We start from the raw sequence: 60,948 nt of genomic DNA on the forward strand, positions 1-60,948 counted from the left end.
TATACAATAAATGTTGTTAATCTATTCAAATTTAAATTTTAGAAAAATATTTGATATCACCAAAAGGTTCAGTGTTTTTAAGAGAAAACACAATTACAAAATGTACTAGTAAATTCAATTATATATGCATTACACATGAAAGGCATATGTATAATGCAAAAACTTGAAGACTACACTCAAAGCTAATTGTGCTTATCCAAGAATGATGGAATTGTAAATGAGTTTTACATTTTGTTCTCTGGTGTTCCGCTGATGGGATGGGTAATTCGAAATCACAGATGGAAAACAACAATGTTCTGAGGTGGTTTAATTAAGATTTTGTGATTCTGAAACTATGTGTTAAAGATTGTCCTGCTTAGCCATTTAATTCTCAGAAACATATTCTCATAACAATTGATAGATCTTTCCTTCTCCCAACTGATGGATGGAGTATGATGTATGTAAACTGCACTTGCGGCCTGGACATTTCTGAGCACACCCAACCAGGCACCTTATATGGACTGTACCTTGAACCACCAATCAGCACCCCCAATTCCTAAGTACATAAATGCCTAATCATGTGCCTTATATGAAACCACCAATCAGTGAGTGCCGAGTACCCTAAGCCCCGTCCTTTCCCTTTCCTCCCCTCAGAAGGCATGTTCACCTCTACAGGTGTTGCTCTTCTCTTTGTGGGGGAGCCTGGCAGGGTCCTTCTCCTCTAATAAAGTCTGTAGTCCTGGTTTTCACCCTTCTGTCTCATCTTTCAGCATTTTAACTTCATCCAGTCCTAAGGGTTTTACACAGATACTATCTTTCCTGCGTTTGCAAGGACTTCCAGTTTATCTGCTGTCTTGGAGAAAGCCTGAACAAGGAAGCATTTAATTTACTGCAAAAATATACTTGGATAGCACTATTTTAAAAGCACCTGCATATTTATTAAATGATTTGATTCCAATACCAATGTGAAGTATATAGCATAAATATTACAAATAAGGAAGTGTTAACAATCTAGGTGAAGGTATATAGTTGAACAAACAATACAGTATTTGTGTAGGTGTGCTAGTGTCAATTGAGAAAAATTATCTTGAGAGTTTGCTCCAAAATCTCTCTTCCATAAAAATGGTCTTCCCACACTCTTCATAAAATTATTATAGGAGAATTTTATATGTGCAATTTACATCCCAGTAAAGCTGTTGTTGTTTTTTCTTGTTGTTGTTGTCTGTTTCTTTTTTCAAAAAAGCCCTAATAATAATGCTCTTGGGTAATTTTTTAGAGTAAGTATGTGTGTGTGAGAAGGAGCAGTTTAGAACATAAAGTGACAGTTCCCTCGCAGACTCTACTGCCATAAAAAATGGAGAGAAAGGCTTTTGGCTAGAGCTGTGTTATAGGTACATGGGTGCAGCTTCCTGCTTTCTACCTGGGGCGAATCTTTCTCCATGGTCACACTGCCTTTCAGGATAAATTAGTTTCTCAGACTACTGGGAGAGAAAACCCTTGATTGATACCTATTTTGAGCAGTTGTAGCAGTCAATCGTATAGAGTAAAAATGAAGCCTATGTAACTTACTGAGATACAGTGAAGGCCAGCTCCTCCTAAGCTGACAGAGCTTACACACAATTACATGGCTGTTATTTTTTAATGGGCTTATATCTTAAAATTTATATTTTGCTTTAATATAGAGGCAGCACAAGTACTTGGCAAATTTAACAAAATTATAAGAATAGAAAATGAAAGACCTTTCTGAAGTATTCAATTGAAAGGTAAAGGCATACAGGCTTTATTGAAAAAGAACATAGTAAATGAAGCATTGGTATGATTCATATGTAGAAGAGGTAAAAAGATTGCAGAGAAGAAAGTCATCTGGTGGGCATCCAATTAAATTGAGATTCTTTCTAATTCAATAACTAGAGTGCATATATTTCCTAAGTTTTGGTCAAAATTATGAATTACAACTTAAGTCTTTGTGCAAATTATAACAAAGGTATATTATGAAATATAGTGGCAACCAAACTTTGGTAAGAACTGCTGTTTGAATTTTAACCCTTCTAGTTTGGTTCTTGCACTTGATTAAACGGGGGAGGGGGGGGGCGAGGGGGGAGGGGGGACGCGAGGTGGGGGGGCCGAGGGAGAGAACTATTTACCTTAGCTTTCAGGTGAAGACCTGGAGGCTAAGGCAATTTTCCCTTGCCTGGGACCAGGAGCACAGGAGAGTAATTCCCACTAACTCAGTAACCTTCCGAGATAGAAATTGTAGATAACCTCTGAGCTCTGCTTCTGTGTTATCTGCTATTGCAAGATAGGGCCACATTCCAATGTCCAGCAGGATGTGACTAGCAAGGACCCTGCTGGGCTGACCCCAGTCTTTAGAATGTAGTCTTTAAGATTTAGAATTTAGAACAAAGGAAAATTCCTGTGGTTTGAACCATTAAAAGGGGCTGCCTACCCCTGAAACGGTGCAGTCGTGTGGAGACCACCTGCGTATGGTGCTCTCACGTCTGTCCTGGCCAGATATTTTAATACATCTTTGCCTGTTTATTAATTAATCATCAGCCTCCAGTGGTCTTATTTTGAACCCAGGGTTCGACCCCACAACATATTAGAAGTTCTAAATTTATCAACTAATTCTTATTGAGCAATTTTTATTATAGTTATTGAGATGGCATTTGTTCCAACTCACCCTCAGGTGGGAACTTCTGCACCAGTGACTGGGGTCCCTCAGCCAGAGAACTGGACTTATACGGGTTGCCCACAGTACTTAACTAAAATTGACCGAGCATAAACTAAACACAGACACAAGAGTTAAAATGCATGAATCCCAAGGTTTATTTACCAGAGTTCTGGTGGTTTCCAGAAGCCTAGGCAGGTCACCTGGAGATCCGCGCTGACAGACACACACACTGGACAGGAACACGTTGCTGCAGGATTCTGTCAGGAACGAGGTCTCAGAAGTTTGGCTCACAGGCAGAGTGACAGCTTCACTCAGGCAGAGTCTCACGCAGTATTTCGAACAGGGAGAAGAGAGAGGGAGAGCACGTTGGGTGGAGGAGCCCTTCGTGGTCTCTGCCCAGTGCCTCTAGGTCCCTTCTTTTATGGCCATTTCTGGGTGCTTCTTAATTCCTTCTGGGCGTTTCTTAATTCCTTCTGGGTGCAACCAATAAATCTTCAGTGTGTCTAATCGGGCGCTCTCCAGGTACCTTTTGCCTCAGTTTCCAACTTTTCAGATAAACACTTGTTAGGGCATTCACACAGTTACAACTTTCCAGATATGCACATGTTAGGGCGTTCACACAGTTAGGGGCTCAAAGTCAGTTTTAAAACTCATGTTTTACAAAATGGATTCAAGTCACATTATATGGAGTTATTTATACTAAGCTTAAAACATATTTCAAATAATTTCTTTTACTTAAAATAAAATCAGAGTAAGATCAGAAATACAATTCACACTTAAACTATAAATCACTCATAAAAGTAAATGCTTTCATTCCTATTTTAAGTCACACAAATAATTATTCTTACATTGTTTTTAAATCCTTAAAACATCACACCAATATAACTATAACAGCATTGGTTAATAAAATTATATATTTTAGGTATACAATTCTAAAATCCATCATCTGCGTATTGTATTTTGTGTTTATTACCCCAAGTCAATCTCCTTCCATCGCCATTTATTTCCATTTATCTTCTTCTACCTCTCCTACTGCTGTTCCCTCCGGCAATCACCATTCTGTTGCCTGTGTACATGAGTCTTTCTTCTTTTTTCTTTGCTTAATCCCTTCACTCTTATCACCCAGCAACCAATCCTCTCCCCTCTGACAGCTGTCAGTCTGGTTTCTGTGTCCATGAGTCTGAATTAATTTTGTTGATCAGTTTATTTTGTTCATTAGATTCACATACTTTGCCGTGCCAGCACAGCCAAAGGTTCGGTGAGCCTGCAGAAGGACGATGAAGGAAGGAGAAAAAAGACAGACAAGAGAATAAGCTAGGTCTAGGCGGATCTTCTGTGCCTGGCTGAGGCCACAGAACCTATCCAGACTGCAAAACTGGTGCTTTATTTATAGTCAGGGACAAACAAGGTAATTTACAATGTTATTGTAAGTTTCACTTGTTTTGGCAGCACTTGCTGCCCCTCCCACAGCCCATTAGCTACACAAGAAAGATCTAGGGAGCAGCTACAAAATCAAGCTTAATTATGCTTAAAGGACTGTGCCCTCTAAACTGAGACTTGTTTGTGACTTTGCCAGCAGGTCAGTCTGAGGCTTAATCCTATAACCACTCCCAACAACATACAAGTGGAATGATATGGTACTTGTGAAGTAGGAATTTTAGGGGGAATTTAAGCAGGCTTAGGCATTTTTTGAATTGGGGGGGTCCATGGAGAAGCATGGGGCTACCTACTGGGAGAAGGTACATTTATTTAACACAAGGAAGCCAGGTACAGTTACATTTCCATAACACAAGGAGGCAGCAACAGGTCTATTTACATAAAACAAAGGAACTGGAAGTAACCAAGAATGGTTACATTTACAAAATAAAGAGAAGGAAGCCCTTCATTCAGAAAGGAGGAGGGGAGGAGGGGGATGATGGGGGATAAGAGAGCCTCACATGATTAATGAGATGTTCAACTTTTGAGCTCAGGAGTTATACTAACCAGTCTAAGGGAATAGTGACCAATCACAGGGGATATCAAGGCACCAGGATCTTCAGCCTTTATAAGCTGTAGGGAAGAGGAACTCAGTGGAATCCTTCTCCCCCTCCCCACATAGGAGTCCATTCTTTGTCACTCTTCCCTCTCCCCATGTGGGAGTCTGTACTTGTTCTTTAATAAATCTCCACCTTTGCTATACCACTTTTCTATCTGTGGATTCATTCTTCAATTCTGGCTGGCAAAGAATTTGGGTTCCAGTCCAAAAATTTGGTATCACTTGTCATTCTCTGACTGGCATATTTCATTTAGCATAATACTGTGTAGGTCCACCCATGCTGTTGTGTAAGAAAAGAGCCACAAGCTAACCTGACAAGCTCAGGTAAGGCCTGCGTAGCAGTCTTGCAAACCCAGAGACCTAAGATAACCACAAAAGATGGTTTGAAAATTAAATATCTAACAGGTTATAGTAGGTAGTCATGCCCCAGATATTTCACCTGACAAATATCAACTTTGATCTTTTACTAAGCCCCTCTGCCTTCCTGCATCTGAGATAACCTATCTGTGAGATGTCTGGGTAACTTGTAACTTCCTTTTTACCCTGGACCCTTCAGGGCACAACAAATGGCCTCCAGACATTCCTCATTGTTATTGTTATCAAGTTAATTGTCAACTGTTAATTACTTTAAAGTAACCTGTATCCATCTCTGTGAAAGAAGCTCATGTCCATCATTTAACCTTTTACCATATCCCAGAGGTTTCCCCACTTCACTTTGTCCCACCTCCCTAATCTATCACCAATGAATGTCATGTAACTCACCTATGTTCCTTTCCTTTGATTGCAATGTATAAATATAGAAATGTAACCCGCCATTCTCCAGAACATTATCTCAATCCATTGAGGTTCTGCTTCCTGGCACATGTTGACAGTAAGGCTCAAATAAACTCACAAAAAAATTATTTACAGGTTTCAATGTGTTTTTTTTGTTAACACTGTTGTAAAAGATAACATACTCGTTTTTACAGCTGAGTAGTATTCCATGTGTAGATGTACCATAGCTATTTTTATTCCCATGGCTTTTTATTTAATCCTTACCCCAGAATATGTTTATATAGATTTTGGGAGAGGAGAGAGAGAGAGAGAGAGAGAGAGAGAGAGAGAGAGAGAGAGAGAGAGAGAGAGGTGTGTGTGTGTGTGTGTGTGTGTGTGTGTGAGAGAGAGAGAGAGAGAGAGAGAGAGAGAGAAATGTGTGTGTGTGTGTGTGTGTGTGTGTGTGAGAGAGAGAGAGAGAGAGAGAGAGAGAGAGAGAGAGAGAGAATGTGAGAAATATCAATTGGTTGCCTCCAGTATGTGACTCAACCAGGGATTGAATGAGCAACTAGGTGTGTGGTGACCAGGAACCAAACCCACCACCTTTTGGTGTATAGGAGTTCTAATCACCTGAGCCATTTGACTAGGGCTATACCACAGCTTTTTTATCTACTCATTTACTGATGGGCCCTTGAGCAGCTTCTAAACCGTGGCTATTGTAAAGGACACTGCAATGAAAATAGTGCGTATATTATGTTGAATTAGTGTTTGGGGCTTGTTTGGATATGTTCCCAGAACTGGAATTGCTGGGCCATAAGGTAGTTCCATTTTTTTTATTTTTTTATTTTTTTATTTTTTTTGCAGGTAACACCCTACTGTTTTCCACAGCAGCTGTACCAGTCTGAATTCCCTCAAGCAGTGTACTAGGGTCCCCTTTCTCCATATCCTTAGGGGCACTGGTTGTTGGTTGATTTATTGATAGTCATTCTGACAAGTGTGATGTGATAGCTCATTGTATAATAGTTTTAATTTAATTTACTTTTCTCCAGTGATTAGTGACAATGTCTGTTGGCCATCAATATGTTTTCTTTGGAGAAGTCTCTATTTAGGTGCTTTGCCCATTTCTTAAATGGATTATGATATTTGTTGTTCTTTTTTTATCGATAGTATTGAGTTTTATAAGTTCCTAATAAATTTCAGATATTAAGCCCTTATCAGATGTACCATTGACAAATATGTTCCGCCATTCAGTGGATCAGCTTTTCATTTTATGGATGGCTTCCTTTTCTGTGCATAAACATTTAAATTTAGTTAAAATTAAATTAAGATGTAGTCTTATTATAGTTATCAGAAATTATAGAAAAGGTGTTATCAGACAGCCCCTGACTCAGATGCTGAGGGCCATCCCCTTCTTGGTTCTTGTCAGTCTTATAGGAAAGACTTCAGATGAGTGACAGACAGCAGCATTATAGTAAAATGAGTTTATTAAAGAAATACATAAGTAAATTTATTAAAGAAGGCAAGCAAATCTATCAAAATACATCTGGCATGTGAAGCACAGACAGGCTTCTCAGATAATCTGAGACGCATCACCTGATTGTGAGGTTCGCAGTGCAGGGAACAAAGTCAGAGTCCAGGCCAGTCAAAAGGAAGTTTACTCTTGCATTCCCAGGCGAGGTTCACTGGGCCTGAGGGTAGGGCTGGAGAAGTCACCTGGGCGGGAGCTGAGGCACTTTTTTTATACAGACGTTCAGTGAGGGCCAAGACCATGAGCTGAGGGCGGGTGGAATTTCCATCGCGGGAGCACTGGTCCATTCCTGCACCACCATTTGCCTGGAGCCCTGGTCCATCACAGGTTCCAGGAAGGGACCTGGGACCAGCATTTGTGTTGCCACCTGTCTGGGGCACTAGTCTGTTATCTGCGTCACCATGGGTTGCATGCATGGCTTCTGGAATTCCTCTGACCTAACACTGTTAATCGTTTAGCTTTTTATACTTTTCTGTGTACAGGTTTTAAAATGTATCTGCCTGATATCTTGGTACAGACTAGATCTCAAGGTCTCCCTTTTATTTTTTTTATGTATTTTCCAGGGTTTATGAGAAACTATTGGAAATTTTATCCTGTCAGGCTGTGAGTCTCCTAGTTTACGGAATGAGGTAAAACTCTGCCTTCTCTCTCCAGGACAGCTGACTTCTTTGTTTAGAGGGTGAGATAAAACTACCTTCTTTCTTACCTCCTTACCCACTCCTGCTAGGAGGTCCAGGGTGATTAAAGCAATGTAATCTCTGGTTAGGGAGCAGAGACCTTACCCATTGGCTCTCAATCATGCTGGTTCACTTGCTATTTATGAGCTGGCTATAAGCTGTCCAAACTGTTTTGCCTTAACGTTCTTGTCTCAGTTTCCCTATTCCACTTGCTTAAGAATATCCCTAGCTTCTTACTAGCCTGTTACAGTATAATCTGTTTATTTTTTTTCTTTTGTTTCTCTTGCCTGTGCAGCTATATCAGAAAAAAATATTGCTCTGAGAAATGTTCAAGATTTTACTGCCTGTGATTTCTTGTAGGATTTTTGTGGTTTTGAGTCTAACATTTAAGGCTTTAACCCATTTGAATTTGTTCATGTATATGGTGAAGAAGGTGGTCTAGTTTTATTTATTTTCATTTATCCAACTTTCCCAACATCATTTGTTGAATAGACATTCTTGACCCCATGGTGTGTTTTTGCCTTCTTTGTCAAATATTAATTGACTGTAATAGTGTGGGTTTATTCCCGGACTCTCTATTCTATTTCATTGATCTATATGACCATGTTTATGCCAGTAACATGCTGTTTTGATTTCTATGGCCTTGTAGTATATTGTGACATCAGGTAGCATGATTCCTCCAATTTAGTACTTCTTTCTCTAGATTACTCTACCTATTAGGAATCTTTTGAGGGTCCATATACATTTTTGAAATATTTGTTCTAGTTCTGTGAAATATGCCATTGGTATCTTGATAGGAATTGGGTTGAATCTATAGATTGTTTTGGGTAGTATAGATATTTTATTCATGTTAATTCTTCCTGCCCATAAATACAGTATATGCTTCTACTTATAATATTTGTATCTCCTTCAATTTTATCTTCAGTGTCTTATAATTTTCCAAGTACAGATCTTTTACATCTCTGGTTAAATTTATTCCTAGCCATTTCTTTTTGAAGCAATTGTAAATGGGATTATTTACTTAATTTTCCATTCTGGGAGTCCATATTAGTATAAAAATGCAATTGATTTTTTTTTTATCCTGCTACCTTACTAAATTTAGTTATCAGTTTTAGTAGTTTTTGGTGAGATTTTTAAGGTTCTCTATATACAATATCATGTCATCTGCAAATAATGACAGTTTTACTTCTTGAAATTTATCAACTAATCCTTATTGAGCTATTCTATTATCTTAAATCTATTCTAGGGATTGTGGTAAAGACTGCAAATATGCCATAAATTGATTTAGGTCCCTGAAATTTTGTAAAATATTGATGGGCACTGTATGAAGCTTTTAAATGTATAAGGATACATGCACCAGAGGAATATAGAATTCATGACAGGCAATCACCACATGTTGAGGCAGTTGAAAGCTTCACCATTACAGACTTCAAAACAGTTCTTAATGGAGACATCTTATTTTTATGGAAGACAGGAGCTGAAAGGATTGGCTGGCTAGATATTTAATTTAAAAGAAAAAATCTCAACTATGTTTAAATTACTGTAATTATTCACTAAAATTTTGCTCTTAATCTTATTTCAAATAATATATATTGATATTTATAGTTAACCATTTAAGTAAATAACAATGTAAGTTTTTCATAATCTGTAAGATTATCTCAATAAAAGCATACCTTTACTATTGAAAAGATGATTTAGTAGCAAATAAAAATTAATTATGGGATCCATAATCTCACTACATCACAGTTATACATTTTAAAGACCAATATTGTCTTTTAGTGTAGCCATATAGGTTTCTGTGCTGTTTTGTTCCCCTCAACTGCTCCTGTTCCCTGTAAATTTATGTGCTTTTATTTTTATTTTTCTGATTTCAGGTCTGAAGAAAAAAATTAGTTGACAAATTAGGAACATGATTATTATTGAAGAATTAAAGCTTTAAAGTCATCTTGGAAACATTAATGTTTGAAGGAAGAAAGCTGATATGCAGAGTTCATGGTTAAGGTTACAATTTCCAGGAATAGGTAGAAGAGAAGTGATTGTCACCTCGTCAGTCAGTCTCACCTGTACCTGTTGCCATGTGACAAGTGTGTGTATATGATCCTATCTTTGCCAAATGGTGAGTCATTCTTACAAATATTGGTGTCCAAGAAGTAACAAGGTTAGGAAATACAATAAGTCCTTAAAATGGCAACTTCAACAAGTGATTCTATGTAATGCTGTTACCCTTGTCACATTATTCAAATACTGTCCAGTAACAATCATTAGTGATTGTCAATATTTGCATATTTATTCCACACTACAGTTACCTTTAATAAGTACTAAAATTTTCATATCTATTGAACATTTAAAAAAATCCTATATAATAAAAGCCTAATATGCTAAGTGTCCAGTTATCCAGTTATCTGTTCAACCAATCAGAGAGCAATATAGTAATGATATGCTAAGGCCACTCAACTGTTCTCTATGACATGTACTGACCACGAGGGGGAAGACACTTTGATTGGTAAATTAGCTTACTGCTGGAGTCCGGCCGATCTGGAATGAATGAGATGGGCCAGACATGCCCTGAAGCCTTTCTGCAGTGCCTCCCTGGCTAGCCAACCTCCCGTGTTCTTCTCTGGCCCCAATTGTGCACCAGTGGGGTCTCTTAGCCTGGCCTGTGCCATCTCACAACCTTCCCAAGTGCATGAATTTCATGCACTGGTCCTCTAGTATATCTGTAACACTTCATAAGGGGTGGGACAAATCTTGCAATTAAGAATAACACAATTTCAGAAATTTCCAAGAATTTATGAGATTTCTAATTTCTTTTACTCAAATTCTAAATATTGATATGTCAATGGAAGAGAAAAGGGCTTAGAGACAATCTTCTTTGACTCTCATTTCACAGGAAACATTGTAAATAACAACATTCAAGAAGTTTACTCTTGACAGAGTTTCTCATAATATATTCCTATGCATCATAGGGTTATTTTTCTAACATAATTTTATCCCTGACTCAATTTCAGTTCATTTCTGTGATTCAGCAAATTCACAGTACTTCTACAGATGTACACGAATGGGGGGATTAATTCTTGATCTCACTACTCTATTGCCATAAACATGTTTCATTACATGACCTTCTTCTACTGGAAGCAACATAAAGATCTAAGGAATAGTTTAATTTATCATGTGATAAATTTTATCGTTTGATTAAAATATCTAGTTATTTTAAATGTGTTGTTTTTTTCTTAATCATCTGTTTGGAGTTTTCAACATGCTCAATCCATACTTTATAAAAGGTGGACTTAGAAATAAGCTAAAAGAAAACTCTAAGAATTATAAAAACATAATGCTTTTTGATAAGTGTACTAGAATGATTTATCACTCAAATCATACTACATTTAATATTCTTGCTTGTCTTGTTAAAATTACACTTCATTTTTTTTTTCTTCACATTTCCATTTTCAAAGCCCTACAGCAATCTGTTTTCAGAAGAAGGTCAAGGAGAAAGAATGCTGTCTTCAGCATCATACTGATTTCCAATCTAAAATTACTTCTGCCCTGAATTCTAGAAAACAGTTTTTTAACTAACAAAATGCTGCATTTTGTAAATTTGCTCACACCCTGACTTGTGTGGCTCAGTTGGTTGAGCGATGCCCCATACACTGTAAGGTCACGGGTTTAATTCCTGGTCAGGGCACATGCTCGGGTGGCAGGCTAGATCCCTAGTAAGGGGTATATAGTAGACACCCTAGAGATGGTTCTCTCTCATCAATGTTTCTTTCTCTCCCTAAAAGTCAATAAAAACATACTTTAAAAATTTATCAGATACCATGGTCACATTTCCAGTAAATATTAAGAAATTAGAGAAATTGTGAGACCTTGGTGACATAAAATGATAGTTAAAAGTGTATACTGATTTTTTTTAAGTTTCTTACTAGATATTGGGTTTCATACTGCATTAAAACAATAAAAGAATAGGAACAATTTTACTAGAAGTACACAGAATATTCTAAAAAGTGATTCAGGAAATCAATATGACTCATTGATTTAATAAAAAAGCATGTGACTATCTCCACCAGATTAATGTGTTCTTTCTTAATCTCATCAACTAAAAACTAGTAATTTTATGGAATAAATAATCCACTATTTGTCATGAATACCTAACAAAGAAAAGCAAACAAAACCTCTATGAAATATAGCCTCTGTGTTTATTTGGAAGCTACAGAGTAATGAGAGTGGTGAGAACATGGATTTTCTGAAGATACCTGCAATGTGCAAAAATGGCCTGCATGATACACTATGGGTCCAATTTTTAAATTCAAAAAAGCCACATGATAGTATTCTGAAGAAAACAAGGTCAAAGGAAAATGTGAAATCAAAGAATGAGTGTCATAAAGCAGTTTACTGTACATAGTGGTTTATTTTATTATCTAAAGTAATCAATCCCAAGAAGTCTTCCAGGACAGAACAATCATAATTCACTGAGTAGCCAGATTATTATTATCTCTGAACACATAATAATCTGGCCACTCAGTGTATATTCTATATAATAAAAGGCTAATATGCAAAATATCTCCTCAACCAGGAGTTCAACCAGCAGGCAGGCCAGTCAACTGCCCATGTCCATTCCCCCTGGCCAGGCTGGTCAGACCCCATCTGTGCAAGAATTCATGCACTGGGCCTCCAATATATACATATATATATATATATATATATATATATATATATATATATATATATACTGAGTGGCCAGATGTGTTCAGAGCTTATAATAATCTGGCTACTCAGTGTATAAGGTATTTTATTTTTATACTCTTTTTTTAAAATATATTTTATTGATTTTTTTACAGAGAGGAAGGGAGAGGGATAGAGAGTTAGAAACATTGATGAGAGAGAAACATCCATTAGCTGCCTCTTGCACACCTTCTACTGGGGAAGTGCCTGCAGCCAAGGTACATGCCCTTGACCAGAATCAAACCTGGGACCTTTCAGTCCACAGGCCAACTCGTTATCCACTGAGCCAAACCAGTTAGGGCTAAGGTATTTTAAATAAACTAAAATGTTAGATGCATATAGGAAAATAAATGCCTTACTATTGTTCTTAAGATACCCCAAATAATAGTCCAGAAAAATAGCAAGGGTGCTCATTCCATTTGCCCTTGCAGACAATTCTACAGTCTATTTTTATTTATATTTTATTAAATTTATTGAGATGACATTGGTTAAAAATTATATAGGTTTCAAGTATATAATTCTATAATACATACTAGCAATCTGTATATTGCATTGAGTGTTTACCACTCAAAGTCAAATCTCCATCCATCACCATTTATTTGATCCCCTTTACAGCTTTACTACATCTCTCTGGTAAACAACTTTTTGTTGTCTATATTTATGAGTTTTGTTTGTTTGTCTTATTTGTTCATATTTTGTTTTCATTTTATATCCAATATATGAGTGAAATCATGTGATTCTTGATGTTTTCTGCCTGACTTATGTTGCTTAACACATTTTCAAGTCCATTCCTATTGCCTGCAGTCTACTCTGTCATCATGATTCTCAAGGCTCAATGACCCTTTTACTCTGCTAACACACAGTTACACTGTATCTCTGACTCTTCAAGCCAGTTCCAGAGCAAGGACTGGCTTATTTAAGAACTTAATATTGATTTCTAGGTTATTATAAAATTAAATCATGATCTCCCCTTGTCCTTGAAATTATTTCCCTTAGTGGTTAGGAGTGTACACTGTGTGATCCTAGCTAAATTATACAATCTTTATGTTCCCAAATGCCTTCATTCTTAAAATAAAGGTAATAAAACCTTTTTAATTTGGCCATTATGAAGATGTAGTAAGATAAATCTTCCAACATTTTCTAATAATATCTAGCTCATCGTAAAAATTAAATAAATATTCAGTATCACCGTTGTATTATCATATTTGCTAATGTTATTGTCCCCAAATAATGGTTGCTGGTCAACTGTGGTGGCCTGGAGAAAAGATCTTGTGTCATAAATTTACCAAAGATCTATGTTTAGTTATTCATGTCCATCTCTTGAAGCAGATAGACAACGTTTGACACAAACAGTGAGTTCTCAATAAGTATTATTTTTAACAGAACAGAACTTTACTGTTTGAACCTAAAACATAATTGAGATGGCAGGCATTTTAGATTAGATGGAAAGAGGAGGCAGTAGATTTATTCAAGGCTACAACAAATGAAACAGTGCCCAAGATGGATGTCAGAGAGTGGGCCACAAAAGTTTTAGTGCCTGCAGCAAGTTGATGGGCAATGCTAGGGTGTCCTATTCTACCTGCTATTAAGATTTCATTCTCTTCCCAGGAGCATGGACAGTTGGGCTCCCTGACAATGAGGAAACTAGAATAAAAAAGGTGACAAAGAGCTTGGAGAGTTCAAAAGTAATGGCAGTGACATGTCCATGATTGAAAGTGCTCCCTGTTATTGTAGGCCATCGGGTTCTCTCGTGTCAATAGCAGAGGTAGGATGTGCATTTTCTCATCTCCATGGCCAAGAGTAAACAGGTGCGTGTTCTTTGTGAATGAGAAATTGCTGTTTCTGACAGAAAGCCTCCAGACAAGTGTGTCTTCTCATTTATGCTACAGGCAATGGCGCTGCCAAAAAACTATGCATCCAGTGAAACGATCGGCACTGGCCACCAGGTGCATGGGCAGAGAAAGGACATCAGATTATCTGTCAGAGTTAGGGGTTAAAACTCTAGTAATGGACCTACAGATTAATTCCTGGCTCTCTCAAATCTACCTTTGTAATCTTGGGAAAGTTACCCGGGCCCTAATTTTTTCATATGTAAAAAGGGAATAATATGATATCCATCTCACTAGGTTATTTTGAAGATTAAACTAATTTATCCCTGTAAAATATTTAGAAGAGTGACTGTCTATAACTCATTAATTAATAGCAAATGAGAGTAACTTTTACCTTCCTCAAGAAAAATCACCTTCTAGTAGTTTGGTAACTAAATATCAACAAGTCAGCCCTAACTGGTTTGACTCAGTGGATAGAGCATCGGCCTGCGGACTGAAGGGTCCCAGGTTTGATTCAGGTCAAGGGCATGTAGCTTGGTTGCAGGCACATACCCAGTAGGGGGTGTGCAGGAGGCAGCTGATTGATGTTTCTCTCTCATCGATGTTTCTAGCTCTCTATCCCTCTCCCTTCCTCTCTGTAAAAAAATCAATAAAATATATTAAAAGAATAATTAAATATCAACAAGTCAGGTAATTAGGTAGATCTCTTACTTTATTCAAACCTAAGGAATACCAGTTAGCCAACCTGTACCAAAGGTCTTATTTGGCACCATGTAAAATCTGGTTCTGTATCTCAATTTGCTGGTTAAGTTTGAGGAACTATGCCTGGGGGATAGAGTTTTCAATTTCTTCCACATCCCCCTTCTCCCCTAAAATAGATATATTTGAGTAACTCACCCACCCCTATAGAAGCAGTAGATTTAGCGTTGCTGATGGCTATGAATTAATTACTGGTATAATCCACCACAATTAACTAATAATAATTATTGAGATGATCATAAAAACATTGACTCATGAATCTGAACAGTGCTTTATGACCATGGAGTTAAAAATTAAACTTCCATTCTTGAAAAAAGGTGCTTTTTTTTTTTTTTTACTCCTCACTGAAAGGCTTCTTTCTCTTTAACTTGGAGGAGGACAGTCTGGAGTGGAATCCTGGTCCTGAGCCATTTGCTTGCTCAGAGAGTGAGAGTGCTAAAAACAACTCAGCACCAGGGCCTTGATGAATGTGCTGCGCCAAACGCAAGGTGCTTCATATAACTCACTCCAGCCACTGTATTGTAAACATCAGGCCCAAAGGATAATTTTAGCAACATAAATAGATGCGAAACTTCTTTAGTTCCAAAGAACAACAAAATTAATATAGATATTAATATTTATCGACCTTGGCTTCTCTTGAATTTATTATTTTGTGGCTGGGCCTTAAAAATGTCTGGAATTTGTAATATCAATATCAGTATCTCTATCTCTATCTAATTACAGTGGATTCTGAATACTTAGACCTCCTGTATGACAAGGCTGAGGCTTTTCATTTTAGGTTTAAAATATCATGATGTCAAAAATAAAGGTAACTAGGCATATAGAACATGTAATCCCCAAATAGATGACAGAAAATTCAGTTCAGCACACAGAGAATGTATTCCCTAAGTGCTAATAAGAAGCCTCTAGCACACAGAAGGCAGAATGATGGCCAGAGGAAATGTGGTGGCCCAGATAGTGCAAACAACGGCTTTGGCCTGAGGTACAAAGGCAGCATGCTGTCACGTTTTAGATCACAGGACAGGAGGCTCTCAGGGGTATGGCATTTTTGTAGCCTTTCGCTCATGCGATTTTAGTATATTATGACTTTTTAGAAGGATATCACATCCCAGAGAATCATTTTAGAAAAGAGAGGGGTTATAACTTTACATGCCCGGGGAAATAGAGAGAAATATGGTTTTAAATATTGAACATCGTGTATTTTTACATTACTAAAAAATAAAACAAAATAGCCGTGTGTGTGTGTGTGTGTGTGTGTGTGGTGTGCACAACATAATAACAGCAACTGGACACAGGTCATGCCCTTATCTGTGTATGTTTATATATTACTTAAGAGCCTCTAATGTATAATAATAGATGACAATAAAAATTTGAGATTAATAAAGGAAGCAATTGAACGATGAAGGGAGGTGCATGTATCCTGTTTGTGGTTGTTATTCAGAGAGACAGAAGATAAAATGATAATTACTTTTATTTTTTTAAATATATACACTAGAGGCCCAATGCACAGATTCATGCACATTGAAAGAAAATTAATTAGAAGAAATATTTTAGAGGTCAGGGAGAAACCACAGAAGGCCTCCAAGACCTGTCCAGCCCCTCTTGCCCACCCAGTCCCCATCAGCCAGACTTTAGCAGCAAGCTAATCTGCTGGTCAGAGCATTTGCCCCCTGGTGGTGAATGCATATCATAGCAACTGATTGAATGGTTTGAACAGTCACTTAGCTTTTATTATATAGGAGGATATGAAAGGTTTCTATTTATGGCATTAATCTTATTTAAATACTGGATAATCAGCACTTGGTGCAATATACAGATCTTGTAACAGAAACCTACATCTAAAACCTATATGTTCATGCTGACCAATGTCACCCCAATAAATTTAATTTAAAAAATAAAAATAGCCAAAACCGGTTTGGCTCAGTGGATAGAGCGTTGACCTGCGGACCGAAGGGTCCTGGGTTCCATTCCGGTCAAGGGCACGTACCTTGGTTGTGGGCACATCCCCAGTGGGGGGTGTGTAGGAGCAGCTGGTCGATGTTTCTCTCTCATCGATGTTTCTAACTCTCTATCCCTCTCAATTCCTCTCTGTGTAAAATCAATAAAATATATATAAAAAATTTGTTTAAATCAAATCAAATAAAATAAAAAAATAAAAAATAAAAATAAATACTGTTTAAATAAATTAATTTATAGGGCTAACAGCTACCATCTATAGACTACTATATTAACAGAAGTTATTAAAAATACACATGATCCAAAAGAATTAAGTAATGTCATTTTGATATGTGTATAGAATTCTATTGCTTTGTAGAATATAGACAACAGACTAGACACATGCACACACATCTTAAACTAAACAACAAAACAACCCCCCCCGAAAAAAACAACAACAAAAAACAAAAACAGAACTAAATTATCTATATGATAAAAGTGTAAGTGTCAGTTATGGCAGAACAACCAGAATGACCTGTCACTATGATGCGCACTGACCACAAGGGGGCAGACAGTCAATGCCGTAGCTGCCCACTGATAGTCAGTGCACTTCCACAGTGGAAGCATCATTCAGCTAGAAGCAGAGCTCATGGCTGGTGAGCGCAGCAGTGGGGGTGAGTGCCTCTCCCACCTCTGCAACAGAACTAAGGAGCAGTGAGCAGAGCAGTAAGAAGGAAGGAGACACCCTGCAGAGGTGCCTCTAATTTGCACTGGGCCTCTAATTTGCTATAAATCACATATACAAAGCAGTGCTTCCCGCTGCCTCAGAGGGTGTATACTCTTTTAAAAGGAAGGGAGAGGGAGAGAGAGACAAAAAATCAATTATGAGAGAGAATCATCCATTGGTTGCCTCCTGCATGCCCTCCACTGGGGATCGAGCCTGCAACCCAGGTATATGCCCTTGACTGAAATCAAACCTGGGACCCTTCAGTCCGTAGGCTGATGCTCTATCTACTGAACCAAACCAAGTTGCAAGGTTTTCTTCTTTATTGATTTTTTAATATATATATTTTTTATTTATTTATTTTACAGAGAGGAAGAAAGAGGGAGAGAGAACCAGAAACATCAATGAGAGAGAAACATTGACCAGTCGCCTCCTGCACATCCCCCACTGGGGATGTGCCCACAACCAGAGTACATGCCCTTGACTGGAACCGAATCTGGGACCCTTCAGTCCGGAGGCCAATGCTTTATCTACTGAGCCAAACTGGTCAGGGCAATATTTCCTTCTTTAAAAGGCTGAATAATATTCCATGTCATATATGCACAACTAGGGGCCCGGTGCATAAAATTTGTGCATAGGGGTGTGTGTGGCCCTTAGCCCAATCCCTTGCACTCTCTTTAATCTGGGAGCCCTTGGGGGACCCCTCTCCAATCCAGGAGTTTGTGTCTGTCTTTGAAATCATATGAGCGAATTGTCTGAGACTCCAATCCAGTTTGGTATGGTGCTCACAGAATAATAGAGGTCCTTCCCCCACCCCCCCCTTTGCTCCATTGGTGGACATTTCCTAGAAGTTGCAGGATATTTTCCCTTTATTTTTTTTCCACAACACTCTGACTTTACTTATGTCTCTCAGCTTTGCTTTCCCTCTATCTCCCACCTGCAAAAGTAACTTCCTCTAGGCTCACTTTGCTACAGTGTTTCCCAAAGTGTGATACTGAGTACCCCCAGGGGTATAGGAAGAGTTTGGTGGGGGTACGAGTTTGATGGGGATATGCACTGCACCATGCTTAGCTGTGCCTAATTCTTCGTTCTCATGAGTACGAGGGGTACTCAGCGTTACGAAAATTATAGAAGAGGTACACATATGTCAAAAGTTTGGGAAACACTGGTCTAGGAGATCCCACAATGCCTCTGCCACCAGAACTATGATTCCCAGCATTCCTGGTGCTCCCTGCACTCTTGGTTTCCACTTCAGGGGCTGCAGAAACCAAAAGGACATAGAACTCCAGCCGCCCACAGGCTGGGCTGACAGGATTGGACACTCCAGTAGTGTCCCAGGGATCCCAGCCACTTGGCAACAGTACACATGCAGCTGGCTACAGGCTCAGAGTGGGCAGTGTCCCAGGAATGCCCACTGCATCACAGCAGGCAGGCAGGCAAGCATCCCACCCCACCCCCAGCCACTTGGTGCCTGCACACATGCATGCTGCCTTCAGGCTCACCATCTTTGTAGGGTTAATTTGCATATCACTCCTGATTCGCTGGTCAATTTAAAAATTTGTCTATTATTAGTATAAATATTTTCTTTAAACATTCATTTGTAAACACTTAGGTTGTGTTCACATTGTGGTTATTTAATAGTGCTGTAATAATCATAGGAGCACAGATATCTCTTAGAAAAAGTGATTTTGTTTGTTTTGACTATATATACCCAAAAGTGGGATTGCTGATTTATATGGTGGTTCTATTTTTGATATTTTAAAAAATCTCCATACTGTTTTCCATCATGGCTTATTCAATTTACATATATATACCAATAGTCTACAAGTGTTCTATTTTCTCTACATCTTCACTAGCATTAGTTATCTTTTTTTTTATTTTGATTCTAGATATCCTAACAGATGTGAGGTGACATCAAATTGTGGCTTTAATTTGAATTTTTCTGAAGGTTAGTAATACTGAGCACCTTCTCATGTACCATTGGCCATTTGTGTCTTTGAAAAAATGTCCGCTCATATCCTTTGTCCATTTTTAAAAAACAGATTATTGGTGAGGTGGTCTTTTTGTTGTTTGTTTTTTTTGTGGGTATTTTTTTTTTGCAATTGAATTCTATGAATTCCTTATCTGTTCTGAACATTAACCCCTTAGTAGATATGTGGTTTGAAAACATTTTATCCCCTTCCATAACTTGCCTTTTCATTTTTATTTTATTATTTTCTTTGCCATGCAGAAGCTTTTTGTTTTGATTTAGCTCTACTTATTTCTTTTTGCTTTTATTGCATTTGCTTTTGGTGTCTAATCCAAAATCAACTGAAAGGCTAATGACAAGGACCTTGGTTTATATGTTTTCTTCTAAGAGTTTTAGATTCAGATTTTATATTCAAGTTTTTAATCCAGTTTGGTTGATTTTTGTGTATAGTAAAAGATAGAAATGCAGTTTTCTTCTGAATGTTGTTATTAAGCTTTCCTAACAATATTATTGAAGAAACTGTCCTTTTCTTGTTATATATTCTGGCTCCTTTATTTTAAATTAATTGATTATATGTGCATGAATATTTTCTAGGTTCTCTAGTGTGGGCCATTGGCCAATGTGTCTGTTTTTATGTCAATATCATACTGTTTTGATTACTATAGCTTTATAATAAAGTTTGAGATAAGGAAATTGATCCTACCAGCTTTGTTCTTCTTTCTCAATATTGCTTTGGCTATTTGGGATATTTTGTAGTTCCATACACAGTTTAGGAACATTTATTTACTTCTGTGAAAAATGCCATTGAATTTTGATATAAAAAAGAAATTTTGATATGGATTAGATTGAATTTTTAGATCATTTTAGCTAGCATTCACATTTTAACAAAATTAATTCTTCTAATCCATTTGGCATGGTGTATCTTTCCATTTATTTGTGCCTTATTTCATTTCACTTATCCACATCTTATAGTTTTAAGTATACAGATTTATGGTCCCCTTGTTAAATTTATTTCTGATGCAATTGTAACTGGGATTGTTTTCTTAATTTTTTTGATAGTTCATATATAGAAACACATCAGAGTTTTATATTTTGAAATTGGATTTTATATTTTGAAACTTTACTAAACTTTTTTCATGAGTTCTTACAGTCTTCTGACGACATTTTTAGGGTTTTATATATTTAGTATCATGTCTCCAAAAAGAGATTTTACTTTTTTTCCAGTTTGGATTTTTTTTTCTTCCTAATTGCTCTGGCCACAATGTCCAATATTTTGAATCAAGGTAGTGAGAGTAAAAATCCTTGTCTTGCTCTTAATTTTAAAGAAGCACTTTTTAGTTTAACATTTAACATTTATCATTAAAAATGATGTTAACCATGGGCTTGTTATATATGTCCTTTATTATGTTCAGTTACATTCCCACCATACCCAGTTTCTTGAGAATTTTAATATGGTAGAAATTTTTAATATTGTCACAAGATCATTGTGCATTTATTGAGATGACCATATGAATTTTATCCTTCATTTTTAAATGTGATATGTCAAAGTAATTAATTTGTGAATATGGAACCATATATGCACCTCTGTAATAACTCCCATTTGGCAAAATATCGATAGACTTTTAATCAAAGACTATAACAAGAGGGGGAAAAAAGACCATTATATAATGATAAAAGGGTCAGCTTATCAACAGGACACATTTGCAAATATTTTTGTATCCTATAGGAGCACTTAGGTAGACAAAACAAAATTAACACGTGTGAAAAGAAAAACAAACAGCAATACAATAGCAGCAGGGGACTTCAGTATCCTACTTTCAGCAATGGAAACACCATCCATCAGAAAATCAAGAAGGAAATATTAGCCTTAAATTGTATAGTAGACCAGACGGACCTAACCTACATATACAGAGCATTCTAATCAACAGCAGCGGGATACACACTCTTCTCAAGCACACATGGACCATTCTCCAAGATAGAGTATATGTTGGATGACAGAACAAAGCTAAATAAATTTAAGAAGACTGAAATTGTTATCGTCATAATCAGCTAGATCATTAATATTACTGAGAAGAGGAGAACCAAGGGAGAGTCAGACATGTTTGAGCATATTCAGCTGGGAAGCAGAACCTATTTGTTTCACCAGGACTACAACTTCACACTCCATGGAAGTGCAGCACTGTCCATTCAAGAGGATCACAACACTCCCTTCCACCCTCCAGTACCAAATTATAGAGGGAACGGAGGAAGGAAAAATCATGTACAGTGATGTTGGGGTGACTAAGGGAAGGCTCTTGCCTGTCAGTCTAGCCTGGAAAAATCATTGGCTAGGAGGGTGAAACCTCTCCAAGCACAGAAAATCCTGGAAAGTTAAAATCCCCAGAAAGAGCTCCCTCTCTCTTGTTCCTTCTTGCTTTCTTGCTCCATGACCCACACTCACCCATGCCTTTGCATCTCCTCTCTCCATAGTCACGTGGCCTAAAGCAGTGGCATTGCCCATGAACTTGTGGATCCCACATAAAATGAACTGCAGCTGGGAAAACAGAATAAACTAGCCACTGCACTGGAGTGAACTTTAATATGGAACAAATTTCTGGGCTGTGGCCTTAGTTCTGGCTTTGCTGAAAACAAGATTGGACTTTTTTTCATGGTGGAATGGAGGGATTTGGGACCTTGGAGGAGAACCCCCTTAATTTTATATCATCAAGAAAACTTTCCATAATATTCCATCTTCACTTCCACCAATAACAGAATGATATCAATTGTCTTTTCTGACCACAGTGGTATAAAACTAGAAACCAGTTACAAGAAGAAACTGGAAAACCCCCAAATATTGAAGATTAAACATACTACTGAACAAACCAATGAGTCAAAGAACAAGTCAAAAGTTAAATCCCAAAATATCTTGAGACAAATTAAAAGAAGACACGGCATATCAAAACTTATGGAATGCAACAAAAGCAGCTCTAAGAGGAGTTCACAGTCATAAATGCCTACATAAAAAAGCATAAAAATATTTTAAAATAAGTAACCTAATATTATATCTCAATAAATGAGAAAAAGAAAAACAAACTAAGCCCGAAGTTAATAGAAGGAAGGAAATACCAAAAATCAGGATAAAATAAATGAAATTGAGATTAAAGTTACAATAGAAATGATAAATAAAACTAAAAGCTATTTTTGTTTGAAAATATAAATAAAATTAAAAAGTCTTCAGGCAGACTTACTAAAAAAAAAGATAATTAAAAATTAAAAAAGAAATATGAATCATTACAACTGATGTTACAGAAATACAAAGGCTCAAAAGAGGCTACCATGAATAATTTTGTATCAAAAAATTGGGAAATATAAGAAGACATTAATAAATTTATAGAAACATACACTCTACCAGGACTAAATTCAGAATAATTAGAAAATCTGAATAAATTAATTAAAAGTAAGGAGATTTAATCAGAAATCAAAAGCTTCCCAGTAACAAAACAAAACAAATCCAGGACCAAATACTTTCAATGGTGAATTCTTCTAAACAGTTAAAGAATACCAATTCTTCCCAAACTCTAGTGAAAAACAAGAGAGAAGGGAATACTGCCAAACTTCCTTCATGAGGCCAGCATTAGCACGAAACCAAAGTCAGACAAGGACACTATAAGAAAATAAAATTACAGGCCAATACCCCTAATTAACATAGATGCAACATGTCTTTACAAAATATTAGCAAACCAAATTCGACATTACACTAGCAAAATCATACATCACCATCACACGGAACTTGTTGTAATTAAAATTAACTTAATATAATATAATTTGACCCTACACCAGTCTCTAAGTACTTAAAAAAAAAAAAATCTCAACTACAGTATTTGTCAGTGTATCAAAATTCAGTATGTAGAAGCAGAAGGAATGTTCAGAATGAAAAAAAGAAAAACAAATCAGAATTTAAAGAAACTTGTCTACATATAGCACAGCTTTCAGTGATTACTTAATTGTAACCTCTCATTGACTTTGAGCTATTTTACAACACTTGGTAGATTGTAGGTCACTGATAGACATGTACATTCTGTCTTACCTGGTAGAGGTTCAATTATCTTCCCTTTTATCCTGTAGAAAACCAATCTTGCAGCCAGTTACATATTCATTTCCATATCTATAAATGGGTCTGTTTCTAAAGGGTCTTTGAACCTGTCATAACATGTCTGATTCCCTCACTAAACAATAAATCTTTAAAAATATGTTCATTTTTTTTATCGCTACATGGAAGTCATACTTTTATTCTTTACTGAAAATTATCTTTTAAATAGACAAGGAAAACTTACTTCTAACAGAGAGCAATTGAATAGTTATTCAGAGAAGCAAAAAGACACAAGGAGGAAAGTATGCCCCCGTGATCAAGAGAGGAAAGGTTTGAGGAGGGAATTGGCCCATAACTTAGGGGTGTCTGGTAAGTTGAAAGAGTTTTTAAAAGGAGTCTATTACATTTGTCCACTGAATAACCATTGCTATCTCTGCAAGAGTATTTTCATAAAGTGATGAGGTGATCAAGTACAATACCGAATTTTGAAGAATGCATAAAATGTGAGAAAGTAAAACAGCAAAAGGAGACAGTTTTATTTCCTGTATTTTTCTTTTGAATCTTACTTTTCTGTAACTGTAAAAATGATAAATGATCACTTTAAGAGCTATTGAAACTCCACACAGAATAGATCCAAGGTCTCCTGTCACCACTTGAGCCAAATGAAGCGGAGACAAGGTTGAATCATAAATGAGCATTTATTCCAATGATGCTGGCAGAGTGGAAAGAGCAGCAGGTCATCTTAAAAATTCTGCTCTAACATCCCCTACTGGCTGGCCGATCATATATGGATGAATAAGGAAGAAAGGCTGCATGCAAGGTGGAAGGGATTCAGGCTAAGGGCTGCAGGATCAGTGGCCCCTGTGTTTCCTTCCAGGATCTTGAAGTTTGATAACAAGGTGGTTAATCTTCTATGATGTTCAAAACCAGCTCTGCCTGTTCCTGGGATCAGAGAATGGTCAGCATTTCTGAGGCAAACTCCAAGAGGGGGTCAGGGTCCAGGAATAGCAATCAAGTCAAAGTGAGTCCTCTCCTTGGTCTGCTCTCAAAATATATTTCCTGAGTAATGGACCCATCTGGGCTCTGAGGCATCTTATCTTTTTACAGCACTATTTTTCTTTTCGCAACATATCCTCCAGCTTCCCAGGGCCTGTAAGAAAACCTCTTATCTAGATTTAGGAGGTGAATAATTAAACAACCATGATTTTATTCTATTAAGCATTGTTCCTCTTTCACTATCACATCACATCTTTTTTGTGATCTTCCATATCTGCCAAGTCTTTATATTGGTCTATCATGATTCTGTATTACTTCTCTATCTCGTATCCCTTTTTCAAAATTTATTGATTAAGGTATTACCCCCCATTAGCCCCATCACCTCCCCATTCATGCCCTCATGCATACAAGTCCTTTGGTTGATTTCTCCCCCTTACTCCTACCTCTCCTACCTTCCCTCTGAGTTTTGATGATCTGATCAATGCTTCTTATAATCAATAAATATATTTTTTATTTTTAAAAAATATATTTTATTGATTTTTTACAGAGAGGAAGGGAGAGGGGTTGAGAGTTAGAAACATCTATGAGAGATAAACATTGATAAGCTGCCTCTTGAACACTTCCCACTGGGGATGTGCCCACAACCAAGGTACATGCACTTGACTGAAATTGAACCCGGGACCCCTCAGTCCGCATGCCGATGCTCTATCCACTGAGCCAAACTGGTTTCGGCTAAAATATACTTTTTAAAAAATTAGCCATGAGTCTGGCCAGCATGTATTAGTGGTTGAGCATGGACTTATGAACCAGGAAGTCAAGGTTTGATTCCCAGTCAGGGCACATGCCTGGGTTGTGGGCTTAATCCCTAGTGTGGGGCTTGCAGGAGGCAGCCAATCAATGATTCTTTCTCATCATTGATGTTTCTATCTCTCTCTCCTCCATTATTCTCTGAAATAAATTTTAAAAATACATTTTTTAAATAATTAGCTGTGAAATTTATTGGAGAGAAGTCAAGTAATTTAAAAAATGTTACTATGTGCTTAGCAAAAGTTGATGACTGACAAGAGCATTTTCTGTGAAGTAGTCGTGCAAGAAGTCAGACTAAGTAGCTTTAGGAATGAGGAGACATTATAAAACGGATCATCTAAATTTTAACAAGCCATTGAATGGTGCCATTTTGAATGAATTTATAATTTTTCAGTTGAAAGAAATGTGCCCATAGTCAGAAGATATCATCAGAAGAAATACAAGAGCTCCATGTGGCTCTAAGCAGAAGGTAAGGAAAACTGGAAAGACAGCATTCCATGTTCAAAAACTATTTCTTTCCACTATCTCTAAACAAGTCACATCATATTCATCCTCTCCAATTTTTTGTTTCCTTACTTATTAACGTGGTACACATGAAGCAACTCCTTCTGAAAAAAATCCAGAAACTAACCAAGTAACTCCTACACTTCAAGCAAATGAAAAAATATCCACATCACCCATGTATAAATGGAAAGGAAGGAAAGGCTGAGACACACTCTTCCCATAAATTCCAAGCTCAGGGCCATGACATAAAATATATACAATTAACTGTTCCCACCTTGGCACTTTATTTATTATACAAACATGTACTGAGTGTCTGCTCAGTTGAAACACTGAGGATATAGAAAGGAATAAAGTGTTTTTAAAATAAAACACAAGAAGTTTCAGTACAAGATGGCAACATGTGAATTCACCTTCTCCAACTGACAAAAGGAATCTACAGGTACACATGAAGCAACTCCTTCTGAAAAAAATCCAGAAACTAACCAAGTAACCCCTACACTTCAAGCAAATGAAAACTATCCACATCACCCATGTATAAATGGAAAGGTAGGAAAGGCTGAGACACACTCTTCCCATAAATTCCAAGCTCAGGGCCATGACATAAAATTGATAGGGCACTCACAATTCCCAGATTCTCTTTGAAGAGCAAAAGATTTGGACCCGGTATCTAGCATTCAAACTTTTAGACATCTACCTGAGGGACAGCCCCCAAAACACCTAGCTCTGAAAAGCAAAGGGTTTGTGTCTGTGAGACCCACAAGCCTATATCACACAAAGGAACAGTTTAACAGGCTGTCCTCTCAGGGCTCAGCACAGAAAAAGTTTATATAAACACTGATCTTTCAGCCTATCTCCAAAAGAGGACTATTTACATTCTTTAAAAGTTACTGCCTGAGGGTCAGGCTTCTAATTCAATAGGCATCTAAAGAATGACTGTGATCTTCCCTGAAGATCTAGGAACAAGATGGGTGCAGTCTCCTATTTTCTCTCTGGCCTGCTCAAGGCTGCTGGAGTCTCTGGAAGGAGCTGGTATATACATCTGGTGTTGTAGCTTTTTTTGTTGTTTTTTTTTTTAATATATTTTATTGATTTTTTACAGAGAGGAGGGGAGAAGGATAGAGAGCTAGAAACATCAATGAGAGAGAATCATTGATCAGCTGCCTCCTGCATACCCCCTATTGGAGGTGTGCCCGCAACCAAGGTACATGCCCTTGACCAGAATCGAACCTGGGACCCTTCAGTCCACAGGCCACCACTCTATCCACTGAGCCAAACCGGTTTCAGCTGGCGTTGTAGCTTTTGTGATGGCCACCCATGGGATGGACTCCTTGATATACTGGCTCTGGTGGCCATTAGGGCTTCTACTCCCTGATCCCTCAGGAATGTAGCTTAAAAAATAAGGAGCAGTTCTTAACCAGCTACCATCCAGTGCAGAGAGAGCAGACAGAAAGTTCTATTTCCCAATCTTTCCTTGAAAGAAGCCTATTTACGTAGTTTAAATGCCAGTGCCTGAGCATCTGACCTTCAATCAGCCTGAATCTAGGAGCTGACTGAGATCCTCCTGCTTGGCACACCAACAGTTCCTGGAACACACTCAATTACAGTAAATCCTCTGGTTACATCTCAGATCCGTTACTATGGCACGGCTTACGTGATTTTCACCATAAGTTGGAACCGACCTACGTCACTCACATAGAGTACATGCACAGCAGTAAGGAAGGGAAACAGTAACAAAAATTTAAAAGCAAGATAACAATTCATGACCTTTACTAGTGGTAAATAAATAATAAAATCATAAAGCAAATATGTACAGATTTCAAAATGATGGAACTTTTTTTTTTTTTTTTTTAAATAAATAAATGGGAGATGGCAATGTAACCCCAAAACGATGTATGCCAAGTCCAATGTAACTTGAGAACTGTCTGTACTGGGATCTACTAAGAAAATAGAAAGTAGCTGGGACAATCACAAAGAAGAAAGAATGAAGAATTTAGACCAGGCTGAATGAAAAGGTTCATCTCTTACATGAGTTCGCTCTGTCAAGACTAGGGGTTATATATAATGATAGAGGAGACACTCTATTAGGAGTGTATAACATTTCTAAATATGCATACACCCAACAGAGGAGCACCTAAATATCTAAAACAAATATAAACAGACCTGAATGGAGAAATGTAGGGAACTTTATGATACCACTTTCAACATTGAATAGATTATACAGATAGAATATCAATGAAATAACATTAGACTTAAACTATACATTCAACCAAATGAACATAATAGACATTTATCACATACTAGAGGCCTGGTGCATGAAATTTGTGCATGGGGGTGATTGTCCCTCAGCCCAGGCTGCACCCTCTCCAATCTGGCACCCCTTGAGGGATGTCCGACTGCCCATTTAGGCCCAATCCTGGTAGGATCTTGCATAAATGGGTGGTGAGACATCCCTATCACAATCTAGGACTGCTGGCTCCCAACTGCTCACCTGCTTCTGCCTGATTATCCCTAAGCACTTCTGTCTGCCAGCCTGATCACCCCTAACCACTTCCGTGCCAGCCTGATTGATGCCTAACTGCGCCATGGCCAACCCAATTGCCCCTAACTGCCCTCCCCTGAGGGTCTGGTCCCCCGCCAACTGTCCTCTCCTATAGGCCTGAGTCCCCCCCACCCCCCAGCTGTCTTCCACTGCAGGCTTGGGTTACCCCCTTCCCCCAACTGTCTTCCCCAGCAGGCCTGTCCCCAACAACTGCCATCCCATGCTGGCCTGGTCTCCCCCAACTGCCCTCCTCTACTGGCCTGATCACCCCTAACTGTCCCCCTGCTAGCCTGATTGCCCACAACTTCCCACCCCTGCAGGCCTGGGCCCCCCCACCAATTGTGCTCCCCTGCAGGCCTGGTCCCCACTCCCAACTGCCCTCCGCAGCAGGCCTGGGTCCCCCTACCTACCCATCCATGCTGGCCTGGTCTTCCCCAACTGCCCTCCTTTGCTGGCTCAGTCACCCCTAACTGCCTTCCCTGCTTGCCTGATCTCCCACAACTGCCCTCCCCTGCAGGTCTGGTCCCTGTCTAACTTCCCTCTCCTGCAGTCATCCCAAACTGCCATCCTTTGCTGGCCTGGTAACCCCTCACTGTCCACAACTGCCCTCCACTGCAGGACATCTTGTGATGGCTATCTTGTGTCCACATGGGGGCAGCCATCTTTGACCACATGTGTGTAGCCATCTTGTGTGTTGGAGTGATGGTCAATTTGCATATTACTCTTTTATTAGATAGTATTCCATCTAATAGCAGTGGATTGTACATTCCTCTCTGGAAGTTTGATGCCTCAGCTTTGTGCTTACTACTCAAGATTTATTTGGCTGTTGTAGGTCTTCTGTAGTTCCATATGAATCAAGGAGGTTAATGCCTACAACATCTAAAGTAGTCATTCATCTCAGTAGCCAAAAAATAAATAAATAAAAGCAAAAATAAAATGAAATGATTAGAAAATGGGCACAGGAAAAGATTTTTTTTTTTCTTTCTAAAGAAGACACCTAAATGGCCAACAGGTACATGAAAAAGTGCTCAGTATCACTAATCATTAAGGAAATGGAAATTAAAACCACAATGAGATATCACCTCATATTAATTAGAATGGCTAATATCAAAATGACAGGAGATAAGTACTGATGAGCATATATGGTGGAAAGTGAGTCCTTGTGGACTGTTGGTAGGAATGTGAACTGGTAGAGCCACTATGAAAAATTTAAAAATAGAACTACCATATGAATTACCAACAATACTATTTCTGGGAATTCAATAGCAGGAAATGAAATTACTATGTCAAAAATATACTTGTACCCCCAAGTTTCTTTTTAAATTGTTTTTTAAAAATTATTTATTGTTGTGGTATTTCATATGTGTCTTTATTCCACCATTAACCCCAATCCCTCCCATTCGTGCCCTTACCCCCCTGTTGTCTGTGTCCATTGATTAGGCTTATATGCATGCATACAAATCCTTTGGTTGATCTCTCACCCTCCCTTACCTTCCTTAAGGTTTGAGGTTCTGATCTATTTTTCTCTGCCTCTGGATCTGATTTTATTCATCAGTTTATATTGTTCATTATATTCTATAAATTGGTGAGATCATGTGATATTTATCTTTATCTGCTTGGCTTATTTCACTTAGCATAATGCTCTCCATCTCCATCCAACTTGCTGCAAATGGTAAGAGTTCCTTCTTTTCTACAGCAGCATAGTATTCCATTGTGTAGATGTACACTGTATTTTAATCCACTCATCTGCTAATGGGTACTTAGGCTGTTTCCAAATCTTAGTTATTGTAAATTGTGCTGCTATGAACATAGGGGTACATATGTCCTTTCTGATTGGTGTTTCTGTTTTCTTGGGATGTATTCCTAGACTGGGTCAAATGAGAGTCCAATTTTAGTCTTTTGAGGAAACTCCACTGTTTCCCACAGTGGCTGTACCAGTCTGCATTCCCACAGCAAGGCAAAAGTGTTCCTTTTTCTCCACATCCTTACCAGAACTTGTTATTTGTTGACCATTGCTATTCTGACAGAAGTGAGGTGGTACATCATTGTCATTTTGATTTGCATCTCTCAGATGATTAGTGACTTTTAACATGTGTTTATATGTCTCTTGGCATTCTATATGTCCTCTCTTGAAAAGTATCTAATTAGGTCTTTTGCCCATTTTTTATTGGATTATATTCCTTTTGTAAGTTGTATGAGTTCCCTGTAAATTTTGGAGATTAAACCCCGAGTGGATGTAACATTGGCAAATATGTTTTCCCATGTATTGTGCTTTATTATTTTTTGTTGTTGATTTATTTTACTGTGGAGAAGGTTTTTATATTTATGTATTCCTATTTGTTTATTTTCTCCTTAGTTCCCATTGTCCTAAGAGCTGTATCAGTAAAGATATTGTTACAACATATGTCTGATATTTTGTTGCCTATGGATTCTTCTAAGATCTTTATGGTTCTGCGTCTTATTTTTAAATTCTTTATCCATTTTGAGTTTATTTTTTGCATGGTGGAAGTTGGTGGTATAGTTTCATTTTTTTGCATGTATCTGTCCAGTTTTCCCAACACTATTATTGAAGAGACTTCTTGATTCCATTGCATGCTCTTGCCTTCTTTTGCCAAATATCATTTGAGCATAGTGGTTTGGATTCATTTCTGGGTTCTATCAATATATTCTTTTCCATTGATCTATATGTCTGTTCTTCTGTTGGTACCAGGCACTTTTGAGAATAGTGGTTTTGTAATATAGCTTTTGATCTCACCAACTTTGTTCTTTCTCAAGATTGCTATGGTTATTCAGGATCTTTGTTTATTCCATACGAATTTTTGGAGAGTTTGTTCTAGGTCTGTGAAATATGCCTCTGGTATTTTAATGGGGATTGCATTGAATCTATAGATTGCTTTGGGTAGTATATTCAACATTTAAATTAAGTTGAATCTACCAATGCATGAACACAGTATATTTTTTATTTGTTTATGTCTTTCTCTGTTACTTTTTTCAATATCCTATAATTTTCTTGCATACAGATCTTTTACCTTTTTAGGTAAGTTTATTTCTAGGTATCTTAAATTTTTGTTGCAATGGTAAATGGGATTTTTTTTTTTTTAGTTTCTCTTTCTATGATTTCATTCTTGATGTATAAAATATCCATAGATTTCTGGGTGTTGATTTTGTATCCTGTAACATTGCCAGATTCATTTATTAAGTCTAGTAGTTTTTTGATGGAGTCTTTAGGGTTTCCTATGTACAATATCATATCATCTGTGACTAATGGCAGTTTTATGTCTTCTTTTTCAATTTGCATACCTTTTAATTCTTCTTCATGTCTGATCACTATGGCTAGCACCTCCATATTATGTAGAACAGGTGTACTCCTATATTTTTTTGCAGCCTCATTCACAACAGACAGTATATGGAAACAAACTAAGTATCTGCCAATAGATGAATGAAAAAAATTGAATTTATATATACATGTACACATATATAAATTAAGCCATTAAAATTATATCTTTACAATTGTGACAACATGAATGGAACTGGAGAAGATGATATTAAGTGAAATAAGCCAGACACAGTAAAACATATTATTTTATATCATGCTTATGTGAAATCTAAAAATTTTGAATATCCTGTCTGGTATGGCTTAGTTGTTGAGCATTGACCTATGAACCAGGAGGTCATGGTTTTTGATTTTTGGAGAATCAAACATAAACTCAGGGCATATGCTTGATTCCTAGTTTGTGTTTTGCAGGACACTACCAATCAATGATACTCTCTAATAATTGATGTTTCTACGATATCTTTCTATTTCTATCTGAAATCAATTAAAATATATCTTAAAAAATAAAATGTTGAAAACATAGAAGCAGAGAATAAAATGTTGATTACTAAGGTGGGGAAGAAAGGAATGTGATGTGTTGATCAAAGGGTATTTATAGCTGCAGTTATGTAGGATGAATAAGACTATAAATCTAGTGTATAGGTAATGTTTATAGTTAATAATATTACCACTGAGTGGCCAGATTACTATGCATAACAGCATAGTAATCTGGCCACTCAGTGTGTGTATATATATATATTAGAGGCCCGGTGCATGAATTTGTGCATGAGTGGGGTCCGGTCAGACTGAACAGGGGGAGGGAACATGGGCAGTTGGCCAGCCTGCCTGATGGTTGAACTCCTGGTCAATTTACATTTTGGCTTATTATTATATAGGATATACACTAAGTGACCAGATTATTATGCATTCAGAGATCATAATAATCTGTCCAATCAATGTATTGTATATTGGAAATTTGTAAGAGAATACATTTCAGGTATTCTCATCACACATTCAAATATGGTAACTAAGTGATGAGATGGATATGTTAATTAGCTTCAATGTAGTGATTACTTCACTATGTATTTAAAACATCATATTGTTGTATACATACAATTTTTGTTAAAATTCAAAATGAATAAAAATTTAATGTGATTTCATTTTTAAATATATGTTGAAAAATTTAAACTCAAAGTGAAAACTATTTTTAAAAATTATTTTAGTAAAGAAATTCAGTACAACAAATAATCTTTACATAAGTCTGACGAACTGGCATAAAGGAGTCATTGGTATGCAAGAGCAGTCAAGTTTGCACCATCTGTAAATCATAAAATGTAGTTTAGTTATAGTGTCATGTATTTGAAAGTATAATTTTAGTTTAGTATATTTTTCATTCTACAAATTTAAAGTACAAAGGATAAAGGAATACGGAAATCATGAGGCTCTCAACATAGAAGCAAGTTGGAAATTTTCCAGTTAGCAATAATTTCAGACTCAGCACTTACTCTACACTTGAAATAAATGACTCTTTAAATAAACTACAATTTAAATATTCCTCATGAGTACAGAAAACAGCACTGTCTCAAAAGGAAATAAAATAAAAACATAGATAGGCAGCTGAGGTAATTGCTATGTTCAAGTCATCATGTCTATTTTTGTTGTTGTTAATCTTTACCTGAGGATATTTTTCTATGGATTTTTAAGGGAGTGGAAGGAAAAGAAGGATAGGAGAGAGGGAGGGAGAGAGAGAGAGAGAAATAGAGAGAGAGAGAGAGAGAGAGAGAGAGAGAGAGAGAGAGAGAGAGAATCTGAGAGGGACACTTTGATTAGTTGCCTCCGCTACCCAGCCTGACTATGACCAGGGATCAAACCTGCAAACCGGGTACATGCCCCTCACCAGGAATCAAACCTAAGACCCTTGTGGGAGTGGGCTGATGCTAGAACCACTCAGCAATACCAATCAGGTCTGTCATATATTTTTACATTAAATAATGTAGGCCCACTTTTTGTTCCCATCTCCAGAATGAAAAACAAAACAAAACACGTACTTTTGCATTTTAAATTGCAGGCATGCTCACCTACTCTGAAGATAGTAACAGACACTTAATATCTCATAATATTGGGGAAAATAGAATAAATTCACATTAAATTAATAATAATTGTAATATAATTAATGTATCTGTGCTATCATATTCTCTGTGGGGAAAAAAAGAGATAAATAAGCATAGCTAAATATTTTGGCTATTGGAAGGATGCAAAACTAAATATATTTTAAATAGTACTTTATTTCTAAATTTTTTCATTCAATAATTCAACATATATGTAAGTTGGAGCTTCTTTTTTACTTTTTATTTTTAAATAATCATAGTTTTATAGGAAGTTATGCTAATATGAACACACAGTGGTTATCATTGAAAATGGCACAGTGGAGAACTCCAAAAGATTGCCTCACCAACAAAAGCAATGAATAAACTGGCATTACTGTTAGAATCAACTTTTGTTAAAACTCTGGATACTACTCAAAAGCTTACACTAACCAAGAGAATGCTCAGTTAAGGAGTAAAATTTTTAAATTAAGGAGTAAAATTTTTAAAAAGTTGAATCTGAGTAAGAAAGCTTTGCAGCATTTTAACTTACCCTGACCTCTCCTTCTGAGCCCCAGTTTGATACACCAGCACACATTCCTGGTACAAGCGTCTAATACCCACGGAAGTGGAATGGACATTACTCTCAAAGAATTGCAGTTGTTCACTTCACCTCTCTGGAGGCTCCTGAAGGCCAGGCCCAAAGGACTTGCCCCTATTTTGTAAAACTCAGTACTCTGTTAGGGTTGAGGAGAAACCCTTAAAATTACTTAAAGGCAAATGCAATATTACTGCATTAGGGCCAAAGAATAACAAATGGAGCAAGAAACAGAGTAATCAAAAAGTTTCACATAGAATTTTCACTCCTAGGTAATTTCCCAAAGATTTGAAAACCTATGTTAAGCAAAACAAACACTTGTACATAAATATTTATAACAACATTATTAATAATTGCTAAAAAGAGAAAATAACCCAAATGTCTATCATCTGATTAACAGATAAACAAAATACATACAATAACATAAAATTTGGTCATAAAAAGGAATGAAGTACTAGTACCTGGTGTAACATGGATGCTAAATGGAAAAAGCCAGGCATGAAAGGCCATATAGGACATATGGTATAATTCTATTATATGAAATGTCTAGAACGGGCAACTTCTTAGAGACAGAAAGGAGATTCTTTGTCAAGTTGGTAAAGGAGAAAAAAGGGAAGTGACTGTTTAATGGGCATAGAATTGTCTTGTAGGAAAATGAAAATATTTTAAAATTTGGTAGTAGTGATTATTTCACAACACCATGATTATTCTAAAAGCCAACAAATGGTGTGCTTTAAAGTGGTTAAAGGGTGAATCTTATGTTACATTAACTTAGTCGCATACACATGCTCACAAACACAGGTACGTTCACACAGGTCAGTTGCTTTGGTTCGTGGATGAAAGCACAGGCTGTTCAAACTATTAACTTCTCTGCAGTACTTCCACTCCATAGGGACACTGGATACCCTAGATATTCCCTTAATCTGCGCAAATATGCAAAGCCCCTTACCTGTAACCTGTTCTGCAGTATGCAGTTTTGTTGTTTACTGTGGTTTCATTTGTTTTTTATCTATCACATATATGTCTCATCGAAGCTATTGGACACTGAGTTTCCACATCAAGTATTCAACAACTACTCACTGAATAAAAGTATATAAAGTAAGAAGGGAAATGTACAAACATATTTGGTATACCCTTCACCCAATTTCACACAATGTAACATCTTGTGTAATTGCAGTACAATATTGAAATGAGGAAATTGACATTGATAAAATCAATATATTTTATTCAGATTTCACTATTCTCATATGCACTAATTTTATGTTTAAAGTTCTAACTTTAATAAATGTGTAGATTTCTATAATAGCCACCATTATAATAATGAACTATTAACTTTTTGTAGCCATATCTAATTTCCTTTCCTCCCATCTTCTGTCGACCTCGGGGAGACTGTCTGATAAATGTTACATCTAAGAACATGTGTAAATATGCTTTCTCATGTTTCTCCCAAGGCCTGGGAGAAAATTATCAAAGAAAAACATTTTAAAGAGCTAAAAACTGAGTTGATTCTTCAATGAGAAACTGTTTGTAGAATATTTAAAAAATATATATTTTATTGGTTTTTTACAGAAAGGAAAGGAGAGGGATAGAGAGCTAGAAATGTCGATGAGAGAGAAACATCAGCCAGCTGCCTTTTGCACACCCCCTACCGGGGATGTGCCTGCAACCAATGTACATGCCCTTGACCAGAATCGAACCTGGGACCTTTCAGTCCACAGACTGACACTCTACCACTGAGCCAAACCGGTTTCAGCTGTTTGTAGAATATTTTCACGGAAGAGGGGGCTTATAAATAGTTCCTTGCATAAAAAAAAAAAATGTTCAAATAAATATTTTTCATGTTTGCTCATATTGCCACTGTTGTAGTTATATTTGTTATTATCATTATTAGTTATGACAAACAATCAGGGAGTGGAGAATGTGTTCATTCCAGGGAAGCAAGGTTAGGGGACATAGAACATAACAGAAAAATTGCAAGTAGTTTAGTATAGCTGTGCTCAAAATAGAATAGGAAAAACTAAAGGACAGAGGGTACAAAAGCTTTTGTGAGTTAGGAGAATACCTTTATATTTTGTTCTGAGAAGGATAGATTAGTAAACTGACAGGTGGCATTCATTTCAGAGCATTCTCCTCACTGGTAGTGATGAATGTGGATTTAGGTTGACCAAATGTGAGTCTGAGCTCTATTTCTGATAAGAGATAAAGGTGGTTTGACCTTAACTGGTGAGACTGAGGATGGAGAACATAGAGGAATTGGAATTTAAGAAGCAGAGTTGACAAATTTGGTGATTGATTTGATGTAAAGGGAGGAAAAGAAGAAGGAATTAACTGCAAAGTTAGGTTTCTGGCAAGAGTAAATATGTGGATGTAAATGTCCAAGACCATCACAATGATTCTGGGGGAAAAACTGAGCTGGAGTAAGATTGTTAGGTTGAAAACATGCCATGTATTTAACCCATTTGGATTACTATAAGAAAACACTGGATTCAAAATGGTTTTGAGAAGATGCAAGCATTCAGATGTTAGCTATATGTTTTAGATATCTATATTAAATAAGCTCTATATGAGTAGCAAAAAAAAATCTTTATATAGTAGCAAGCATTATTCAGATTACATTCTCAACAACTACTATTGAATCAGACTGAAAACAATCATACACACAATTTTTATCGAATGAGAATATTTGGTTGTGAAGGAAAGAATATATTATGACATTTTAACAAATAATAGATGTTCCCAAAAAAGAATCCAGAACAAATGGTGTATGTTTGATGAAATAAGGGGTAGGGAATTTCTCAGCAAAAACAAAACATAAGTTTTTTATTGAAAACACACGCACACACACACAAATACTTTGTACTGCAAAGCCATTTGAAATATATATATTAAACTAGAGGCCCCTTGCAGGAAGATTCCTGCAATAGGGCTTCCTGCTGCAGTTTCCACTGCCCAGCCTGCTTCCCTTCCTTCTTTACAGCCCCTATTGCTTCTCTCCCTTCTTCCCCAGCTGCCTGGTTCCCTCCCATCTCCCTGCCTCACTTGCTTGTTTCTCTGCTCCCTTCTGTAGCACTTGGATTCTTTCTATACTGTCTTCAATTTTTGCTCTGGCCTAGGTATGCATTAACTGCCATCATTGTTGGGTTAATTTGCATACTCACTCGGATTGACTGGTGGGCGTGGCTTGTGGGTATAGTGAAGGTACAGTTAATTTGCATGATTCTCACTTATTAGAGAGGATAGTCTATCTCTATAGCTCCATAGAATAATGTCTTCTAGATGGCTTACAACATCTAGTCAAAACAATGAGTGCCTGTTCTGTGCCAGGCACTGTTCTAAGCTCTGTGATTACCATACCTAACAAAGCAAAGTCATTGCCCTCATGGAGGTTATATTTTTATGGACAAGATGGCTAATAAATAGTAAACACATAATTATATCATGTGTCATAAGGTAATCAGTACTGTGGAAAAATAGTGTAGCAGGTTAAGGATGCAAGGAGTATCAGCAGCAGGAGAGGGCATGCTGTTTCATTGAGTAACGAAGGAAAGCTCATTGGTAAGTGTTCCTTTAGCAAAGACTCATAGAAGGGCAGTAGCAAGTCATGTAGATTGGGATGGGAGAAGGGGTTAGAAAATTCTGAAGTGAGAATGTGCTTGTCAAGACAGAAGCACGGCACTGACAAGGCTTGAAGCAGAGAGATAGTCTAGAAGACAGTTCCTATGAGTTTAAGGCAGCCCTACGTAGAATTTGTGGGAAAGAGGGAGCGCTTGTATATAGTGACCAATAAACATAAGAAAATATGCTTAATCAATTTATAAAACGAGGAAATAAAAAATTAATTATATTTATTTTGTTGGGGCCTGACAAATTAATAAGACTGATTATGTATCATGTTTGTGAAAATGTGAGAAAATGGACCATATCATTTTCAGCACACGGTAAGTACAAATGTGAACAATTTTCTGAAACATACCCTACATAGAAAATTTAAATTATTTGATTTTGTCAGTTTAGTTCTGAGAATTTATCCAATAATGTCATCAGAGAGAAACTTAAAGGTATATTTAGAAGAATCTCTCTATATAACAGGTTAATATTCAAATTGTCTCTGCGGGAGTTAGACCAGGAGACCGATTGCTCACTATGATGTGTGCTGACCACCAGGGTGCAGCATAATATGAAGGAAGGCCCCAGCTTTCAGCCAGAAGGCCCTGATAGCCAGCCAAACCTGGGGACCCAATCCATGCACGAATTTTGTTCACCAGGCCTTTAGTTTTATAATAAAATTTGTGCACGCATATTTGTGTGTGTGTGTGTGTGTGTGTATGTGTGTGTGTGTGCGTATGTCTCTCAGCCCAGCCTGCACCTTCTTCAATCTGGGACCCCTCAAAGGATGTTCGACTGCTGGTTTAGGCCCGATCCTGGGCAGTCAGACATCCCTCTCACAATCCAGGACTGCTGGCTCCCAACCACTAACCTGCCTGCCAGCCTGATCACCACCTAACCACTCTCCTGCCATCCTGATTGATGCTTAAATGCTCCTCTGCCAGTCTGATTACCCCTAACTGCCCACTCCTGCAGCCTGGTAACTCCTAACTGCCCTCCTCACCAGTCTGATTACCCCTAACTGCCCTCCCCTGCAGGCTTGGTCCCTCCCAACTGCCCTCTCCTACTAGTCTGGTCTCCCCCAATTGCCCTCCTCTGCTGGCCTGATTGTCCACAACTGCTCTACCCTGCACGCCATCTTGTGGCAGCCATCTTGTGTCCACATAGGGGCAGCCATCTTTGATCACATGAGGGCAACCATCTTGTGTGTTGGAGTGACAGTCAATTTGCATATTACTCTTTTATTAGATAGGATTGCTTAAGATAAAAACAAATTTGGAAATTAGATTACTTAAAATAGATTCTAATACATCTGTTAAATATAATATTAAGAAGTCATTAATTATGTACAATTGAGACCTGTTTTTACATTTCCTAGTAGAAAAACCATTTTATCTATTTATTTTATTATTTTATTAAAAAAAATAAATTATTTTAATTGATTTCTGAAAGGAATGATAGAAAATTGTTCACATTTTTACTTACCAGAAAGAGATAGAAACATCAACAATGAGAGAAACTCATTGATTGGTTGTCTCCTACACACCCCATCCTGGGGACCAAGCTTGCAACCCAGGCATGTGCCCTTTGCTATTAATAGAATCAAATCCTGGGACCCTTGAGGACACCAGCATTCTATCCACTGAGCCAAACCAGCTAGGGCAAAACCCCATTTAAAAAAATTTTTTTTTAGTGAGACATGTGACAACATGCAGTAAACACTTCGTTTCTCAGCTTAGTTGCATCTATGAGTTGTTACTAGGTTATGGTTAATGGCTTGAGGGAAGACAGAATGCTCTGTAAGGGATGGCTCATGTGCTTTTTCATCTCTTTCTCTTCAATGCTGGCTGAAGGGCTGTGCTGAGACAATAGTGAAGGCTGCAGCCCAAGCCGATACATTAAACTAAGAAGTGACCTTTGAAATACAAGGCACTCCTAGAGTGGGATTACTGGGTCAATTGGTGGTTCCATTTTTAATTTTTTTTAGAAACTTCATATTATTTTCCCCAATAGCTGCACCAGTCTGCATTCCCACCAGCAGTGAACTAGGGTTCCATTTTCTCCACATCCTCACCCTTACTTGTTCGTTGATTTGTTGATGATAGCCATTCTGACAGGGGTGAGGTGATACCACATTGTTGTTTTAATTTGCATCTCTCTGATGGTCAATGACTTTGAGCATTTTTTCAGGTGTCCTAAGAATCCTGAAACACCAATCATAAAGAATGTATGCACCCTTATGTTCATAGAAGTACTATTTATAATAGCTAAGATCTGGAAACAGCCCAAGTGCCCATCAACAGATGACTGAATAAATAAGTTGTGGTACATTTACATCAAGGAATACTATGCAGCAGTAAAAAAGAAGGATCTCTTACTTTTAACACAGCATGTAGGGACCTGGAGAGTATTATGCTAAGCAAAATAAGCCAGTATAAAAAGACAAGTATCAATTGATCTCACTCATTGTGTAATTTAATGAACAAAATTTACTGATGAACAAAACAGATCCAGAGACATGGAAGCATAGAACAGATTAACATATCTCAGAGGGAAAGATGCAGGGGAGGAAAAGGGGGTGAAGGAAAAGATTAACCAAAGAAGTTATATTCATAGCCCATGAATACAGACAATAGTGAGGTAGGCCTGGGAGGGAGGGGGCTGGGGTCCATGAGGGAACAGGACATCAATAATACTTCCAGCAATAAAGATATATTTTTTTTAAAAAAGAATGAAATATAAGGTACTCATTGAGGGCAGCTGGGGTGAGGACATGGTGGAGACTTCCCGCCTCACCACCACCAAATCAGCCCTAGATTGCCTTTCTCCAGATTTGTATGCTTATGCTGTTTATATTACTGATGATTTACATCTCTGCTACTCATTTTAATCCTAGGCGATTATTTTTTAAAATAAAAGTAATAGAATAGCTTGTGCAGTATGTTTCTAAATATATATATGGAGAGAGGGGGAGAAAAACAGCAAGATGAAAGAGAGAACATAAATCATTTCATGGAACACAGATTTTCATTTTCTCTTTATAGCTTTCAAATGTAATGGGATATTTTTACATACTCTTAATGTTCTCAAGATTCAAACAAAATAAAGCCTTTTTAGTGCTTATACAAATTGGCTTTCATCTACAGATGGAAAGTTAAAATAATGAATACTCACATGTAGACATGGTATATTGGTAATGTTTTAAAATGTTTACACTGAAAATTTTTAAAAGCTACTATTGAGGAATACATTCAGATTGGTCTTTATATGTGTTTTTAGATGAGCTAATGGATAAACATTTTTAGATATGCTAGGGTTTATTAAAATATGATTTATAGTTCATTAAAATATTATTACAATTAGCCTATGGCCAAGTTAGAAATAAATAATTATAAACCAAATCAATAGAAGTAGAAATTAAAATAAATGACAAACCAATCTATAATACAATATGGTCATTCTAAGTCAAATATTAGCGATATTTAAAATGGAGAGTAAATTATGTTACAAAGAAAATTTTATCCTAAGAATATAATCATTGCTTAATATCAGAGTACCTGTGACTGTAATATCAATAGTTCAAATAGAAAGATAATAACTTTCTTTTTATTTACTCTATTCAACACAAGGGCTTTAATAGCATTCATTCTTAAGAGGGAATAACAATATAAATATACATTTTATTATAAAAATATATTTTAGATCAACAGGAAATATAGTTAGTTATAAAATATGGTAAGCTTTTCCATTAAAATAATACTTAAGGATGCCCAGTATCACTATTTTAATTGTCTTATTTTATCTAAAGGTATATGATAAATATAGAACTTCATAAATATAAAATAAAAGCTGTGGGTATTGGCAAGAAGAAGACAAATCTATGATTTGCAAGTGATAAAATTTTATATGTAGAATTTTTAAAAGAAAAACTAAGGGAAAAGTTCTCTAAGTCAGTAAATGTTCAGAATGGATCCTGAGTTAAGTTTATATATATTTAAGAATCAAGTGCTCCTGCTTTTGCTTTTAACACAGAGCAATAATTAGTTGGAAACTATAGAAGAAATTTCATTAAAAATAGTAAGAAAATACAATTTGCTTAGTTCTTCCTAGGGGGCATGCAGGAAGCAGCCAAATCAATGATTCTCTCTTATCATTAATGTTTCTATCTCTCTCTTCCTCTTGTGTCCTTTCTGAAATCAATAAAAAATATATTAAAAAAATACAACTTGTCTAGAAATATTATTATCTAAAAATTAATGAATTTATATGAAGAAAATATAAACTTTTGCTTGAAAAAAATGTGGCTTAATTATAGTATATAACATGTTCCTAGTTAACCAAATGAACCTATTTTCATCCCATTCAAACCCCATTTTAATTGTCAGAAAATGTATAACATCATTCTAAAATTCACCTGGGAGCATGTACAAAAATAATGAAGGCAAGTGTGAATAAAGCAAGACTAATGAAGATTATAAAACACAGTGATTAACAGTATGATGTGGAATAGCCCTGAACATTAAATCTGTGCATGTATAATAACAGTAATGACTTCTGCCATAAACTGTTGCCCATCTTGTGACAGATAGTGTAAAAGAGAACCATCATACACATACCATCACACCTGCTCTATAGAGTCAAGTGTTAGTGTACCTACTTTGTACCTAAAACTGGTATGATAGAAGTTAACTAATTCAGTTTAAGAATGCCACAATTCCTATTTTATAAATAAACTAGAGGCCTGGTGCATGAAAATTCATGCACAGGAGGGGATTCCCTCAGCCCAGCCTGCCCCCTCTCACAGTCTGGGAGCCCTCAGGGGTGGGAGCAACCCAACGATCAGGGGAAGGCAATGCTCTATCACACCTCTGCTGCTACCACTGATGGCAACGCAAGCCTCAGCCAGCCCTGGTTATCTGAGCCTTGGGAAGCCCTGGGTTTCTGGGCAGCCACCCTCCAAGGCTTGTTTGCACCTCAGGCCAGCCCTGGGTGGCTGGGGGCTGAGGGGACTGGGGGACTCTGTAGGCAGGCACATGGCATCTGAGGCTTGCTGCACACCTGTCTCCCCAGAGAAGGTGAGGGGACTGGATGCCATTGTCTTTGAGGGCATGGCAGTCAACTAGCATATTCCCTCCTTATTGGCTGTGGGAGCCACATTCTTTGTGACAGTGTTAGGGTCGGTCAATTAGCATATCCCCTCTTTATTAGATAGGATGAAGGCTATAAAAGAAGAACTTATTCTACATTGGAGATGCTATTGAGAGAGAATGATTTCTTTCTATTTTTTCTTTTTCTTAAAATCAGATTACCTATTGCTTGTTCACATTGAGGTTGTTGTTTAGTCTGGTGTGTTTTTGAAGCTAGTTTGAGTGGACTTTAATCTGTTACAGTCAAAGATTTTCTAACATATGTACCAAAGTCTAGTATATTCATTTTACATCCTTCAAAAACAAATAGCCAAGAGAACATCCTAAAGTAGAGGTGGAGAACCTTTTTTTTTTTTTTTTCCTGCCAAGGGCCATTTGGATATTTATAACAACATTTGATTAAGATAATTCACTTAACGTAAATTTATCTTGCTATGAAAAAAAACAAAACAAAACAAAAACTCCTAGATTTATTGAATTTCAAGTCCTGCCTGCATTTGCCTTGGCAGGGCCAGAACAAACGATATCACAGGCTTTACAGGGCAGCTGAGCCTGCTACTCCTCACCCCTATCCTAAACTAATGTTAAAGACATATTACAATATATAAAAATATGAAAAAAATCATTCATGTTGTATATCTTTTATAACCATTGAGAAAAAAATCAATAATATCCACAGTATGAAAACCCATAGTTCATAGCAAATAACTTACATGTATTTTAGAGAAAGATTTTAAAAATCTAAATACAATGAAAAGAACTAAAGGACTTGTATGCATGCATATAAGTATAACCAATGGACAAAGTCACCTGGAGATGAGGGCATCACTGGGGAGGGGGGCACTGGGGGAATAAGAACACATTTGTAATACCTTAATCAATAAAGAAAGAAAGATAATAAAAATAAATAAAAATGGGGAAAAAAAAGAAAAGAAAATATAGATGGAGTAGTACACTATTTGTTTGAAAAATAGAAGCAAACTGAAAGAAATGTAAACATTACTAAAAATGTGTGTTTTACATAATATCATACACAACATTTGTTATCAAACAACTAAGAAATGCTTGCTAACATATAATCATAAACTAAAAAGTTCTTGTACAGAAAGTATTTCCACAGTTATTGAGAAAAATACACAAAACTTGTAAAAAAAAATAAAGAGGTAATATGAATTAATAATTCACATTACAAACTAGCTAGTAAAGGTGTTAAAAGTCCAATCAATGATAATGAAACATATACCCATGAAACTGACTATTTTTCATCTATTATATTAGTAAATTTATTAAAAAGGGACATTGAATTTATTTGTCAGTAGTTATCTTAAACTTTTTATATTCAGAGAAGTGGGCATGAAATTTTGCCAATAAACGTGTAAAAATATTTACACTTGCATGTAGAAATTCCACTTTTTGGAATATATTATAAGAAAATAATCCCAATATTATAAGAAAGTAAAGCTATACTTAGACAAATTAAAATACTAAAAATATTTGTCATCACACATTGTGCAGGAAATTCATATTAAAAAGGATAGTAAAAGTAAGTAAAAGTTTAAATAATATATAATAAAATGCCTGATGGAATATTAAAAAATCAAAAATAGTATTTAGGGTATTTTTATTGCTATTAGCGAGGGTTATCACAAAATAATAAAAGAAAAAACAGAATTAATTTTATGAAATCAAGAAACTTTATAAAAATTAGTAGTTTATTACACAGATAAAAGAAGGTTAAGAAGGATTATTCATTTTTTTTAAAGATATTTTCTTACTTTTTTAGAGAGAGGAGGAAAGGGGAGAGAGAGAAACATCAATGTGAGAGTGAGGCATTGATTGGCTGCCCCAACAGAGGATGGAGCTACAACAGGCATAGGTGCCCCTACCAGGAATCCAATTGGCAATCCCTCAGTGCCTGAATGATGCCCATCTGAGCCACACAGGCCGTGGCAAGAAGTTTTATTTCTTCATTAAAAATATTTTTATGTTTCTCTGAACTTAAAATTTGTTTTACAGTGAACATGAATTACTTTTATGATAAAAATGAGAAAACAAGCATACTTTTAAAGGAATTTTATTGAGAATTAATTCAATAACTGTTAGTGATTTTAGTCTGGCATTTGTAAAGGGTAGGCAATTGGATGTGTGATACAAAAATATTCTTCATAAAGAATTGACCTTTTAAAGTAGTAGAATCATAGAGATCATAATGTCTCCATTTGTCCTGGAAAAAAGTAGAAAGAGAATGTTGCTATTAGTAACTAGAAGGAAGATATAAATAGAACTAATTTCTACTATGAGATATATCTTCATTAAAGGGCTATGTATCCATCATGCTCGAACAAGGCGATCTTTACGAGGGCCTCCCTGCCTCAGTGCAGATTCATCAGCAGTCAGTGGACACTGTGGTACTAGCAAGCCTCTTCCCAGAGAAGGGATATGACTCGGCAAAATAGGCGTTTTGGGAAGGAAGCCCAAACACCAGCTGTATATAACATGCCCAATTGTTTTGTTTAGTGCATGTGTCAGAATTAAATATTTCCTATTTACTGAGTGGATTTTTGAAAGAAGTAAGGACTGAATAATTTCCTATCTGGACTGAATTATTTCTTATGCAATGCATTTCTTATGCAAGTAAACCAGGGTTCCTCCAAGAGCCATTAACAAAGGGCAGATGAGGTCAGCCTTTATTGTTACAGAGTTCCCGAACAATCGAACAATGCATGAGAGTTTGTAGAGACTTACTTTATTCATTGCATGATGGGATTAGAGAAAATGAATTCAAATTCTAAGCAAGGATACAAGCAGAACTTCCCTTTTTATGTGCACTTAGTGGTTATCTCGATGCTGGCCTTGAAAACAATACAGTTCTATCCAATTAAAAAATGCACCTGGCATGGCATTGAGATTATGGGCATATCTAGTCTCTGGCCTACAAGGTCATACAGCTAAGTTTATCTTCATCCTTATTCAAACAGGCTAAAGCAGACTAGAAAGCACCATTTTATCTAAGAAAAACAGCAGTAAATTCCAAACAGCAGGGTGTTTTGTTTTGTTTTTTACAAAATAGGGGTTTTCCTTCTCATTGTGATGACTGGGAAGCAGCATTCTATCCTGTTCACCATTCAATCTAGACTTTATGTCAAGACTCTGAGCAGGAAGCACCCAAATCCACTTCTTGGTTACATTTACCTGAGATACTTCATGTGTTTTAGTTCCCAGGGAAGAGGTAGAAATACCGTGTCAAGGATACTCTTTCAATCGTTGGCATCTGAGCCAGTTCATTTGGTGTCTCAAATGAACGTTGAACCTAAAGTAGCAAGGAAAGCCTTTAGAGATTTTCGAAAAAGGAAACTTGAGTTTCTCACTTAGGAATCAGAAATTTATAGTATGTGTTAAGGTTATTTTTACATGGTATAAACAGAAGAAATTTTAGCATCCTTGGATTTAGTGCATACACAATGGGATTAATACCTTCAAAAACATTCCCTGAATGAGCAAGGCTATTAGAATTGGAGAAACTCACACTGGCTCTATATATTACTTCAAAAAAGTTCCCATGAAAGTAAACTTGGAGTATAGGAAAGAGCATCAAAGGGACTTCAGGCTTCAGGATTCCTGAAGACATTTTGCAAATAGTTCTACAAAGTTTTCTAGGACATGGAATAAAAGGAAAAGAAGACCCTACCTTTCGAAAAATCTCCTCCAAATGATGACACCAAGAATATTCTTTGATGTGGTAGATAACTTGGGAAATGAATAAAGAGCCATTCTTTTCCCTTCTCCAAGAGCTATTATCTGCAAATAAAAAGTATAAAAATATTGAGCGATGCAGACTTTAAGTATGAAAGACTCCTAAAGCCATAGCTTTTAGACTAAGTTTGATTTTAATGCTTTGGAGGAGAGAGGGAGGCCAAATCTGGATAAAGCTAGGTCCACAGGTTTTTAAAGCAGTTCAAAGAAAACCAACATGGACCCTCAACCATAAGTCCCCTTGACTTTATTAGTAGCAGGGCCAAAGTTATGGACCTTAGGAGTGCAAGTAGTGGAAAAGAACATAAATCCTTTCAGCATCTACTACACTGTACAAAAAAGAATACAACCCTTGATGTTCTTTGACTCTGGTTCTTCTCTTCATCCATACTATTTCCTAGTATAATTTTTTTTACAGTTAAAGTTTCATTGTATGAATATCTTTTGAATTACTACTCTTTTCAACTGAAATGTGATCAATTATCTTCTATCATAAAAAAAGCAAATAATCTAATTGTCAGTTTATCTGCAGCTACCTTCCTATTTATCCTTTCTTTGTATAATTAAGTTTCTCAAATATATCTCTATTCACCATCTTCATTTTCTCCTAGTCTCCTCACTGCTGTCTAGCTTCTTCCTCCCACACTATATTTACCAAATGACTTTCTGCAAGCTCACCTTTATAATCCAAGACATTAATTTAAGGGTAACCCATTGGGCCTCTTCTTCATCTGAGCTCTTAATCACATCAGAAATTATTGGTAACTCCACCAGATTCTTTCTTAGTAACTCTGACAATGCATACTCCTAGTTTTCTTTTTTATTCTCTGACCATACCTTCTGAGTCGATTTATAAAATAAATATATTCTTATTGATTTCAGAGAGGAAGAGAGAGAGATAGAAACACCAATAATGAGAGATATTGATCATTTGGCTGCCCCTTGTATGCTCCACTCTAGGGATCGAGCCTGCAACCCAGGTATGTACCCTGAATAGGAATCAAATGGCCACCTCCCAGTTCCCAGGTTGATGCTCAACCACTGAGCCAGGCTGGTTTGGCCTGAGTCTAATTTGATGACTAATAATTCTAGCTCTGATTTTGAACTCTAGAGTTCTTCAGGTCTCAGATGTAGGATTTCATCTCATTCTGTTCTCTATTTCTAGATAATTTTATCTATTTTTAGAATATTAAATATCAACCTTTAATGAGCATCTCCTAAAATTCTAACTCTCCTCTGAAAAATACAGCTATGTAACTTTTTACTCTTCATTTCATCTTGAAGTATACAGAGGCATTTCAAACTTTCTTTCAGAATTCCCATTTTAATGAATGTACCAAAGTCATCTACTTGCAAACTTGAGTCACCTCTATCACCCCTTCTTTACCTGCTATATACACTAAACCACCAACTCATATTTATTTTTATCTACTAATTATTTCTTGGATCCAACACCTTACCTCATTCCAAGACTATCATTAACACCTGTGGCTTATAATACTGCAATAACATATCAACCTGTCCCCCATATATCAACTCTTATTAGACTGTAATCCATTCCCCACAGTATCCCCAAGGTGATCATTTAAAAATATTATCATTTCCTTGCTTAAATTTCACCAAAATTTCCTATTACTATCAGTATAAAGTAATATTAATAAAGTATCTATAATAATAAAAGACTAATATGCAAATGGTCATCACACCCTCATGCCATAACAACCAATCAGCAGGAGGTGCTGGAGCACCTCTCAGGCCCTCCCTCAGCCCCAGAGCAGTGGCTCTCGTGGCACTGATGGGAGATAGGGTGCGGATGAAAGGCAGGGCACCTCATACAATTTCATGTGCTGGACCTCTAGTATTAGTATAAAAGACCAAAATTTTTCCTAACATACAAGACCTCAAATTGCATGGCTCCTGTGTACCTCTCCAACCTCTTCTTGGAAACTCTCCCCTGGACCCACGCTCCAGCTTCACTGGCCCTGTTTTACAAGTTCCTTTCTCTCTCAGGTCCTCTGTGTACCTTGCTTTATCTGTCTGGTATTTTCCTCTCTTACCTTTGATGTGGTTAATCCCTTCATCTTTCACCTGTGAGCAAAAGTTTTTCTTTAAAGCATTTATCACAGTTGACAATCATTTCTAATTTATGTTATGTGATGTGTATATTCCTGTCCCCTCTCCAACCTGACCATATACTCTGTAAGCTCCAGTAGTCATGTCTGTTTTATCATATTTATCATATGCCTGCTCCCAGCCCATTTTTTATACACATGATTATGTGTATAAAAAGTGAATGCAAGAATTTTACATATTATACTTTATTTTCTCAACTAAATTAAACAATGTCTTAGAGAATGTATCAGGCCATACATGACTTTTAACTAAATTTAAAAATAAGAAGTATAGGTTTCTTCTTTAAAATATATATTCTCCAATATCTATAATAATAAAAGCATAATATGCAAATAGACCAAACTGCTGAACAGCAGACAACCAAGCTATGACACCCACTGGCGCCAGGCCAGCCAAGGCAGATGTGCTGTGATTGGTTGAGGGCCTGGCCATCACCCCATGATCACTCTGCAGAGGGAGGCCCAGACCACTGACTGGTGGCCTGCAGCAGGTGGGCAGGGCCTACCTCTGTGTGAGCGAGCTATTATGGGGCTCCCAGACTGAGCTGAGGGAACTACTTTAACCCCCATTGCATGAATTTCATGCACTGGGCTTCTAGTATAAAATAAAGTGAAGCAGAACTATTCCAGATGTGCAGTTGGCCTGCCTGAGCTTTTTCCTATTTCTCCAGGCTAGACTCAGAGGATCCTCTAGTTCCTTGCTACTTCTCACTTATGATCATGGTTCAATAGCATTGGTACTACCATGGAGATTTTCTGAAAGGCAAATCTACTAAATCAGAAATTTACATTTTAATGAGATTACCAAGTAATTTCTTTGCACATTAAAGTTCTCAATTACTAAAGCACTTAAAACTATGAATTATGTAATCTAGGTTCTAAAAATGGCCCTTGTTATCTAAATGTTGTTAAACAATGTTGCAGATGACTATTATATCAGGTATGTCTTTTGTTTCTGCCTTCTACTCTTCTACTATAACTCCCTACCAAAGAAAGATAGTTCAGTCATTGGCTGAATTATCCTAAAGGCAGGCACTTGAATTTTAACAGATTTCCCAAAACTACATTCAAATAGTAGGCCAAGAGATTCAAGATTATGTAGTGCAATTATTATAGTTTTACTGTTTCTCTTATTTAATTGCTAGTACATGATCAGGTTGAACAAACCATGAGAAGATGATACATTTCTGTGCCATGGGTATATTAAAAAAACAAAACAAAACAAAACAAAAAAATAAAAATAAACTCTTAACTTTATTTATAGTTAGACTATTCTAAGTCTGGATCTTCATTGACCTTCTGTGTAGTTTGAAAGTTTCCTCCGAAATCAAGACTTGTAACTAGAAAGTGATGCAAATTTTAATATTTTAAATATATCTTCCACCCAAAATATCTCATTATATAGGAAATGTTCTTAAAATAGTGATAAAATATTATCATGGCCTAGCTTGTAATCTAGGAACTAATAGGCTGAGATATTGTTCTCTCTGAAGTCACTTACGTGGAGTTGATGATTTGAATGCAATGAAGTCTTTTTCCACGTGGGTCTTTATAACAGCATCACTCCAGACATAACACTGAAAAGTACGACTATATCTACATGCAGTGGCTTCTCCCATGGCTGGCACCCAAACACTCCCATCACCATCTGAGAGAGACATCTGTGTCATATGAAAGATGTTATATTCAAACACACACACACACACACACACACACACACACACACACACACATTTACCATTATACCTTTACTTCAATACATTTTGGTATAGCATTTATACCAAATATATATAATATATAAAAATAAAATTATTTTACTGCTAGAAAGACTATCTCACTGACTCTCAACCATACAAAGCCCACTTAACTTTATAGTAAATTTGTTAAGTTTACAAATAATTGGGGCATTCCTAATTAGGCTACTTAAAATTTCTTTAGGAATAATACAAATTAACACAATTCTGGACTGGACCTAAGAGTAGTAATGAAATGTTTTTTCTCGCTCATCTATGGGAAAAAGAAGGCTAGAAATCAGAAGAACAGAAAAAAATGTAAAGCCATTCCCTGGTTTCCCCCAACTCAGACTTACTTCCTCTGCAAGCCTGCATGATGATGATCTTGGGTTTGTCTCTTAGACTTTGGCAGTTACGGTTGTTGAAAATTTGGAAGACTGTATCATCATGAAGTATATCTGGTTCTCCTTCTTTGTGTTTTGTCCCACAGATTCCTTCCAGGACACCATGTGACATAAATACCAAGATTGTACTGTCTGAGGATCGGTGCTCTTCTCGGTCAGCAAACTCAAGTAGCGCTGCTTCCATTTCCTGAAAGAGACTCCAGAATCACTATGAAGGAATTCTCCATATATACTTTGTAACTGAATAGTATATGGAGTTAACAAAAAGGTGTAGGCAATAAGGGATCAGGTGATTTGGACTTTAGGACGATGCTGGGAGATGGAATAGAATGAGGGGCAAGTGACATGACTAGTCTCTAGTAGGAACGCTTTGTTTTCATCGGTATATGTTGAACTTTCTGTAAGTTTTAATTTTTTTTTTAAAAAGGAGTTTTCTATTGACAAAAATTATAAACACTTAACAAATTCATTCATTATGGAACAACAAAAAGTTAGGTTTACATGATTTGTCTAAAGTCACCCAGGATATTTTAAGCAGAACCAGAATCATAACTTTGTGTGTGCGTGTTTGTGTATGTAAACTTGTGGGTTTTTTCTTTCTTTCTTTCTTTTTTTTTTTTTTTTACTACATATGTGCTTTTTACATTTAGACACATGATACTGAAAGTATAAAAGTCTCATGAGCTTATTCTATAGTTATCAGGCAATTTTTGAGCCCAGGTCTTTTGTTTCACCAATACTATCAAGTAATAGATTTTGTTTCAGATTGAGACCTTTAAAGAGATCCAGAATTTTTAGTGAGATACTACTACTAAAAGGGACTCTAAACCTTTGCTATGAGATTGCACTGGAGGAGGCAGAACTCCGAAAGATCCTATTCTTGAGCAAATATAATCCTATAACATATGCATATTTTATTCGTATAGCTGCTAAGAAAAAGTTCAAGAGTTTAGGATGGTAGGAAGCTTGTCCCACTTTCTTAAGTTCTTACCGGGGCTGTGAGATTCATTTTTACAACCACTGAGTATCCAAGGCTTTCTAGCAGGTCTTGCATCCCCAAAAGGTCATCTTCAGAACCATATCGATTACAAAGATAATCAAATTCTTTGTTGTGGATGATGAGGGCCAAGCGTGTTCTGCCCTCTTTCTTCATCACTGGATAAATCTGCAATTAACAAACACAGAACTAGTTGTTCCAGAAGCCTCCTCATTTTTGCCTCCAAAGTGCATAGAAAACAGATCTTTCCCATTATAGAATGGATGGCTAAGGAGCTTAGGAGTGGAACTACTCTATATCCTTATGAGGAAAGAGGACCAAAAACTAAACACATGCAGTAGGAATTTGACATTGGTTAGGTGGTGGGTAGGGGTTTAGAGTGTGTTCCAGGATGGGATGGAAGAGACAGGAAATCTAACATAAGGATTACTTAATTAGATAGCTTGATTAGATAACATCCTATGATTTTTTACAAGAACTAAAATTCCCAGTGTTATCTCCAGTATCTTATTTAAATGGGCAAATTATGTTTCTCCCTATTCCAAAGCAAAATACCTCATCTGCCTTTGTTGTAATCAGTCTCTTGAAATGTTCAGGAGGACAAAGCTTCAACTCATGAATGGGTTGGGAAGCCTGGTTTTCCTGAGGAACTAAAAGAAAAAAGCACAACAAAAACAAACCCTCATTAAGCAATAACATCCACTGCTTTGCAGTCATGCAGCCTGTTGAGTGGGCTCTCGTTCTTAGGGACTGCTTACTGCTATCTCACCCAACAGCTTAATATAATAAAAATGATTTCTATTTAAAATTACTAAAACAAAAACTTGAGTGGTGCCCTTCTTTTCTTTCTGCCTCTTAGTGACCCCCCACTATATATTTCTGTTTTTGTTAGGGCTCATAGCATTGACTAATCTTTAAAAACCAACTCATTAAATTTGTATAAACACAGTATCTAAGATTTAGAAGGAAGTTTTCTGTCCATTTGGCCTAGTCAAGTTACCATTCAGATATTTGAATGCCACGTACAATACCCCTACTTATTACTACCATTCTCTGAAATATCTCTACTAACAGGTAACTTAACACACTCTATAAATCAGTTTTTAATAGTTATGAATATCAGAAAGTGAGAACCTTCTAAGTATTGTTATGTATTTCTCACATTGTGATCACAAAAAAAGTCAAATTCCTTTCCCTGTGAAAGCCCATGAATTCTTCTATGACTTCAATTTATCTCCACATTATTTTATATAATTGCCCCATATAAAAAACTATTGTATTTTACCTTGTGTTTATTGTACTGTAAGCTTAATTAGGACAAGGAAAGTATGTTGAATCTTTGTACTTTCAGTATCTAGCAAGATAATGTGGCACACAATAATGATATTTGGCACAGTTTATAACTGCTTATTAATGAATACAGTAGTTATCTTCACCTTGAAAATAGCTACCAAGTATTTCCTGGTTCTTTGTTTCTCCTTAGTACAACAAACCTCTGTTCCTTTTAATATTTTTTGCATAAAAATTATTTCATTTTGTAACCAACAAATCCATCAGTTCACCTACATATATCTACTCACCTACTCTATTTTTCCTTCTATTACAAATAAAGACAAGTTCTTCCTCCAATAAGAATGATACCTCTACTTATGCTCTGATTTCCATCACCTCTCACCCACAGGACTTGACTCAGGCATTTTTTTTAGCTGTGCTTTCTCCACCATTAGTTTCTCTCAATCTTCCCATTGTGTTATTCCCATTGGCATAGTAGCATGCCTTCATATCAAGTTATCTGTTAAAACACCTGCCTTTGACCTCACTTCCTCTCCAGCTATTAATTGTCCCATTTCTCTTCACTTCTCAACACAACTCCTTTTAAGGCTTTGTTTATGTTCACTATTTTTATTTTTTCCCCAATTAATTTTTTTCCTCCTGGATGCAATATAAACTACCATCCTTACCATGTAAAGTACTTGTTATCAAGGTTACCAAAGACCACCTTTTTCCTTTCTCATCATTTAACATCTTATTTTTGGAAGATGTTTTCTAGGCTTCTGGGATGCTGCATTTTTCTAGCATCCTCTCTAAATCTGTCCCCACTGGTGACTCTTCCTCTTTTGCCATTAGTCCAAAAGTTGGCTTGTTCTAAGTTGGAGCTTCTGTTGTTCTTTCAGCATTTCTCCCCAGATGGCCTTTTTCAGTCCCATCACTGGAATTCTATCTTCATGCAGATGAATCCCAAAGTGTTTTCCCATCCCTGATTCTTTTGCAAAATCCTATTTACTCAACATCTGCCTTAAATATAGCACATTTCAAACTAAACATGTACTAAGGGCTCCTGATATTTGTCCACTCTTGCAAATGTGTTTCTCCTGAGTTTACTCTGAACCACAAGTTTCGCTGTCTCAGTAAGTGGTATCTACTTGTCAAGCCAAAAAAACCTAACACTACCCTTGATTCATTTCTTTTATCAGCCCACATCAAATTTATCTATATTTCTGTTGATTTTGCTTCCAGAACAGATCCCAAATTTAATTCCGTCATAATCTCTATTTCTAAACTAAAAGCTATTACATATGCAAATATGTTTCAAGTAGTCTTGCTGATTCTATGTTTGTCTATCCCTTTTCTTAAAAACTCCTTAAATGGTTTCTATTGCAAACAAAATCCAATTCTTTCCACTCTCTAAAATGCCCCAAAATGGCATTGCAGCAATAGTCTTACTCCTTAGCTACTTCTCTTACCACATTCTAGCTAATTTCTTCAGCCAGGTTGGCCTTTTCTATGACAAGACCATTCAAGGCTCAAAATACTATATTGTTTTTTCTTTCCATGGAATACTTTTGCTTTAGAGTTTGGCAAAACTATTGCTCAGGTATATACTGAAATACCAGCTCAAAAGAATTATCATAACTATCCACCCTGGCTCATGTACCTGCCACCCACCCCAACATCTTTTTCTATGGGCTAATCCTCTTTTCTTGTGTATGTTCCCTGAAATTATGCTATTTCATTTCTGCATGTTTATTATATACCTTCCTTCACTACATTGTAATTTCCATGTAAGCAGGATCTTTATATTGCTTATCGCTATAAACACATTCATTAGAATATCGTATAGTATGTTTTCAATTATTAGTCCGCATTGGTGGTATAGTGGTGAGCATAGCTGCCTTCCAATTATCATATGTAATATAAGAATAGATATAACAATGAGTACAGATTACAAAGTTTTTATTCCTTTGTTTGTTCAGAACTTCTGAAGATCTGATACTCAGAAGACAACATTATCACTACTGCCTTTCTAAACACTATCATTTTTTAATGTGGCTCCATATTTCATCAGGTTCTTTGTTGACCACATAATATGTGTGACTCATACTGTTTTGTCTTTTTAATGTACTTTTCTTAAGCACATCCTTATTTTGTTTTGTACAGTTGCTAGTTTCTTATATCTTAGATGTTTTATGAATCCCTTTAAATATGTTATTAATCCTGTTTAAAAATTTAAACCTCAAAAAAGCTGAGAAATAGATACTAGAGAATATGTTTAGTTGATGGCAGATGGAATTAATGCATAGATTGGGGGGGAGGGGGTAACTCCATTTTTGTTTCCACTGTGTCACAAGACCTTTTTATGTGCCCTAACTCAAAGAGCGCCCTTATATGTCCACGAGGTTACCTGTCAGAGGTAGAACTGATGCCTGGGACAAACCAGCATGCCCCTCAGTTTCACCATCTTCATTTTCACTTCCAGATTCTTAGAATTAAAGAGCAGAGAAGCATGTGTTAATTTTAACTTTTGAGGGGCTTTATTGGGGGCAAAAGGGAAAAAAACCTGATTTCCCAAATCTAAATTCACTGGTCTTTTCACTATAACATAGGGCCGCTGTATAGCTGCCTTACGTCAAGTAATATATGAGGATTCCCATGAGCCACTGGGTTTTGATGGCAGTTACCTATTGGAGGGAGAATCAATGGGTGGACTGATTCAGCTTTTTCCTTACCTTCACTTTCTTCACTTTCACTTCCAGATTCTGAGGTGGAATGAACAAAATGTTAAGCATCAGTGCTCTGCTCTGAAGGTTATTATTCCCAAAGACAAACATTGACTGAGAACACGGGTTTCCTTGGTCTTTACCAGAATATATTCTGACAACACTAGAGGTTTTCACCTATGATGTGAGATTTGGAGGCAGCTACCTGAAGAGGAAGAAGATTCACTGTTCTCAGATTTATTATCCTCATTTTCACGTTGATATGCTAAAATAAAATAAATATGCATTAGCAGAAGTATGTTTCTAGAACCTACATACTTCAGATTCTTCTCCTAGCACTAAGGAAATTACTATGTTCCCCATATGGTATATAAATCATGGAGATTTGGCTCATTCTTTAAATTCCAAATTTGTTTTAGAGGACTGCAACTTCTATAAAGTGAAGAAAGAGGCTGAGTTTCCACAAAATAAGGAATAGGTCATTATCTCCCTGTTTGTTTAATACAAGGAATCATTAAATTATTTAATCAAGGCTTTTCTGAAAAAGCATTTTTCATTTGGAAGAGGAAAAATACATCTCTACAAAAATTCAGCTTTCAACAGCAACAACAAAATTATCCCCCAGGGATGTTGCAAGGATTTGGAATATACCCATGCATAAGTTTTATTCTCCAGTAGGAATCAGCAAACTGCTCTGTGAGCCCTACTCAGCCCAACACCTGTTTATAAATGAAATTTTATTGGAACACATCCACACTCATTTTGTACTTATTATATATTGCTGATTTCATGCCACAACAGCAGATTTGAGTTGTGTTCTGGCAGAAACCTCATGGTTCTGAAAGCTTAAAATACTATCTGTCCTTTCAAAGGAAAGGTGTGGCCAACTCATGCTCTAGAGTCTAGAGAGAAAGACACATGGATGTGTCAAATTGTTTATGTCCTTTTTAAATAAGAATATATACAGGTTCTTGGAGATATGTCTTTTGGGATAGGCCACTGCTTTGCAGAAGACAGTGTTTTTTTGTGCCTTGTGTTTTTTTGTTGTTTTTTTTTCATTTGGATATTCTATATCTAGGAATGACTAATGATTACAGTGTATGGTGAGAGTAGCACAGATTATCTAAAAGTTCTCATTAAATTTAATATAACCCTAGCTAGCACCATTGACTGATTCATTTAGCAAATATTTACTTAGCACCTATGAGGCGCCATTTCTGTGAGTTCAGATATATTCTTAAACAAAGCAGACATATATGCCTTATGGAGTTTACATTTCAGCAGGGAGAGATATGCTATCATAAATAAATACATGTTATGCAATGATGAAGGTCACAATTGCTAAAGAAAATGTGTATCAGTGTAAAGTGACTGGGGATGTTGGAATAGGGATAGGAGTAGATAAGGGCATTTTGAAATTCTATCAAATAAAGAGGGGATATGTTAATTGACCCTCATGCCATCTCAAAGGATGGCTATGCTCACAGCCACTAAGGAGGGAATATGCTAATTGACTGCCACACCCTCAAAGATGGAGGTACCCACAGCCACAAGATGGAGGCGCCCAATCCCCTCAGCCCTGCTGAGCATGGCCACTCCCCGTGCCTGTCTCCAAAGTCCCTCAAGTCCCCTCAGTGCCCCCAGCCACCCAGAGCCAACCCAGGGTGCAGGCAAACCTCAGATGGCAGTTGCCCAGCCTCCCAGGGCCGCCCAAGGCTCAGGTAACCAGGGCTGGCTGAGGCTTGTACTGACAGCAGTGGCAACAGCAGAGGTGTGAAAGGGTATCGCCTTCCCCTGATCACTGGGTTGCCTCCTGCCTCTGAGGGATTCCATACTGTGAGAGGGGGCAGGTCGGGCTGAGGGACAGTCACCCCCCCACCCCCCCTAGTGAATAGATTTTCATGAACCAGGCCTCTGGTATTAAAAAAGAAAGTAGGGCAAAGAAGGTACCAGAGATGTGAACAATTCATGCTCCACATGTGAATAGAAGTAAGAAAACAGAAAGGATATAATGATAGGAGATAAGAACAAGTTACTGGCTTTTTGGTCTAAGATACTCACTCAAACTCAGTAGTTTCTCAGGGTTGAGGAAACGGTTCATAAGTATTTCGCCTGTTTTTTGAGTTTTCTTAGTGATATCCTCAATTAGACTTTCAGTCTTGTTCACAATGATGTCCACTCCTTCTCCCAATCTTTGTAACTCATCCTTATCTATAACCTTTTTATCAATCAGATCATCAAAGAAGCCATCAATCATGTTCTTGGCAATTGACTTCACCTGATTGATTGGATCTTCTTTCTGTCTCTTGTCTGTGAAAACAATAGAATTTTAGATATAGACAAGACTTTCCATAGGTTCCAGGCAGTGGTTCTCTAATTTAAATATATCAAAGCATCTGAAAATCCTGATAAGCAAGAGCTGCCTGCACCCCATTCACAAAAATTCTAATTTGATAGGCTCTGGTCCTGGGTGGCTTAGTTGGTTAGAGCCTCATCCTCATAAGCCAAGGCTGCAGGTTTTATCCCTAGTCAGGGCACATACAAGGTCAGGTCATATACAAGTATCAACAAATGGCCCTTGCTGGTTTGGCTCAGTGAATAGAGCAGCCACCTGCGGACTGAAGGGTCCCAGGTTCCATTCCAGTCAAGAGTACATGCCCAAGTTGCAGGCTCAATCCCCAATGGGGCATAAGAAGGCAGCCAATCAACGATTCTCTCTCATCATTTGCGTTTGTATCTCTCTCCCTGAAATCAATAAACATATATTTAAAAAACAAGCCGAAACCGGTTTGGCTCAGTATAGAGTGTCGGTCTGCGGACTGAAAGGTCCCAGGTTTGATTCCGGTCAAGAGCATGTACCTTGGTTGGGGGCACATCTCCAGGAGGGGGTGTGCAGGAGGCAGCTGATCAGATTCTCTCTCATTGATGTTTCTAGCTCTCTATCCCTCTCCCCTCCTCTCTGTAAAAAAATCAAGAAAATATATTAAAAAATAAAATAAAAAATAAAAACAACAATCAATGAATACATAAATAAGTGGAACAACAAATTAATGTTTCTCTCTCTTCCTACCTCTCTGTCTAAAAATTCTGATTTGATAGATCAGGGTGGGTCTATCAAATTTTCATTCATTTTATTTCATTTCTGTGAATTTTCATTTCTAACAGTTCCCAAGGTGATTTCACAGACCACACATATAATTGCTCATATCTTACTTAAGCCTGTGCCTTTTTATAGATAAAGAAACTGATGTTCAGAGACTTGAAGCAACTTCACTACAGAGGCCCATGATAGCTGACATGGGTCGATTTTTGTATCATCTATCTTTTTTACTTCCTATCACATTTATCAATACTTAAGAATACATGATGTTCAATTGATATAGCAGTAAAACATAAGCATATTATACTTGTAGTAGAATGCATTTTGTTTCCAAGAGCAGGGCTGAAAGCAGCTTTGTTTGTAGAGATTGAGAGCACTAGCCACAGCTGGTTTGCTTGCTGAAAGCGAAACATGGAGGAAATGCAAGTTCCTGGGTCCCACATCAGGGCCTCTCACTCAAACAAGAGAACACTCTTAAAATGGCAAGAATTCAAAGGTGGAAGGAGCCCAAACAAAACCTAAAATCACAGGAAAGGTTTAAGAACACAGATCCACATATTTTTGCATTTTCCTATTTTCCCTCCAAGAAGCTGTAACATATTAACTAAAGTACTTTGTGCTCTAGCATAGTCACTTCTGTGACCCACGCTCCCATCACCCACCATCTAGGAGTAAAATAGTTTTGTCTGATGAGTGCCCCTTTCATGGCTCTGCTCCTCTCCCCCAGCCTTCATCCTGAGCTGTAACTCCCCTAAAAAACAGCCATAAACCACGGAAAAGCTGGAGTTACTCACCAGCCATTGCTGCTCAGTTCTTCCTGGTCAGGAAAACTCTTAAAGTGAAAGCAACTTTCTTTCGTCTCTCATTGGACACGTGCATGTTTACTGGTATTGCTGAAATGGAAACTTCTGCTTCTCAAATTCTCTTGTTCTTTGCCAGCATAGAATAGGCTGCAGGTTTTATCCCTAGTCAGGGATAAAGCTGTGATCCATAGCTTCTTTCCTTTGGAAAACAGAGCAACATCTATCTTTTCAGTTTGATATAACAAAGTCAGTGGAAGTACACACACAGACACACACACACACACACACACACACACACAATACTTCTGCTCTATTTTCTATTCTATTTTTAGCATCATTAATAAATCAGATTGACCCTTGTCTTTGTGCTACAACTTAACCACTAATTGGAGGGAGGACCAACTTGACTGATGCTTGTTCATCCTGGGAAGTGAAGTATTCATGTGGAAGGCTCAAGGAGCAAGAAACTGAGAACTGCACACCTTGACAGCAGTATCACTTTAACGACCCAAATAAGTTACCCCTTTTCCTCTCTCTTTTATTTTAAAGAAAACAAAAAATCACTTTATTTTATATATTAGAAAAGATAAGTTCCATTTTAGTGAAATGTGGATTATTTTTTCAATTTAAGTACAGCAATAGTAATAAGTAAAGGGAACCTTAGAACTGTTATGCTGTATTCAGATTCAATGGTATCTGCTGAACAAGAATAATGGAGACTTCAAGCATCTGCAAGAAAATCCCAGTACTCAGTTTGAAAATAAATGGTTAGATTTAAAAAACTCAG

The 60,948-nt window shown here is 36.9% G+C and overlaps 1 protein-coding gene across 5 annotated transcripts; it reads right to left on the minus strand.

Moving 5' to 3' along the window:
• Positions 1–45,299: 45,299 nt before the first annotated feature.
• Positions 45,300–60,314, minus strand: LOC118712750 (caspase-12-like). Of its 5 annotated transcripts, none has more exons than XM_045577717.1 (12): positions 60,153–60,314; positions 58,320–58,568; positions 56,464–56,523; positions 56,268–56,297; positions 55,943–56,020; positions 52,816–52,910; positions 52,255–52,428; positions 51,216–51,450; positions 50,628–50,774; positions 46,930–47,039; positions 46,434–46,551; positions 45,300–45,465 (listed from the first exon to the last, which is right to left on the minus strand). In XM_045577717.1, exons 1-11 carry the CDS (start codon positions 60,157–60,159, stop codon positions 46,453–46,455), a joined length of 1,284 nt encoding a protein of 427 aa, XP_045433673.1. In that variant the 5' UTR covers positions 60,160–60,314; the 3' UTR covers positions 45,300–45,465; positions 46,434–46,452. The 5 variants fall into 5 exon arrangements, with proteins under 5 accessions (XP_045433673.1, XP_045433672.1, XP_045433671.1 ...); XM_045577716.1 differs by having other exon boundaries at positions 45,300–45,467; positions 46,454–46,551; positions 56,220–56,297; XM_045577715.1 differs by having other exon boundaries at positions 56,220–56,297.
• Between the last annotated feature and the right edge of the window lie 634 nt (positions 60,315–60,948).

The sequence above is a fragment of the Pipistrellus kuhlii genome, unplaced genomic scaffold (assembly GCF_014108245.1).
Source record: "Pipistrellus kuhlii isolate mPipKuh1 unplaced genomic scaffold, mPipKuh1.p scaffold_m20_p_9, whole genome shotgun sequence".
Lineage (NCBI taxonomy): Eukaryota > Metazoa > Chordata > Mammalia > Chiroptera > Vespertilionidae > Pipistrellus > Pipistrellus kuhlii.

Coding starts and splice junctions, on each gene's coding strand:
- LOC118712750 (XM_045577716.1), bottom strand. Junction 56,298..56,463: donor TGAATCTTCTTCCTCTTCAG/GTAGCTGCCTCC, acceptor ATTCCACCTCAG/AATCTGGAAGTGAAAGTGAA. Junction 46,552..46,929: donor TGGAGGAGATTTTTCGAAAG/GTAGGGTCTTCT, acceptor TTGCTACTTTAG/GTTCAACGTTCATTTGAGAC.